Source organism: Hyperolius riggenbachi, chromosome 1, assembly GCF_040937935.1.
Source record: "Hyperolius riggenbachi isolate aHypRig1 chromosome 1, aHypRig1.pri, whole genome shotgun sequence".
Lineage (NCBI taxonomy): Eukaryota > Metazoa > Chordata > Amphibia > Anura > Hyperoliidae > Hyperolius > Hyperolius riggenbachi.
The window spans coordinates 194,706,191-194,778,279 of NC_090646.1; positions in this window are offsets into that span (position 1 = coordinate 194,706,191).

The window sequence follows — 72,089 nt, forward strand, 5'->3', positions numbered from 1 at the left end:
TGAGGATCACACTGTAGTCACTTCTTTTCTGAGTCAGGACTGAGTCAGCCACTTAACCACTTCAGCGCCACAGGGTTTTTTGCTTAAAAACCAGAGCAATTTTCACATTTCAGCGCTCCTCCCATTCATTCACCAATAACTTTATTGCTACTCATCAGATGTAAATGATCTATATCTTGTTTTTTTTGCCACAAATTATGATTTGTGAGGGTGATATTTGCTTTTAGTAATTATGCTATTATCTGTGCATTTTAAAGGGAAAAATTAGAAAAAAAAAAAAGAAAAAATACACTATTTCTCCATTTCCATGCACTAGAGTTTTCAAATAAACAATGTTACCATACGTAAAACCCACACATTGTATTTGCTAATTTGTCCTGGTTATCTCAACATTTAAATAATGTTCCTAGTACAATGTATGGCGATAATATATTAGTTTCTGGTTTGTGTTTTTTGTTTTCTCATTGTACTCTATCAGTAATTAAAAGCCCTTATCTTCATCATTAACAGTAATACACTCTCATGGCATACATATTTTAACTACTTCCCGACCGCCGTATAGACAAATGGCGGCCGGGAAGTAGACGCCGCAAGGACCGCCGTATTGACAAAATGCGGCGGTCCTTGTTTGGGCATGGGCGGAGCGATTGCGTCATCCGTGACGCGATCCTCCGCCTCCGCCTGTCGCCGCTCACTCGCCGCAACATCCCGCCGGCCATACGGAAGCGCCGGCGGGATGTTAACCCGACGATCGCCGCATACAAAGTGTATAATACACTTTGTAATGTTTACAAAGTGTATTATACAGGCTGCCTCTTGCCGTGGTGGTCCCAGTGTCCGAGGGACCACCAGGGCAGGCTGCAGCCACCCTAGTCTGCACCAAGCACACTGATTTTCTCCCCCCCCCGCCCCAGATCGCCCACAGCACCCATCAGACCCCCCCCTGCCCAGCCCCCAGACCCCTGTTTGCACCCAATCACCCCCCTAATCACCCATCAATCACTCCCTGTCACTATCTGTCAATGCTATTTTTTTTTTATACCCCCCCCTGCCCCCTGCTCCCTCCTGATCACCCCCCCACCCCTCAGATTCTCCCCAGACCCCCCCCCCCCCAGACCCCCCCCCCCCCATGTACTGTATGCATCTATCCCCCCTGATCACCTGTCAATCACCTGTCAATCACCTGTCAATCACCTGTCAATCACCCATCAATCACCCCCTGTCACTGCCACCCATCAATCAGCCCCTAACCTGCCCCTTGCGGGCAATCTGATCACCCCCCCCACACCAATAGATCGCCCGCAGATCCGACATCAGATCACCTCCCAAATCCATTGTTTACATTTATTCTCTCCTCTAAACACCCACTAATTACCCATCAATCACCCATCAATCACCCCCTATCACCACCTGTCACTTTTACCTATCAGATCAGACCCTAATCTGCCCCTTGCGGGCACCGAATCACCCGCCCACACGCTCAGATTGCCCTCAGACCCCCCCTTATTAATTCACCAGTGCATTCATTACATCTGTTCTTCCCTGTAATAACCCACTGATCACCTGTCAATCACCTGCCAATCAACCATCACCCATCAATCACCCCCTGTCACCCCCTGTCACTGCCACCCATCAATCAGCCCCTAACCTGCCCCTTGCGGGCAATCTGATCACCCACCCACACCATTAGATCGCCCGCAAACCCGCCGTCAGATTACCTCCCAAATGTATTGTTTACATCTGTTATCTTCTCTAAACACCCACTAATTACCCATCAATCACCCATCAATCACCCCCTATCACTGTTACCTATCAGATCAGACCCTAATCTGCCCCTTGCGGGCACCCAATCACCCGCCTACACGCTCAGATTACCCTCAGACCCCCCCTTATCAATTCGCCAGGGCATTATTTACATCTATCCTTCCCTGTAATAACCCACTGATCACCTGTCAATCACCTGCCAATCACCTATCACCCATCAATCACCCCCTGTCACCCCCTGTCACTGCCACCCAACAATCAGCCCCTAACCTGCCCCTTGCGGGCAATCTGATTACCCACCCACACCAATAGATCGCCCGCAGATCCGACATCAGATCACCACCCAAGCGCAGCGTTTACATCTTCTCTAAACACCCAGTAATTACCCATCAATCACCCATCAATCACCCCCTATCACCACCTGTCACTGTTACCCATCAGATCAGACCCTAATCTGCCCCTTGCGGGCACCCAATCACCCGCCCACACGCTCAGATTGCCCTCAGACCCCCCCTTATCAATTCGCCAGTGCAATATTTACATCTGTTCTCATCTGTAATAACCCACTGATTACCTGTCAATCACCTGTCAATCACCTATCAATCACCCATCAATCACCCCCTGTCACTGCCACCCATCAATCACCCCCTGTCACTGCCACCCATCAATCACCCGCTGTCACTGCCACCCATCAATCAGCCCCTAACCTGCCCCTTGCGGGCAATCTGATCACCCACCCACACCAATAGATCGCCCGCAGATCCGACGTCCGATCACCTCCCAAGTGCAGTGTTTACATCTGTTCTCTACCCTAAACACCCACTAATTACCCATCAATCACCCCCTGTCACTGCTACCTATCAGATTAGACCCCTATCTGCCCCTAGGGCACTCAATCACCCGCCCGCACCCGCAGAATGCCCTCAGACCCCAGCCCTGATCACCTCGCCAGTGCATTGCTTGCATCTATTCCCCCCTCTAATCACACCTTGAGACACCTCCTGTCACCCCCTAGCACACCTACCCATCAGATCAGGCCCTAATTTGCCCCGTGTGGGCTCCTGATCACTCGACCAAACCCTCAGATCCCCCTCAGACCCCCTTCCGATCACCTCCCCAGTGCATTGATTGCATCTATTTTCCCTTCTAACCACCCCCTGAGACACCCATCAATCACCTCCTGTCACCCCCCTAGCACTCCTATCCATCAGATCAGGCCCAATACAACCTGTCATCTAAAAGGCCACCCTGCTTATGACCGGTTCCACAAAATTCGCCCCCTCATAGACCACCTGTCATCAAAATTTGCAGATGCTTATACCCCTGAACAGTCATTTTGAGACATTTGGTTTCCAGACTACTCACGGTTTTGGGCCCGTAAAATGCCAGGGCGGTATAGGAACCCCACAAGTGTCCCCATTTTAGAAAAAAAGACACCCCAAGGTATTCTGTTAAGTGTATGACGAGTTCATAGAAGATTTTATTTTTTGTCAAAAGTTAGCGGAAATTGATTTTTATTGTTTTTTTTCCACAAAGTGTCACTTTCCGCTAACTTTTGACAAAAAATAAAATCTTCTATGAACTCGTCATACACCTAACAGAATGCCTTGGGGTGTCTTCTTTCTAAAATGGGGTCACTTGTGGGGTTCCTATACTGCCCTGGCATTTTAGGGGCCCTAAACCGCGAGGAGTAGTCTAGAAAACAAATGCCTCAAAATGACCTGTGAATAGGACGTTGGGCCCCTTAGCGCACCTAGGCTGCAAAAAAGTGTCACACATGTGGTATCGCCGTACTCAGGAGAAGTAGTATAATGTGTTTTGGGGTGTATTTTTACACATACCCATGCTGGGTGGGAGAAATCTCTCTGTAAATGGACAATTGTGTGTAAAAAAAATCAAAGGATTGTCATTTACAGAGATATTTCTTCCACCCAGCATGGGTATGTGTAAAAATACACCCCAAAACACATTATACTACTTCTCCTGAGTACGGCGGTACCAAATGTGTGGCACTTTTTTACACCCTAAGTGCGCTAAGGGGCCCAAAGTCCAATGAGTACCTTTAGGATTTCACGCGTCATTTTGCGACATTTGCTTTCAAGACTACTCCTCACGGTTTAGGGCCCCTAAAATGCCAGGGCAGTATAGGAACCCCACAAATGACCCCATTTTAGAAAGAAGACACCCCAAGGTATTCTGTTAGGACTATGGTGAGTTCATAGAAGATTTTATTTTTTGTCACAAGTTAGCGGAAAATGACACTTTGTGAAAAAAAACAATACAAATCAATTTCCGCTAACTTGTGACAAAAAAATAAAATCTTCTATGAACTCACCATACTCCTAACGAAATACCTTGGGGTGTCTTCTTTCTAAAATGGGGTCATTTGTGGGGTTCCTATACTGCCCTGGCATTTTAGGGGCCCTAAACCGTGAGGAGTCGTCTTGAAAGCAAATGTCGCAAAATGACCTGTGAAATCCTAAAAGTACTCATTGGACTTTGGGCCCCTTAGCGCGGTTAGGGTGCAAAAAAGTGCCACACATGTGGTATCGCCGTACTCAGGAGAAGTAGTATAATGTGTTTTGGGGTGTATTTTTACACATACCCATGCTGAGTGGGAGAAATCTCTCTGTAAATGGACAATTGTGTGTAAAAAAATTAACAAATTGTCATTTACAGAGATATTTCTCCCACCCAGCATGGGTATGTGTAAAAATACACCCCAAAACACATTATACTACTTCTCCTGAGTACGGCAATACCACATGTGTGGCACTTTTTTGCAGCCTAACTGCGCTAAGGGGTCCAAAGTCCAATGAGCACCTTTAGGCTTTACAGGGGTGCTTACAATTTAGCACCCCCCAAAATGTCAGGACAGTAAACACACCCCACAATGACCCCATTTTGGAAAGTAGACCCTTCAAGGTATTCAGAGAGGGGCATGGTGAGTCCGTGGCAGATTTCATTTTTTTTTTGTCGCAAGTTAGAAGAAATGGAAACTTTTTTTTTTTTTTTTGTCACAAAGTGTCATTTTCCGCTTACTTGTGACAAAAAATAATATCTTCTATGAACTCACTATGCCTCTCAGTGAATACTTTGGGATGTCTTCTTTCCAAAATGGGTTCATTTGGGGGGTATTAATACTATCCTGGAATTCTAGCCCCTCATGAAACATGACAGGGGGTCAGAAAAGTCATAGATGCTTGAAAATGGGAAAATTCACTTTTTGCACCATAGTTTGTAAACGCTATAACTTTTACCCAAACCAATAAATATACACTGAATGGGGTTTTTTTTTATCCAAAACATGTTTGTCCACATTTTTCGCACTGCATGTATACAGAAATTTTACTTTATTTGAAAAATGTCAGCACAGAAAGTTAAAAAAATCATTTTTTTGCCAAAATTCATGTCTTTTTTGATGAATATAATAAAAAGTAAAAATCGCAGGAGCAATCAAATAGCACCAAAAGAAAGCTTTATTAGTGACAAGAAAAGGAGCCAAAATTCATTTAGGTGGTAGGTTGTATGAGCGAGCAATAAACCGTGAAAGCTGCAGTGGTCTGAATGGAAAAAAAGTGGCCGGTCCTTAAGGGGTAGAAAGCCCTAGGTCCTCAAGTGGTTAAAAGCTAAGTCCCTAGGGTAACTATATATTCTCTTTTCAATGCTGTCACTTTTGTTTTTTTTACAAGTATTTATTTAGGGGTATAGAGTACATGAAAATAACAGTTTTATTGCTTTTCATTCAGTTTTCCGGTAAAAAAAATCACATGACTTAGCCCTCAGTTGTCAAACAACACAAAATCTATTCTCTCACTTGTCACGGTTAAAATGATACCCTATATACATAATCAGATAGCTTATTGGGCATACAGCACACTGTTTACCACAAGTACGCCTATCTACTCCCCTGAGCTTCAAGTAAAGTTTTGTGGGGAGTAGATAAGCGTAGCAAGGGAGGTAAAGTGGTTAAATACCTGATATTTAACTTTTTCAGGCTGAGAAAGAAAAAAAGGAACACAGCATAGTTATTTGTGTGCTAGGCACTGTACATACCCATATCTATCTCATCATGTCACATGTCACCTCGGGTATCCTTTAATGCATATGTGACACTGTTATAACCCCTATTGCTAAGTAGAAGACCTTTGCTCTGGCCAATGGTAGCCCTCAATTCTGCCAGGGCTCAGAGCCAGGAGAGGTGTCAGTGCACACGTGAAGGACAGCAGTGGCGTTGGCGGTAGTGGAGGGTCAGATGCACAAGGGCGTAGTGTGAATGCACTCACCAGACTCTGTTACTGGGCACAGAATATCCACTCAGAATACACTTTAACACACTGCTGTGCATCCATCACAAGTGTGAACCTAACAGTACACACTTGGAGCAATACTTCTACAGGTTCCTTCAATGTTATTGGCCTGACATATGTCCCCCACTTCACATTGCCCTTATGGTATTATAGGCCAGCTCTATGTACTGATGGTGAGGGAGGGAATACCTCTTCCAGCAAACATAGGGATGAATACACAGTGGAGACTGTTGGAGTTAGAATTTTGTTTGTCTCTAAACAGCAGCTTTGCAGTGCAATTAAAATGCTAAGCAGATTTTGATACCATGAGATAAATGAGATTAAATGTAAGTGTGTATTTTCTCCTGACACTTGTGAAGGCAGGAAAGCACACACAAGAGGCTGCTTGCTCTTTTATGTAAATTAGGCTGTTTAGTTATGTTCCAAATGATGATAAACCTATCAAATAGAACTCCCCATCCCCCATAAGTGATTAACACATGCTACATTAAGCAGACCAATTTAAAACAGCACTGTTGATTGGAAATATATAACCTTAAAGAAAATCCTAATTGATATTGTAATTAGGTAAGCAGTCCTCATGCTTGTGTTGTACTTTGGCAGTCTAAAATTATCTAGAGTAATTGTCGTCAAGAAAACACAGTATTTTATATTCTTAATCAGACTTTCGCTCCAAAAGCCTTCACATACAAATGATACGGCTATAATAGTAATAAATACGTGATCAAAACAGATCATAACAGACGCAATTGAAGCTTTAATATCCATGCCGAAAGCTGTACATTTGTTGTACCATTTGCCAAAGACAAAGTCTCTTTTTATATATTTTTTATTTATAGCACAATACACTCAATTTTGATAACTTAGGCCCTTTTAACATATGATAGAATTTGTGTGTGCATTGCATTTTTGCAAAATTCACGTTTGCCGCACATCTAACGCAATTCCGTGGCATTGCATTTGCTATGCGCTGTTGTGCGAATTTTCTGCAGAAAAAAAGGCCTATATCTAAGCTTTTTTTTTTCAAAACGTACATGCGCATTACATGCGCATTACATGCGCATATTCAAGTCAAATGAAATTTAAATTTTCACACTGCAAATGCTAAAATCTGCATACGGATGGGAAGTTAATTACATATTATTTCAAATAAATTAACTTCATCCGCATGAATTGGAAAAATTGGAATGCATACGAAAATTTGAATCAAAATGCAAACACAGAATAAAATGCAATAAATAACAAAACGCAGGATTGCAAATACAAAAAAACACTGAAATCGCAGGAGTAAGTGTGGTTTCCTTGTTCAAATTGCGTGCATGAAATAGGGGCGCAAGGAAAAATAGGCATGGGGTGAATATTTACAGTGGTAATGATGGTAGTAAAATAATGGTAATTTCTACCAATATTTTACTACAACCAAACCTAACCCTACTCTCAAACAGAGCCCTCCCCCCAATGCCTAACCTTAAAACACCACTTCCTGATGCCTATCCCTAAAAACCCCCTTCCTGAAGCCTAACGCTACAACCCCCTTCTTAATGGCTAACCCTAAAACCTCCCTTTCTGATGCCTAACCCTAAAACCAAATGCATCAACTGTTACATACAAAAGACAAAAATGTTCAATATCTACAACGTTCTAATGTTCTCAAAATGAAACAAAGTTCAAAGACTATAACATTCTAATTTTCAAAACTATATTTATCGTGTGCCCAAATGTCTTATTTCAGCACTCAGTAGCTGATATTTATATTAGCGCCTATGGCAGCGACCAAATTGTATATTAGTCAAGGCGGCAGGCGCCCAAATTTCCTGCTTCCCACAAATCTGGACCATGATAGTACTTGCATGTAGTTTATATGCTCTCCCAGTGTTTGCATGGGTTTCCTCTAGATGTCTGGTTTCCTCTTTTTTTCAAAAGCATACTAATGAATGAATGTGTTTCCATCTACAAAATTGACCATAGACTATAGTAGGTAAATTAGAGTATGAATATGTCCAGGTCCGGATTTGTACTCCTTACCGCCCAAGGTCACTGTCAGCAGCCGCAGCCCTTCAGTAGAGGCAGGCAGATGTCCCCTCCCTCCAGTATAGGTAGCCAGATGACCCTCCTTCTCCCTCCAGTCTAGATAGCACCCCCCCTCGACCTCCAGTATAGGTAGCCAGATAACCCCCCCCCCCTTTCTCCCCTAGATAGGCAGCATGATCACCCCCTTTCCTCCAGTATAGGTCCCTGTTGATCCCTTCCTTCTAGTACAAGAACCCAGATGACTCCCCCCCCCCTTTCAGTATAGCTAACCTGATGACCCTCCTCCCCTTCCATATACATAACCTGATGACCCCCTTCCTCCAGTATAGGTAGCAAGGTGACCCCCCTTCACTAGTATAGCCTGCTGCTCACCTGCCCTTGTGTATGTGGTGCCCTTTGCCTTGGCTAATACTGCCTCATTTGTAGGTAATTAAATTGGGCATGAAGCGTGCCTGGTGAATTGGGCCCCATCATATACAATTTAGCACTTGGGCGGCACTGACTGGGTAATTTGGGTGCCATAGTTTGGCTATTGTATAGGTGAACTCTGGCTAGAAGCGGTGCTTCAGTAATGGGCACTTTGGCTCCAGCAGTTTGGCTCCAGACAACCACTGTAACTGAGTGGCCTTCAGTTCTGGTGGTAGCACCATTCAGTTCCAATGTAGTTTAGCTGAGCGCAAGGGGGCTAGTGGCTAGTGTTAGGTGTAGTTAGTGTTAGACGTAAGAAGGGGGAGGTTAGTGTTAGCATAGGTAATGGGGTGCTTAGTGTTAGGCGTAGGTAGGGGAGGGTTAATGTGAGATTTAAGTTAGGGAAGACAATAGTATAATATCAGTAGCATTACCAATATTCTACTATGAGCATCACAGGTCTTACTCTTCTAAATGTGACATGTTAAATAAACAGTTAAACAAGTTAAAGCAGACAAATAACAGCATTGTGGCAGAAGAGAAGGTACTCTAAAGCTGAAATTATCAGAGGGCTGGAACAATAAAGACATTTAGGAATGTTATTCATTATTTCATATCAGATGTTAACCACTTCAGCACCACAGGGTTTTTTGCTTAAAAACCAGAGCAATTTTCACATTTCAGCGCTCCTCCCATTCATTCACCAATAACTTTATTGCTACTCATCAGATGTAAATGATCTATATCTTGTTTTTTGCCACAAATTATGCTTTGTGAGGGTGATATTTGCTTTTAGTAATCATGTTATTATCTGTGCATTTTAAAGGGAAAAATTAGAAAAAAAAAAGAAAAAATACACGATTTCTCCATTTCCATCCACTATAGTTTTCAAATAAACAATGTTACCATAGGTAAAACCCACACATTGTATTTGCTAATTTGTCCTGGTTATCTCAACATTTAAATAATGTTCCTAGTACAATGTATGGCGATACTATATTAGTTTCTGTTTTGTGTTTTTTGTTTTCTCATTGTACTCTATCAGTAATTAAAAGCCCTTATCTTCATGATTAACAGTAATACACTCTCATGGCATACATATTTTAAAAGCTAAGTTCCTAGGGTAACTATGTATTCTCTTTTCAATGCTGTCATTTTTGTTTTTTTTACAAGTATTTATTTAGGGGTATAGAGTACATAAAAATAACAGTTTTATTGCTTTTCATTCAGTTTTCCGGTAAAAATAAATCAAATGACTTAGCCCTCAGTTGTCAAACAACACAAAATCTATTATCTCACTTGTCACGGTTAAAATGATACCCTACATACATAATCAGATAGCTTATTGGGCATACAGCACACTGTTTACCACAAGTACGCTTATCTACTCCCCTGAGCTTCAGATGACGTTTTGTGGGGAGTAGATAAGCGTAGCAAGGGATTCAAAGTGGTTAAAATATCTAGATATTTTAAGGACAACCGTAGTGCGTAGAATATGGAGGCTGCCATATTTATTTCCTCTTAAACAATACCAGTTGCCTGGCAGCCCTGATTATCTATTTGGCTGCAGTAATGTCTGAATAACACTAGAAACAGGCAAGCAGCTAATCCAGTCAGATGTGACAATCATGTGAAAAACACCTGATCTGCATATGTTTGTTCAGGGTTTATAGCTAAAAGTATTATAGACAGAGGATCAGCAGGACAGCAGGGCAACTAGTATTGCATATAAGGAAATAAATATGGCAGCCTCCATATTCTTCTCACTTCAGCTGTCCTTCAACCATAGGCTACACACAAGAATGTAATTATCAGAATAGTTCTTGTGTGTATAAACTGATTTCTTTTTAGAATTTTTTCTATATATAAGTACTACTTTTGTTATGTCAGGTAGAATCTATTTCAATGTTATAGTTTTCTGGCCATAAACAAAAGTTCTTGTTGGAAAGTTTTCACACAGTGAGAAGAAGAGACCTCAATGAGAATACCTAACAAGCAAACTTTTGGGTCCGGAGGGATAAGAATGCCCATACTGCCAGAGACAAATTTAACAATCTGCTCTGAAAAGGCCATGATTTAGGTCAAGACCACGCGATGAAATAAAAAAATGGAGAGGAGTATTGACACTTAGAATGGGTGATCATTTGAAGTACAATAAACTTAGACCGTCTTAGAAATAAGATAACTCTAGTGTACTATCTGGATTTGAACAGTTTTTTCCCCCTATATTTAGGAAAACTTGTAGAACAAAGAAAGGGGGACACCGAGAGCCCAATATGGTGTAGTATGTATTGGAAGAGTGAGAAAATTGAAATAAGTAAATGGATACTCACAAACCAGGGTTACCCCTTAGGCAACCACTGTATAGGCAGGTGAGGAGAACAAGCCTGTGGGGAAAGTATAAAAGAAGGTAACATTTCTAAAACATGGAAATGGTGGGAGGTGGATCCTGAACCATTTAGGAAAACTTGTTTGGCTACCTTAAGGCATTTGTCTCTTTTCCATTTTTTTAAGAGACTTCAACTACTGAGCTAGCATGTGTTGCCATAAAAGGATGATATATGTCAGAAATTAATTTAGGGGATGTGCAATTTTTCATTACATTGAACAGTGAAAAATCATACATTTCAGGGGTGGAAATAGCAAACTGTGATCAACGACTTCTCAAAAAGTCTTTTTTTAAGAAAGAAATGGTTGTTTGACCTCTGTATTCGACAGAGGGAGTGATCTTGGCAATACCGATGTAAAGTATGGGCAAAGTGTGTTAGTTGGTGCTGCTCCATTAAAAGCCACTCTGGGTGGGGAAGATATCTGTAAAGGACAAGAGGAAAAGGGGGGGGGGGAGAGCGCACTCAAAAGAAAATTCGAGAAAACTGTTTAGCCAACCATGGAATAATCTCACTTGAGATTCTTGCCAGTTAGCCCATATGGGTTGGTCGGCTGAAGAGATTTTGTCCCACTCAGAACCCAGGGACCAGGTCTTTCCAGCGATCTTCCTCCATAAGATTTACTGGCACATATGCTCTGCGTTAAGCCTATGTAAACTGACTTGTGTGAGGTTTGACATGCAGAGCGACCAACCCATATGGGCTAATCGGCAAGGATCTCAGGTGAGATTATTCCACGGTTGGCTAACCAGTTTTCTCAAATTGTCTATTGAGTGCGCCCCCCCCCCTCCCTTTTCCCCTCGTCCTTTACAGATTTAGGAAAGAGATTTTTAGTCTTACATGACCAATCGTGATCATTTGGCCAGTGAAATGTGTTTGCTGTAAGATTTGTTTAGTCCATTTTACAATAGATTTTCATAATAATTTAATATAATTCTGTCTCAAAATTATTAGCATTATTGTCAATCATCTCAAAGGGAAGGGTGTTATTATTGGGGGGTCCCCAACAATGTTTCACTGGGGGTCCCCATGAATTGTAGTTATGCCACTGATGAGAAGGTTTATAGATTGTAGTGTCCTTTCATTTGATTGAGCACTTGATAAAAAGGCCCAAAACATCATGCCAACCATTGCTGCTTACTCTGTTGCAATCATAGTATTATATATGGAATATTACCTTATTGGTAAACCCAAGTATTGAATTGTGGACCTTTGTATGGTGTAGGGCACTGCAAACTGATTATCTAATTGTATGCAAGTGCATTACTTTAGCTGACACTCAAAAAAACAATGCTAGAAGGCAAACTTCATCACTCAAAGCGTGTGAAGGAGTTTGTGAAGTGTCATCCTTGAAGAAATCTTGGATTCTTGACTGCTATGGAAACTTTCATCTAGAGATTCATCTAGAGGTAAGAATGAAAAACTAGAACTCAGTTATTCCCATGGTCCTCTTGAATGTGAGTATGAGGTCTGGCCCAGTGATGATCGTAATCAGCTAATTATGATTACGCAAAATGTAGTGTACATTTTTGCATTTACGCTTATACGTAATTACGATTTGTAAAGTCACTTGATTTTATATAGTGATTTGTAATTTCACCTAAAATTTTGCGTAATTTTCGAAACTTCGGCCTACCACTGGTCTGTCCAAAAGACATGCTGCCTGACAATGAGGTTTCTAAGTAAAGCCTACCAAGTATAGGAGCTTCTTCTAAAATATATGTGTTTAATATGAAATCTAGTAGTCCTGTAAGAAGGATAACAATGGAAACTTGTCACTGCTGTGTGGTCTCTCCCCCAGTCCAGAAAGCCACTCTTAAGCATTTCTGGGAATCACCCCCTTTCTTTAAAGAGCATGATCCAAAGAAACTACTGATCACCATTAACTACTGATCATAAACCCATTCCTTTCTACAATGCCAAACTGCTTTGGCTGGAAAATATGTGATTTTTTAGAAAAAATTTTGTACAGTAAATACATCTTAAAATAGTTTTTAAAATATAGTATATCAGATCTATAGGACTTCTAACTTAAACTTCTAAGGCTGCTAAATGAAACACTTCTGTTATAGATCTTAAGAGCCTGTTTGTCAGAGTAAAGGAAAATATCAGATACGTGTACTGTTCTCATGAAGAAAAAGTCTTTCTCAACCTAGACCACAACCAGCTCTGCACCAGGAAAATGGAAATAGAATGAAGAGGCTCAGTTTGAGCAAATTTTCTTCCAACTGGAAAATAGGATATAACTAGTACGGATAGGCTTAATGCATAAGCAAATTAAATTTGCAGCATTCAGCATGGAAGTAATGAGAGATAGGAAAGGAAGCATATTCAGTTGTAAATGTCTGTTCTCAGAAAACATCCTGCTGAGTGGAATAATTGTTTAAATATCTCTTATGCAAATTTGCCAAATTACTTCAAAGGTTTACTAGAATGTTATGATGTATCTCTTCCCAAGAGGTTGGAGTTTAACTGTGCACAACTGGCAGTGAGAAGGTGCCATGTTATTATCGCCATTCTATAGGCACGGAGGACTGATATCATAATAAATATAATATGTAGTATTTAATTATTTCATTTGAAGATGTCTGCATTGATTTTCTGCATGGAATTTGTGTAAAGATGTACCATTAACCTCTTGAGGACTGCAGGGCTAAACCCCCCTAGTGACCAGGCCATTTTTAGTATAATAGCCCACTGCAGCTTTAAGGCTAAGCTGCAGGGCCGCACAACACATCACACAAGTGATTCCCCCCCCCTTTTCGCCCCACCATCAGAGCTCTTTGTTGGTGGGGTCTGATAGCTCCCCCCATGTTTATTTTTTTAAAATCAATATTATTGTTAGCTTTTTCTTTTTTTAAAAAAGCTGTTTCTTTAAAAATGTTCCCGCCCTCCCCACAGCCAGCCAATTATGGCGATTGGCTGTCATAGGCTTCTGCCTATGAGAGCCGATCACTCTCTTGTCCCCAAGGGGGACAGCCGTGTGACACGGCTGTCCCCAGTACAGCGCTGCTGCCGATCGCAGCGCTGTACATAGAAATAGACGGCGATCACGCCGTCTACTAGTCTCCCGAGCAGCAATAGCCGCTCGGAGACTGAAGGCGGGGTGGAGCACCGCCCCCCCAAGCAGGAGATGCGCGCGCAAAACAGAGCCCCAGGACTTTACGCCAATTGGCGTTAGGCGGTCCTGGGGCTGCCGCCGCGGCCACGCCCATCAGCGTGACGCGGTCGGCAAAAGGTTAAACGGTACAATTTTTCCTTCAGATTCAATTTTTTGTAGCAATTTTTATGATTGAATTGTATAGAAAACTGAACCATGTGTGGCGCAAATTGATGTGAAATGATACTTTGGTCAATAATTGACTTCTGATTCGTTTCGAAATTGAAATTGTGTTGAAACTGTGAAGCAGAAGGAAAAATTTTACCATTAATGGCCACCTTACAGGATACCTTAGCCCATAAAGAGATGTAAAAATGGGAGGAGCAGGCATGTATAGCGGGCTCTCCTCATGCCCACCTCTCCCCCTGTTCTCCTCCGTCGCACTCTGTTTCCTGCTTCCACCATTTTTACACATTCCGGTTCCCCCTGTTTTTAAGTTTCTTTATGGGCTAAGGTATCCTATCACTTTGAGAATAATCATAATTAATGTAATTTATAATTATAATATAATCTGAATAATCAGGATCAGAAATACGTGAGAATGCATGCTATGATGAAATTCACAAGACTATAAAGCTTGAATGAACTCAAAATGAAACTGTTGTATGTGCAGCTCATTGTTTCCTCCTTATGTTGCCCACTTTGAAGTAGTATGAAACTAAGATTAAACACTAAACACAGCATAATAATAAGGCAACATTTCCAGCTTATGGCACTACATTGCTCTACAATTTTCCCCAGTGCGATTGCAATGAACATTAATAACTAGAATCGCAACGCAAATCAGTTGAAATGCTTGCAACCATGTGTTGCGATATCGCAGTGAATTGCAATGGATGGAATCATTAGACAGTGCAGTCTGTCTAATGCATTACGTTGCATTTCCGAAAGCGCTGCTAAATCATGCATTTGGAAATGAAGCCTAACAGGTAAACAACACATGACTGATTTTCAAGTTACTAGAAGGGTTAATACTCAAACTTTCACTTCACTCAAAAGCTAATTACCGTAATAAAATTGCCCTTCCTTTAGACAAAATTATTGGATTGTGTTTAGTAAACACTGCAGAAAAGCTTTCCCTGCACCCATGGGAGAAGCAAAGAGCTTTCTCTACTTTATTTGCTTTAATACTTTGCTTTAATACTTATTGTTTCAATACTTAATTACAAGTGACTTTATACCATTCTTTTCTTTTTTTTTCCTGCTATTTTACTGCTGTGTGTTTTAGAGCAGTACTGCCGTTTTGAGTTTCATACCACTGTTCAGTATTTTTTTGAATCGCTACCACTCCATATTCAGTTTTTATTTTCACGTGCCAAACTCATATACTGGGCTTCGGATATACAAATATTCCTTAATTAGCCTTTTTTAAATATAATCCATTGGATTTGTGTTTCAAAATGGCTATATACTTATCTCAGACTTGGAAAAGAAGAAAAGTGATGAAAGAGCTCAAATTGAAATAAAATTTCATTTTTATAACTACATCTGTAGTTCAGAAGCCTGAAGGATTACTCAGTATATTACGGTTACCTGCAGCTTTTTGTCTTTATTTGTCATCAAACACAATTTACTCTTTCTGATGCTCATTTCACATCCAATCCTTAAATTTCCTTCAACAGAGTCTTTTACTTTCTTTAGTGTGACTCAGATTGAGGGCAGGGGGTAAACACAAGCAATTTTAGCAGTTCTGATGAAAAGGAAAATGTAAAATAATTGCATGTCTTTCAAAAAATGTTTTTACCTGCAAATAAAGAATAATATATGCCAAAATAAGAAGTCATTGAAAGGAACAGCTCACAAGGAAAGAATTTTTACAGCACCAACTGGAGGTCTATAGAACAAACTGATTTTTTCTTTTTATCGTCTCTCCTTCCTCTGGGAAAAGTTCACATAACTGCACAATGTCCTTGCAGATTATCTGTATGCAGGTCACCAAAGTTGGTTTAGACTGCATTTTAGAACAGTAGCTTAAAAAGTATGATGACTGTTATTTGACCAAGCAGATTATGATAAAATCAGGAAACATTGAAACAGCCCTTAGTCTGTTGTATAACCTTGGCTTTTGCAGTTAGCACTTGGCTCATTGATCTCCAAGTATATAACGTCTGAAATAGTACCTACTAGCTCATTTTTATTGGATAAAACGTATGCAAAGAATGCCTTCCTAAATAAATACGCTAATTTGGCAGACATGTATCCTTGTGCATGCCTCTTAACCACTTAAGGACTGCAGTCATAAAACCCCTTAAGGACCAGAGCCTTTTTTTCCATTCGGACCACTGCAGCTTTCACGGTTTATTGCTCAGTCATACAACCTACCACCTAAATGAATTCTACCTCCTTTTCTTGTCACTAATACAGCTTTCTTTCGGTGCTATTTGATTGCTGCTGCGAGTTTTAGTTTTTATTATATTCATCAAAAAAGACATGAATTTTGTCAAAAAAATGACTTTTTTAACTTTCTGTGCTGACAGTTTTCAAATAAAGTAAAATTTCCTATACATTTGAGCGCGAAAGTTATTCTGCTACATGTCTTTGATAAAAAAAAACCCATTCAGTGTATATTTATTGGATTGGGTAAAAGTTATAGCGTTTACAAACTATGGTGCAAAAAGTGAATTTTCCCATTTTCAAGCATCTCTGACTTTTCTGCGCACCTGTCAGGTTTCATGAGGGGCTAAAATTCCAGGATAGTACAAATACCCCCCAAATGACCCCATTTTGGAAAGAAGACATCCCAAAGTATTCAGTGAGAGGCATGGTGAGTTCATAGAAGATTTTATTTTTTGTCACAAGTTAGCGGAAAATGACACTTTGTAACAAAAAAAAAAAAAAAAAAAAGTTTCCATTTCTTCTAACTTGCGACAAAAAAAAATGAAATCTGCCACGGACTCACTATGCTCCTCTCTGAATACCTTGAAGTGTCTACTTTCCAAAATGGGGTCATTTGTGGGGTGTGTTCACTGTCCTGGCATTTTGGGGGGTGCCTAATTGTAAGCACCCCTGTAAAGCCTAAAGATGCTCATTGGACTTTGGGCCCCTTAGCGCAGTTAGGCTGCAAAAAAGTGCCACACATGTGGTATTGCCGTACTCAGGAGAAGTAGTATAATGTGTTTTGGGGTGTATTTTTACACATACCCATGCTGGGTGGGAGAAATATCTCCGTAAATGACAATTGTTTTCTTTTTTTAACACACAATTGTCAATTTATAGAGATATTTCTCCCACTCAGCATGGGTATGTGGAAAAATACACCCCAAAACACATTATACTACTTCTCCTGAGTACGGCGATACCACATGTGTGGCACTTTTTTGCACCCTAACTGCGCTAAGGGGCCCAAAGTCCAATGAGTACCTTTAGGATTTCACAGGTCATTTTGAGAAATTTCGTTTCAAGACTGCTCCTCACGGTTTAGGGCCCCTAAAATGCCAGGACAGTATAGGAATCCCACAAATTACCCCATTTTAGAAGGAAGACACCCCAAGGTATTCCATTAGGAGGATGGTGAGTTCATAGAAGATTTTTTTTTTTTGTCACAAGTTAGCGGAAATTGATTTTAATTGTTTATTTTCACAAAGTGTCATTTTCTGCTAACTTGTGACAAAAATAAAATCTTCTATGGACTCACCATACTCCTAACGGAATACCTTGGGGTGTCTTCTTTCTAAAATGGGGTCATTTGTGGGGTTCCTATACTGCCCTGGCATTTTAGGGGCCCTAAACCGTGAGGAGTAGTCTTGAAACCAAATGTCGCAAAATGACCTGTGAAATCCTAAAGGTACTCATTGGACTTTGGGCCCCTTAGCGCACTTAGGGTGCAAGAAAGTGCCACACATGTGGTACCGCCGTACTCAGGAGAAGTAGTATAATGTGTTTTGGGGTGTATTTTTACACATACAGATGCTAGGTGGGAGAAATATCTCTGTAAATGACAATTATTTGATTTTTTTTACACACAATTGTCCATTTACAGAGAGATTTCTCCCGCCCAGCATGGGTATGTATAAAAATACACCTCAAAACACATTATACTACTTCTTCTGAGTACGGCGATACCACATGTGTGACACTTTTTTGCAACCTAGGTGCGCTAAGGGGCCTAACGTCCTATTCACAGGTCATTTTGAGGCATTTGGATTCTAGACTACTCCTCACGGTTTAGGGCCCCTTAAAATGCCAGGGCAGTATAGGAACCCCACAAGTGACCCCATTTTAGAATGAAGACACCCCAAGGTATTCCGTTAGGGGTATGGTGAGTTCATAGAAGATTTTTTTTTTGTCACAAGTTAGCGGAAAATGACACTTTGTGAAGAAAAAAACAATACATATCAATTTCCGCTAACTTGTGACAAAAAATAAAATCTTCTATGAACTCACCATACTCCTAACGGAATACCTTGGGGTGTCTTCTTTCTAGAATGGGGTCATTTGTGGGGTTCCAATACTGCCCTGGCATTTTAGGGGCCCTAAACCGTGAGTAGTCGTCTTGAACCCAAATGTCTCAAAATGACCTGTGAAATCCTAAAGGTACTCATTGGACTTTGGGCCCCTTAGCACAGTTAGGCTGCAAAAAAGTGTCACACATGTGGTATCGCCGTACTCAGAAGAAGTAGTATAATGTGTTTTGTGGTGTATTTTTACATATAACCATGCTGGGTGGGAGAAATATCTCTGTAAATGACACATTTTTGATTTTTTTAACACACAATTGTCCATTTACAGAGAGATTTCTCCCACCCAGCATGGGTATGTGTAAAAATACACCACAAAACACATTATACTACTTCTCCTGAGTATGGCGATACTACATGTGTGACACTTTTTTGCAGCCTAGGTGCGCTAAGGGGCCCAACGTCCTATTCACAGGTCATTTTGAGGCATTTGTTTTCTAGACTACTCCCCACGGTTTAGGGCCCCTAAAATGCCAGGGCAGTATAGGAACCCCACAAGTGACCCCATTTTAGAAAGACGACACCCCAAGGTATTCCGTTAGGGGTATGGTGAGTTCATAGAAGATTTTATTTTTTGTCACAAGTTAGTGAAAAATGACACTTTGTGAAAAAAACAATAAAAATCCAATTTCCGCTAACTTGTGACAAAAAATAAAATCTTCTATGAACTCATCATACACCTAACAGAATACCTTGGGGTGTCTTCTTTCTAAAATGGGGTCACTTGTGGGGTTCCTATACTGCCCTGGCATTTTACGGGCCCAAAACTGTGAGTAGTCTGGAAACCAAATTTCTCAAAATGACTGTTCAGGGGTATAAGCATCTGCAAATTTTGATGACAGGTGGTCTATGAGAGGGCAAATTTTGTGGAAACGGTCATAAGCAGGGTGGCCTCTTAGATGACAGGATGTATTGGGCCTGATCTGATGGATAGGAGTGCTAGGGGGGTGACAGGAGGTGATTGATGGGTGTCTCAGGGGGCGGTTAGAGGGGAAAATAGATGCAATCAATGCACTGGGGAGGTGATCGGAAGGGGGTCTGAGGGGGATCTGAGGGTTTGGCCGAGTGATCAGGAGCCCACACGGGGCAAATTAGGGCCTGATCTGATGGGTAGGTGTGCTAGGGGGTGACAGGAGGTGATTTATGGGTGTCTCAAGGTGTGATTAGAGGGGGGAAATAGATGCAAGCAATGCACTAGCGAGGTGATCAGGGCTGGGGTCTGAGGGCGTTCTGAGGTGTGGGCGGGTGATTGGGTGCCCGCAAGGGGCAGATTAGGGTCTAATCTGATGGGTAACAGTGACAGGTGGTGATAGGGGGTGATTGATGGGTAATTAGTGGGTGTTTAGAGGAGAGAAGAGATGTAAACGATGGATTTGGGAGGTGATCTGATGTCGGATCTGCGGGCGATCTATTGGTGTGGATGGGTGATCAGATTGCCCGCAAGGGGCAGGTTAGGGGCTGATTGATGGGTGGCAGTGACAGGGGGTGATTGATGGGTGGCAGTGACAGGGGGTGATTGACAGGTGATCAGTGGGTTATTACAGGGAAGAACGGATGTAAATAATGCACTGGCGAATCGATAAGGGGGGGGGGGGGTTGAGGGCAATCTGAGTGTGTGGGCGGGCGATTGGGTGCCCGCAAGGGTCTAATCTGATGGGTAACAGTGACAGGTGGTGATAGGGGGTGATTGATGGGTAATTAGTGGGTGTTTAGAGGAGAGAATAGATGTAAACGATGGATTTGGGAGGTGATCTGATGTCGGATCTGCGGGCGATCTATTGGTGTGGGTGGGTGATCAGATTGCCCGCAAGGGGCAGGTTAGGGGCTGATTGATGGGTGGCAGTGACAGGGGGTGATTGATGGGTGGCAGTGACAGGGGGTGATTGACAGGTGATCAGTGGGTTATTACAGGGAAGAACGGATGTAAATAATGCACTGGCGAATCGATAAGGGGGGGGGTTGAGGGCAATCTGAGTGTGTGGGCGGGCGATTGGGTGCCCGCAAGGGTCTAATCTGATGGGTAACAGTGACAGGTGGTGATAGGGGGTGATTGATGGGTAATTAGTGGGTGTTTAGAGGAGAGAATAGATGTAAACGATGGATTTGGGAGGTGATCTGATGTCGGATCTGCGGGCGATCTATTGGTGTGGGTGGGTGATCAGATTGCCCGCAAGGGGCAGGTTAGGGGCTGATTGATGGGTGGCAGTGACAGGGGGTGATTGATGGGTGGCAGTGACAGGGGGTGATTGACAGGTGATCAGTGGGTTATTACAGGGAAGAACGGATGTAAATAATGCACTGGCGAATCGATAAGGGGGGGGGGGTTGAGGGCAATCTGAGTGTGTGGGCGGGCGATTGGGTGCCCGCAAGGGTCTAATCTGATGGGTAACAGTGACAGGTGGTGATAGGGGGTGATTGATGGGTGATTGATGGGTAATTAGTGGGTGTTTAGAGGAGAGAATAGATGTAAACGATGGATTTGGGAGGTGATCTGATGTCGGATCTGCGGGCGATCTATTGGTGTGGGTGGGTGATCAGATTGCCCGCAAGGGGCAGGTTAGGGGCTGATTGATGGGTGGCAGTGACAGGGGGTGATTGACGGGTGATTGACAGGTGATTGACAGGTGATTGACAGGTGATTGACAGGTGATTGACAGTTGATCAGGGGGGATAGATGCATACAGTACGCAGGGGGGGGGAGGGTCTGGGGGGGTCTGGGGAGAATCTGAGGGGTGGGGGGGTGATCAGGAGGGAGCAGGGGGCAGTTTAGGGACTAAAAAAAAAAATAGCGTTGACAGATAGTGACAGGGAGTGATTGATGGGTGATTAGGGGGGTGATTGTGTGCAAATGGTGGTCTGGGGGGTGGGCAGGGGGGGGTCTGAGGGGTACTGTGGGCGATCAGGGGGCAGGGGGGGGCAGATCAGTGTGTTTGGGTGCAGACTAGGGTGGCTGCAGCCTGCCCTGGTGGTCCCTCGGACACTGGGACCACCAGGGCAGGAGGCAGCCTGTATAATACACTTTGTATACATTACAAAGTGTATTATACACTTTGTAGCGGCGATCGCGGGGTTAACAACCCGCCGGCGCTTCCGATTGGCCGGCGGGTTGACGTCGCGGGTGGGCGGAGCCTATTGCCGGTGGATGCGCGCGCATCCCAGCGCGCGATCCCCGGCCAGAGAGTGCCCCAGGACCTGACGCCAATCTGCGTTACGTGGTCCTGGGGCTGCCACTTTGCCGCCGCCAATATGAAGTAGGCGGTCGGCAAGTGGTTAAAGAGCAACTCCATGCATATTTTTAAAGTGAAGTTCCACTTTTAAAGGAAATATCATTCTGAAAATGTCCCCCATTAATGCCTCCTAAAGTTGGTGTTGTTTCGCCACCTATCCTTGCAAAATGTTGATCCTTCAGCAATGCAACCTGAGCAACCATCACCACTCCACTCCCTGGGGCTGAAGACATGCATACAGAAGTCTATGTATAGATCCACTTCTAGAAAGATATTTGAATGAATGTAGTGCTGTACACTCAGAACAGATCCAGCACCAGATTGGATATGAGGCTAGATTGTTGTCCAGCTCCTTGGCAGTTAGGTATCTATTTAACAAGCAGGGGCATTGCTAGGGTCCCGGGAGAATAGGGGCACCTCTAGGCACTAGGTCAGAGTTGAGCTGTGGCCTGCTATGCATGCTGCGGCAAAATGGGTGTGGTCATAAGTGGGACCAAATGTACACGAATTTAGTAGCAGTGTAACCTAGGCTACTTCACAGTGGTATGTTGCGGTGCAACATAACGGCTGCTTTGTAACATGGCTTGCCGCACTGCAATGCACCACATATAGTGACACTCACAATGTGGCAGGTGTGTTCCTGCATAGATATATCATAAATATCAGCATTTCGCAATAATAGATGCTGGGCTGGCTGGTGGTGATGCTGGGCTGGCTGGTGGAGATGCTGGTGTGACTGGCCTGGCTGGTGGTTATGCTGGGCTGGCTGGGGTAATGATGGGCTTCCTGGCTGGTTGTGATGCTAGGCTAGCTGGTTAGTGATGATGATGGGCTGGCTGGCCTTGCTGATGGTGATGCTGGGCTGGCTGATGGTGATGCTGGGCTGGCTAGTAGTGTTGTTGGGCTTGCTGGCCTGGCCTGTGGTGATGCTGGCCTGGCTGGTGGTGATGATGGTCTGGTTATCCTGGGTGGTGGTGATGCTGGGCTGACTGGTGGTGATGTTGGGCTGGCTGGACTAACTGGTGGTGATGCTGGGCTGGCTGGTGTTGATGATGGACTGGCTGGCCTGGCTGGGTGGTGATGCTGGACTGGCTGGCCTTGCTGGTGGTGATGCTGATCTGGCTGGCCTGGCCGATGGTAATGCTGGCCTGGCTAGTGGTGATGCTGGTCTGGCTGGCCTGACTGGTTGTGATGTTGGGATGGCCTGACTGGTGGTGCTGATGGGCTGGCCTGGCTGGTTGTGATGCTGGTCTGGCTAGCTGGTGGTGATGCTAATCTGGATGGCTTGGCTGGTTATGATGCTGGGCTGGCCTGACTGGTGGTGAAAATGGCTGGCTTGGCTGGTGATGATGAGCTGGCTGGCTGGTGGTGAGGCTGGGCTGGCTGTTGGTGGTGATGAGCTTGCTGGCCTGGTTGGTGGCGATGCGGATCTGGCTGGCTCCGGCGTCCCCCAGCATAAGGCAGTGTGGCAGGCAACATCTGGGACATCACAGCAATAGGTTTGGAGTAGTGCCCTGGATCTATCATCCTTATGACGCACCTGTTAACAAGATAAGCAGGTCCCTAGTCAATTCACTTTTTCTCCTAAGTTTTCGTATTGAATATAATTTTTCATCTTCTGTTAAAATAACTTTTCAGATCTCTGCGATTGAAAAAGTACCAAAAAGTAGGTGCAAAAGTACTGTAAAAAATGTATTCTCTTACTTGTTGGTGGCATAAAGGGCATTTATGTGCTCATGTGATGGGACTGTGTTGCATTGCTCATGTGTTAGACTGTGCTGCATTGCTCATGTGATGGTTTGAGTTGCATGCTCATGTGATGGACTGTTGCATTGCTCATGTGATGAACTGTGCCGGTTTGCTCATGTGATGTACTGTGCTGCAGTGCCTAAGGCGATGCTCTGTGCTGCACTGTTCATATGATCCCACCAACCAGCATTCCACCTCGGCCTGCTCCATTCCATCCATCTGTGTTACAGTCTGTGTTGCGCCGCCCGCTCCACACCACCTATCTGTGCCTCCTGCTCCATATCATCGATCCGCGCTGGGCGGCCCGCTCCATACCATCTAGCTTGTGCCATGGGCGCTGAATGGACTGTCACCCTTTCCAGAGAGGCCCTTCTCAAATGGGAACCACCGGTTAGCCCAAAGCCTTCTCCGTTCTCTTCCCTGTGGAATGCTGTCACCGCACACATCAATTACCTCACCACCAAATGAGCACTGAGCAATCGCCGCCACAGAGGTAGGAGGGGGGAGCCCAGCCCCGACTCAAAAGGAAAGGCCTACGCTCCCCTGTCCCTGCCATCCTACTTACAAACGTCTGCTCACTCCCCAACAAACTGCTCCTCCTACTCGACAGCAAACCCCAGATCAGCAAGAACACCCCTGTTCTCTGTTTCACCGAAACCTGGCTGTGTGACAGTATCCCCGACAACTCTATACATGTTCCAGGCTACATCCTCCTAAGAGCAGACCGGGACGCTGGCCTCTCGGGAAAAACGAGGGGTGGCGGTATCTGCTTTTACATAAACACCTCCTGGTGCTCCAACACCTCCACTCTCCACAAGGCCTGCATCCCAGATGTTGAGCTCATTGCCATAAACTGCAGGCCTCGGTACTCCCCGAGGGAATTCTCTTCCCTTGTCCTCGTTGGGGTCTACATCCCTCCCGACGCATGCTCCAAGACTGCCCTGCATGTACTCAGCGACTGCATCTCGCGGTGGGAAACTGCCCTCCCGGAGGCCCTGTTCATCATCCTGGGCGATTTTAATAAGGCGAACCTTCGGCATGAGTTGCCCCGCTACAGGCAGCACATCACCTGCCCCACCAGGAACAGTAACACCCTGGACCACTGCTGCACGGTCCATAAGAACGCCTACAAGGCCATCCAAGGCGCCCCCCTGGGGAACTCCGACCACAACACAATACACCTGATCCCCACCTACAGGAGGCTCCTGAAGACCTCTAAGCCCATCGTCAAAACCACTAAAAAATGGACTGCAGAGGCCAGACTGGAGCTCCAAGCGTGCTTTGAAACCACCGACTGGACGACTCTGGAGGCTCCCACCCTTGATGAATGGGCCGAGAACGTCACCTCCTACATTAGCTTCTGCAAAGAAACGTGCATCCCATCCAAGACCTTCAGAGTCTACCCCAACAACAAGCCTTGGTTCAACGACAGGCTTCGCCGACTTCGGAAACGCAAAGAGGAAGCGCACAGGTCTGGCTCCTCGGAGGAATTCAGAGAGGCAAGGTATGCCCTGAAAAAAGAACTGCGATCTGCGAAGTGGGCCTACGCCGATAAACTGAGGCTCTGCCTCCAGTCATCAAACACACGGGAGGTATGGAAGGGCCTGAGAGCAGCCACGAATTTCAAACCAGTACCCCAAGCGGCGACCCCGAGCCCTCGACTGGCGGAGGAGCTCAACGAGTTCTACTGCAGATTTGAGCATCACCCCAACCAGCCCATGGGCCAAACAGCATCGACTTTGGGGCCCCCCCTTCAGGTGAACTCGCCGCCCTGGCTCCTGTCGCTGTTCTGGAATCAGGGGTACTCCGCTGTTTGGTGCTCCCCCCTTCGGGTGAACCCGCCGCCCTGGCGCCTGTCGCTGTTCTGGAATCAGAGGTACTCCGGCACCTCCATAAGTTGAACCCCAGGAAATCCTCCGGCCCAGATGGAGTGTCATCTAACGGTCTGCGATCCTGCGCCGATCAGCTTGCCCCTGTGCTCACCTCCTTATTTAAGCAGTCCTTATCGGATGGTATAGTCCCCTCCTGCTTTAAGAAGTCTATAATTGTACCAGTCCCAAAAAAAACAGGCAGTACCGAGCACAATAACTTCCGACCAGTGGCCCTTACCTCGAACATCATGAAACTCCTCGAGCGGTTGGTTCTTGCCCACCTGAAGAGGTCCACGGATGCCCTTTTAGACCCACTCCAATTTGCTTATTGGGCAAACAGATCCGTGGAAGACGCCATCAATGCCAGCGTGGCATACATAACTGAACATCTAGACAGCCCTGCCTCCTACGCTCGGATCCTGTTCCTGGACTTTAGCTCAGCGTTCAACAAGATCTGCCCAGACATCATGCTCGCCAATCTGTCACATCTCGGAGTTGACCCCACTCTTTGTGCATGAATAAACAGCTTCCTGACTAACAGAACGCAACAGGTGAAGCTCGGCAACCACCTCTCCAGCGTTCGAACCACGAACACGGGGGCTCCGCAAGGCTGCGTTCTGTCACCTCTACTGTTCTCCCTCTATACCAATAGCTGCATCTCATTCGCTGACTCTGTGAAAGTCATCAAATTTGCAGAGGACACCACCATCATCGGCCTTATTGGTAGCAACGGGGAGCAGGAGTACCGCAGCGAAGTCGAGAGAGTATACAACTGGTGCAAGGACAACAACCTAGTCCTCAACGCAGCAAAGACTGTTGAACTGGTGGTAGATTTCAGGAGGAACCCTACCCCCCTCCCACCTGTCCTCATTGGGGGTACAGAAGTTTCTAGGGTGACATCTGTTCAGTTCCTCGGCACAACTCTCACTAACAAGCTGAAGTGGGAACAGAACACCACCAAAATCCAGAAGAAATCTCAGCAGAGGCTGTTCTTCCTGCGCCAACTGAAGAGATTTGGCATGCCCAGGGAACTGCTGATGCTGACCAGCTTCTATACTTCCACCATAGAATCCATCCTCTGCTCCTCTGTCATTGTCTGGTATGCTGGCGCAACGGCCAGCGACAAACACAAACTTCAGAGAGTCATAAAGGACGCGGAGAAGATCATCGGATCTCCTCTTCCACCTCTCGACCTCCTCCACTCTGCTAGGATGAGGAAGAGGGCCACCATGATCTCCCGTGACCCCTCTCACCCAGGCAGCCACTACTTCAAGCTCCTCCCATTGGGCCGTCGCTACAGGACCATACCATCCAGAACCACCAGGCGGAAGAACACCTTCTTCCCCCAAGCTGTCCGGTTACTGAACTCCAACCTCCCCCTGACGGGCTCGCATACCATCGCGCTCTAGCTGGGTCGATCAACCGGTCCCCACTGCTGCCTGCCTGGCCTATCCAGATAGACTTGGGGCTACTACCTGCATCCTTATTAATATTATTATTATTACCATCATTATTATTATTACTATTATTATGATGACTTATGAACTGATTACTGCATCTTAAATTGTACGTGCTGTGCTTCTGTCTTATACTCTGTCTATGCCATGTGAACCACAACTAATTCCGATTACAGCTCCTGCTGTACTTGGCAAAATAAAGTGATTCTGATTCTGATTCTGATTTTATTGCTAAGGTGTGAAAATATCGCCTAGGAGAAACCTTACAAACCAGCTGATTATGGCATCTGATTTGGGTTCCTGGAGTTTCAGCTGGGCATTATTAGTAAAAAGATGAAAAATGAAATAGCCATTGCCGAATTAGGGGTTCCCCCACCCTCCGAGTTGCTACAACTCAGAAGGGCAATAGTTATCAGCATGGGCCTGGAGTTTGTGAAGGAGCCGGGTGAGCGAGATGGCCCGCGCAGAGAATAAATAGATCCAAACCTTAGGAGGAAAAGTCATTTGAATAAGGGCCAATGCTTGTTTTTTATAAACTTAGGAAGGCATAGATTGAGGAGTAGAGTGGCATAAGTTTTTAAAAGTGAAATTTGGACATGAGAGTGAAATCTCACTTTAAGTACACTGTTCATTTTCTTGGCATCCAGGGTTCCCAAATGTTACCAAATGCGTTTTTTGTCAAAGCAAACCTGAGGGTACTTTCACACTGGGCCAGTGCAATGCCGCACCCCACCGCAGGCCAATGAAAGTCTATGGGGCCATTCGTAGCGATGAAGTGCATCGCAATATGACGGATATGACGTGTTGATCGCATCCTCGATGCAAGGAAACGTGCAGTGGACCAGAAGTCATATAAGTCTATGGCGACACAGGGTTTTAAAAAATGTACGTGGTGGCATTGCAGCGCGCATGCGCATAAGCACATTTTTACAATGTGCACTTCCGCATTTCTGAAACATGCCAGCTTATTAAGGATTTGTTGCAGATAGTACTTACCCTTCATTGTTTTAGATTTGATAGGACCTTTTACCGCCAGATCAGGGGGACGTCAATGGGCGCAGCGTGCGCCCCGGCCTACGCGTGCCTCCATCTTGGATTATGGGAAAGACAGGAGGTATATCCAAGTCTGTAATTCGGGGTGCACGTCGCGGCCTGGATTCGGTATATCGATGATGTCCTCATGGTCTGGCGGGGCACCATGGAAGAGTTAGGTGTTTTCTTGGACCACTTGAATATGAACAATAGGAATATTGTTTTGACACATACTATTGACGGAAGTGAGATCAGCTTCTTAGATTTATGAATTAAAATAGATGGTGATAGAATTAGGACTGAAACTTACCGCAAACCGACTGCAGGAAACACTCTCCTACATGCCTCTAGTTTTCATCCTCCGTCTCTGCTGCGAGGTATTCCTGTGGGACAACTGTTGCGGGTCTGCAGGAATTTCAGCGGAGTGGAGGATTATGAGAGGGAGGCTGAGGAGATGTGTGGTCGGTTTAAGCATCGTGGTTACAGTAAGGAGGTACTTGAGAGGGCAAAAGCACGGAGTAATGAGACCCCAAGGGAAAGACTCTTGACACAGAAAAAGAGGACATCAAAAGAGGATGTGACAAGGGTAGTGATACAATATGGAACCCATTGGAATCAGTTGCGGAGACTTTTAGCCAAACACTGGCACCTATTGAGACTTGATCCAAAGATAATACAGGTTGTGGGGGATTATCCTCATATGGCGGCTAAAAGGGCCCCTAACCTGCGTGACATGCTGGTGAGATCTGAGTTTAGATCCACTACAGCTCAATCGTCTCGCATGTGGTTGGGCCCTTCAACATGCCCCAATGGGATGTATCCATGTGGAAAATGCTCAGTCTGCCATTTAGTTGATCGTGTGGGAAATTTTTCAGACTCACAGTCCAGGAGATCCTATGATATTCGGTCCTTTATAAATTGTGAGAGCAAATTCGTGGTGTATATGATTATTTGTCCGTGTGGACTTAAATACATCGGAAAAACAACACGCATGCTAAAACAAAGAATACAACAACATGTGGGGAACATTAAGGAGGGGGATGAAACTAGCCCTTTAGGCCTACATTTCAAACTATTCCATCAAAAGGACCCTGATTCACTGAGATTTAGGGGGTTTATTAAAATGCCTATTCCAACAAGAGGGGGGAATTTGGACAGACGTCTATGCCAGATAGAATCAAGCTGGATCTTTAGATTAGCTACAGTAATTCCAAGGGGATTGAATTCTGATTTACCTCTGTCCCCTTTTCTACCAGAATAGATTCGTGTTCCCCCCCTTTCTCTTGAGTGGGAGGGTCTTGGAGAAGGAGGACGTGTGGCTGAGCGGAAAGGTCTCCCCCTCCATATGATGATAACAGTAACATGGATTTTCCCAAAGAGAGACAATATGATATAATATATAGGTCTCTGTAATTTGTTGATGTGCAGGTAGATTATCTGTGGCATATCTATGTGAATGTGTGCATGTATATGAGAGGAGGTGGGTACATAGTGCATATAGTATGAGTCCATTTAGGCAGATGTGCGTGAATAACTTTGGATAGGTCCAAATGAACTTCTATATGGACCTTGGTTTTTTTTTTTTTTTTGCAAAAACAGGCATTTCAGGTTCCTCCTTTATACCTAGTATGACTGTGAAGAACTTTCTTGTGAATAAATGCAAAAAAACTAGGTAGCGCTATGAACATCAGCCGCTGTATTATGAAGTGGGGAACTGAATAACCAATGATCAAGGTGCAGAGGCGGAGATACATAGATTAGGCAGGAGAGGATGGCTTTAAAACAACATGACGGCGCTGCCCATGTGACCGTCTGAGGAAGCCCGAGGGGCGGGCGATACTAGTTACGGGCCATCACCACGCCTGTGCGCTGCGGCCACACTTGTACATGGACATGAGCGCGGCTGTGAAAAAGAGGTGGGTCCTGGCAAGCATGGTGTACAACAGGAGGATCAGAGATGCTTCTGGATCATCTGAAAGCGTCCCTTCTCTGAGGTAAGTATCTAACTTTCTTTTTTTCTCATAGGTTTACTTGAAAGGCTTCTACAACTAATTTTCATGTCTTCATCAATTGATAGTGTTGAACAAAACTGACATTTTTTCATTATCATAATATATAAACTTCTTTTGGAATTTGGAATATGATGTCGCACTCTACGTTTTATGTTAAATTAAAAAAATTCCTCCCAACTGAGGTAATAATAATAACTGTATGTAGGAGGTGTCCATGTGTAATAAAAAGCTAAATGCAGTTAAAAAGGAAAGGTGTGCGTTGGCCTACCTCTTATGCAGGTGCAGCCAATAAACTTGGATAAAAGGACCATGCATTTCACGGATTGTAATACGGTTCTTCAAGTCAATAAAAAATGGGGTCTATCATACCTGACGCTTATGCCCGAGTCCCGACAGCCCCCTACGATTTCCATCTTCCTGTCTGCCCTTTTTGTAATTGTATCTGCATTGCTTTTGAGGATTTTACAGATATAACTTTTTCTATTTCCAGCTGGGCTTCTGAATGCTTTTACTGGATAATAAATTTACATCCTTTGATCACTATAGCAGTAAAAGTTTCAACAAACAGTCCTCTAGTGTGCATTAGATTGAATTGCGATTTAGCTTTTAGTTCTGGATAGAATTAAAAAAGCATATATTTTATGAGATGAGGTCACTTGCTGTATCAGATCTAATTATAAACGCTTAAAAACATTGCAACATTGCTCAGTATTTTTAAACTTCTTTTGTGCAAAATACCTTTGGAGTGATAATGTCTGAATATAACTTTGAGCATGTACAAACGTATGATAAATATTCCTTCGGTTGCTGCTAGTGAAGGATAATGCTTTGTGTAATAAACTGCATTTGTCAAGATACAATTGACAACTCTGTATTTTAAATATAGGTGTTTTTGTTTGTTTGTTTTGCCTTTTGCTTTTTCCTCTAGGTGTGCACCTTCGTTTGGTCAGAAACTGAGTGATTGGAGTGCTTTGTGTGGTAAGTGGGCTCTACGGGGTTGAAGATGAAAAGTGAATATCTTGGGGGGCAATTCTTGTGTGGAATGGATAGATAAAGTAGAACTGAATGATGAACAGGATGGCTCTCTACCTGGAAGTCTGGGGGCCCTATGCAATTTCCTAACTCGCCAGCGTTCAGCATTAGCGAGGTCCAAAATTAGGTGATGAGACAATTCTAATTCAATTCTAGTTAGTACCTGGCAGTTAGATGATATTTTGGCCAAGCAAGTTATTTTACCCGATGCAATTGCCAATTTCATGTCACTTTGAAACGATGCTTCCTGTCGAACATGAAGGCAAATTAGTAAGAACTTTTTAAAGAGAACCCGAGGTGGGTTTCTGCAATCAATATTAGGACACAGAGGCACATTCTGCATACTATCACCAGCCTCTGTGTCCTTATAGTGTGCCCCTAGGGGGCAGAGCAGAGCACGGGGGGAGCCTAGGGGCACACTATAAGGACACAGAGGCTGGTGATAGTATGCACAATGTGCCTCTGTGTCCTAATATTGATTGCAGAAACCCACCTCGGGTTCTCTTCAAGTGCTCCCAGCAGATGAAAAGTCCATATTGCTCCTTTTACCATCGGTTCCTGTCTTCTATAATTTTACTTAAAGAATTGGACCCTGCTCATTGTCGGACCACCTCTTCTACCCGTTGCTCCTTTGCTGGGAACCTGAGCTTTATCATTCCCCACCCATGCATTACAACTCTTTGCCATAATTCCGCTGAGCATTCTCTGCACTGTTGCTGCATGACCACTGCTGGATTGACGCTTTCGCTGGCACTCCGCCACAATACTATACAGGGAGCACCAGCAAAAGCATCTTTAAAGTAAGCACTACTGAGCATCTGTTTGAAGTACCTTTATATTTTCCAGTACAGCAAAAGTAAAAAAACAACTGAGTTGTCATCAATGCAAATGAGTTTGTCGAACAGCTTGTTGAATTTAGTCCAGTTTCCTGACAAGTAAACAGAAGGTAAAGTTAAAGGTTACTATCTGTGAGAGAAAGGGATTTTGATAAGGTTTTAGTGCAGGAAATTACAAAGGGTCATTACTTCTGTTTCTTATTAAGCTGCACAAGGCACGGTTTGGATACCTTATAGCAGCTTTGACCGTCTGATGCAATCTTAAAAATTAAGCTGAAAATAAAGGTTTGCATTAAACCTACCATCGGGGATCCTCATTGGTTCATGGCCTGAACTAATAAGAAACCTCCCTGAGGAAGATGTCCATTGGTCCACGAAAATGGAATTGGTTCAGACCATGGGTGAATGGGGAGCACCAGCAGGAGGTTTCAAGATGCTTTTGCTGGGGATCCAGCACATTCCTGACGTTCACCACTGTTTGAGACACCAGACCTCTCTGGACATCTGCCCCTACATGCCTGATTCCCCTTGCACTATCACTCCCATTGCAGTTGCCCCGACCTGGAGGGACCACCACTACAACACTCCACTTCAGTACTATTTGAAACTGGACCCCCGACAAGAAACCTCTTCGAAGCTCCTGCCTTGGCTCCCTATTGGTTTACTATAAGTGTACCAATGAGGAGCCTCCTCATGATTCTACGTGGTCCATGCATGGGTCTAATGCATAATCCTACTAATATAATAAATGGGAAAGTTCGGATGTTTGGATGTTTGGATGTTTGTTACTCGATCACGCAAAAACGGCTGAACGGATTTGAATGAAATTTGCCACACACATAGTACATTACCTGGAATAAAGTATAGGATACTTTTTATTCCCATAACAAAAAAGAGACAAATACAGATTTCACTGGAAAATGTAAACTGCAGACATTCTTACACTGCTACACTGGAGGTGTGTTTAGCTTCTAAGGGTAGAATGGTTAATTTGCATATATTCAGCAGTGGTGCCTGGGAGACATCTCAAGCTCACTCCAACCTGAATTATCGCAAATTCTTTCTGTTTTAAGAAAGCAAACTATTGTTTTTCTTAACATCTTAGTAAGGGGGCTTTTAGGACCACTGTAGTACCTTACACACCCTTACACACTCCAATGAGTTCTGGGTCACCATAAGTTTGCTGGTTAGTCTGTACCTCTTGATGTTACAAGCCCTACTGCATAGAGCCAAATTAATCCATGTCATGCTCTGTATAAGTTAACAAGCTGACACATCATTGCATTCCAGTGGTTCTGGAGGTGTATTTAGCCTCTAAGGGTAACAATGGTTAATTTGCATTTGTTCATCAGTGATGCACTGGGAGACATCTCAAGCTCACTCCAACCTGAATTATCGCAAATTCTTTCTGTGTTAAGAAAGCAAACTTTTGTTTTTCTTACACTGTTTATGGTAGGGTTCTCAAACTTTGCACAGTTGGTCGATTTTCAAGGGGAGTATTTCTGCTATTCTTGCACTGTTAATGGCACAAGCCTCAAACCTGGTATAGTTGATCATTGGGTGACTGGGGTTCAATTTCAGAAAGGGGGTGGAGCCAGAAATAGACAATCAGATTTGTTTCATTCCAATGCAAATTATTGTTGCCAAACACCGCAAAGCTCACAAACAGGGCCGGCCTTTGACCTGAGCGACCGGAGCGGTCGCTCAGGGCGCCGGCTTCCAGGGGGCGCTCCTGGCCGCATACATTATCCGGCTGCTGCTGCAGGCTCCAGATGGGGTCCGTCTCGCTGAGCGTCTTGCTTCGCCCCTTGGTGCCGCTGGGGGCGAAGACCAGCAAACTGCCGCTGTGGGTTTCAGAGCATGCCATGCCTCCCCTCCCGATGCCGCCTCTGCCCCCGCCGCCTGTCCCCGACAGACCTCAGACCGCAGCGACAAAGAGTTGCTGGCTGTGCACGGCACGCTATCCACGTTGAATATATTCCAAATGCAGAAGTGACGTCATTGACCTCTGACGTCACTTCCGTATTTGGAGTACATTGAGCGCGGGTAGCGTGCACGGCCTGTGACTCTGCTGTCGCTGCCATCTGAGGTCTGTCAGTCACCATGAGAAGAGCGGGGACAGGCTGCGGGGACCGGTCGCCGCGAGATCTGAGGTCTGTAACAGCCACAACTACCCACCCTGCCCCAGCTGCCCACCCAGCCACAACTACCCACCCTGCCCCAGCTGCCCACCCAGCCACAACTACCCACCCTGCCCCAGCTGCCCACCCAGCCACAACTACCCACGCTGCCCACCCTGCCCCAGCTGCCCACCCAACCACAACTACCCACCCTGCCCCAGCTGCCCACCCAGCCACAACTACCCACCCTGCCCCAGCTGCCCACCCAGCCACAACTACCCACCCTGCCCCAGCTGCCCACCCAGCCACAACTACCCACCCTGCCCCAGCTGCCCACCTAGCCACAACTACCCACCCTGCCCCAGCTGCCCACCCAGCCACATCTACCCACCCTGCCCCAGCTGCCCACCCAGCCACAACTACCCACCCTGCCCCAGCTGCCCACCTAGCCACAACTACCCACCCTGCCCCAGCTGCCCACCCAGCCACAACTACCCACCCTGCCCCAGCTGCCCACCCTGCCCCAGCTGCCCACCCAGCCACAACTACCCACCCTGCCCCAGCTGCCCACCCTGCCCCAGCTGCTCACCCAGCCACAACTACCCACGCTGCCCACCCTGCCCCAGCTGCCCACCCAGCCACAACTACCCACCCTGCCCCAGCTGCCCACCCAGCCACAACTACCCACCCTGCCCCAGCTGCCCACCCAGCCACAACTACCCACCCTGCCCCAGCTGCCCACCCTGCCCCAGCTGCCCACCCAGCCACAACTACCCACGCTGCCCACCCTGCCCCAGCTGCCCACCCAACCACAACTACCCACCCTGCCCCAGCTGCCCACCCAGCCACAACTGCCCACCCTGCCCCAGCTGCCCACCCAGCCACAACTACCCACCCTGCCGCAGCTGCCCACCCAGCCACAACTACCCACCCTGCCCCAGCTGCCCACCCTGCCCCAGCTGCCCACCCAGCCACAACTACCCACCCTGCCCCAGCTGCCCACCCTGCCCCAGCTGCCCACCCAGCCACAACTACCCACCCTGCCCCAGCTGCCCACCCAGCCACAACGGCCCACCCTGCCCCAGCCCCTGCTGCCCACCCTGCCCCAGCTGCCCACCCTGCTCCAGCCACAACTGCCCACCCTGCCCCAGCTGCCCACCCTGCTCCAGCCACAACTGCCCACCCTGCTCCAGCCACAACTGCCCACCCTGCTTCAGCCACAACTGCCCACCCTGCCCCAGCTGCCCACCCTGCTCCAGCCACAACTGCCCACCCTGCCCCAGCTGCCCACCCTGCTCCAGCCACAACTGCCCACCCTGCCCCAGCTGCCCACCCTGCTCCAGCCACAACTTCCCACCCTGCTCCAGCCACAACTGCCCACCCTGCCTCAGCCACAACTGCCCACCCTGCCTCAGCCACAACTGCCCACCCTGCCCTAGCCTCAACTGCCCACCCTGCCCCAGCTGCCCACCCAGCCACAACTGCACACCCAGCCACAACTGCACACCCAGCCACAACTGCCCACCCTGCCTCAGCCACAACTGCCCACCCAGCCACAACTTACCACCTTACCTACGCCACAACTGCCCACCCAGCCACAACTGCCCACCCTGCCTCAGCCACAACTGCCCACCCTGCCTCAGCCACAACTCCCCACCCAGCCTCAACTGCCCACCCTGCCCCAGCTGCCCACCCAGCCACAACTGCACACCCAGCCATAACTGCCCACCCTGCCTCAGCCACAACTGCCCACCCAGCCACAACTGCCCACCCACCTGCCTCAGCCACAACTGCCCACCCAGCCACAACTGCCCACCCTGCTCCATCCAAAACTGCCCACCCTGCCCCAGCCACAACTGCCCACCCTGCCCCAGCCACAACTGCCCTAACCAGCACCCTGTCCCATCCTGCACACTGCCCTAACCTGCACCCTGCCTTGCACCCAGCCACCAGCCTGCACACTGCCCTAACCTGCACCCAGCAAACACCCTGCACCCAGCTAGCAATTAGGGGTCCGCTATGGCTACCTAACATCTAGGGGCACATTTTTCTACCTACTGATATGTATGGGCACATAGCTATCTAATTATTTTATTTGGTGAACATGGCTGTTTAATTTATGTATCCAGGGTGGACTTGGCTACTAAATTGTTTTATCTTGAGGCATCTGTCTATGTAATTTGTTTATTGTGAGGTACCTGGCTACTTAATTATTTTATCTGGTTGACTGTTACAGCTTTATTTTTATTGGGCAGCATGTGACTACTTGATGAATTACCTGATGGCATGCCACGATTTGATGAATTATCTGATGGCATGTGACTACTTGATGAATTATCTGATGGCATGTGACGACCTGATGAATTATCTGATGGCATGAGACTGCTTGATGAATTATCTGATGGCATGAGACTGCTTGATGAATTATCTGATGGCATGTGACTACTTGATGAATTATCTGATGGCGACTTGATGAATTATCTGATGGCATGTGACTACTTGATGAATTATCTGATGGCGCTGAGTCTGCAGACTACTCTGCAGACAGTAAGAATATAAGACCAGCAAAAAGTAAGGCTCCCCAACCTCCCTACGCTAAAGGGGGAATATGCCTATGCTAGATACACTGAGAGGGGAGGGGGGGATCGGCTGCCTAAATACACTAAAAGGGATCTGTAACTGCAAGACTAGTAGCCTAAGCCTATATGCACTAAGGGGGATCTGCCTATATATACATTAAAGGGGGATCTGCCTACATATGCAAGACTAGTAGCCTATATACACTCAGGGCTGGAACCCACAGGAGCGCTTTTGGCAGCGTTTTGGCAGCACTGCGATATGCTAGCAGTTTGCCAAAACGCTGGGCTAATGTTAATGGATGGGGCAACTTCCACAGGAGCGTTTGCGTTTCTCAGAAACGCAAACGCAGGACATGCAGCATTTTGGGAGCGTTAGCGCTTCAATGTAAAGTATTGAACCGCTAGCGGAAACGCTCAGCAAAACCTAAACTGAGCGGTTTTGCTAGCGTTTTGCGGTTCAGCACACTGTAACAAAATGAAAAATAATTCACAGGACCAATCAGGATAAAAACGCAAAACGCAAAACGCTAGGCACCCGCTGGGGAAAAAAATACAATGTTGCAAAGCACGACCAAAAACGCGCATGAATCCGCTTGCAAACCGCTCAGACAAAACGCTAGCGGTTGCGTTTTGCGTTTGCTGATTTCAGTGGGTTCCAGGCCTAAGGGGGGATCTGCCTATTATATGCACGCAATGCGATGGGGATGAATGGGGGGGGGGGGCGCCAAAATCTGGTTACGCTCAGGGCGCTGAAAAACCTAAGGCCGGCCCTGCTCACAAACTTAGTAATTGAGTAATTGATTAATTGTGTGTTAGGGTTAGGAAAGTGGGCACAGCCAACACCAGCCAAATACATAAGCGGTCAACGCAGGGTCATAAGTGGGCGGAGACAAATACAAATTTTACTGGGAAAATGTAAACAGCAGCCATTCTTACATTGTTAATGGTAGGGTTCTTAAACTTTGCACAGTTGGTTACTGGGTGACTGGGATTAATATTCATAAAAGTGGGTGGAGCCTGCAAAAATAAATAAAAAATTACCTATTAATTTTTCAGGGGAATATTTCATTGCTGCCATTCTTGCACTGTTAATGGCACAAGACTCAAACCTGGTACAGTTGATCATTGCGTGACTGGGGTTTAAATATATATAAGGGGGTGGAGCCCCAAACAGCCAATCTGATTTGTTTCATTTTAATGCAGGTTATTGATGCCAAAGACCGCAAAGCTCACAAACTTGGTCATTGAGTAATTGTGTGTTAGGGTTAGGAAAAGTGGGCGCAGCCAACACCAGCCAAATACATAATCGGGCAATGCCGGGTCATCAGTAGGCGGAGACAAATACACATTTCACTGAGAAAATGTAAACTGCAGCAATTCTTACACTATTAATAGTAGGGTTCTCAAACTTTGCACAGTTGGTCACTGGGTGACTGAGATTAATATTCAGAAAAGTGGGTGGAGCCTACAAAAGCCAATCAAAATCCACCTATTAATCTTTAAGGTGAATATTTAATTGATGTGATTCTTGCACTGTTAATAGCACAAGCCTCTTGCACTGTTAATCACCTGTACCTGGTACAGTTGGCCATTGGGTGATTGGGGTTTAAATTCAGAAAAGGGGTGGACCCACAGCCAATCAGATTTATTTTATTTCAATGCAAATTATTGATGCCAAAGACCGCAAAGCTCACAAACTTGGTCATTAAGTAATTTTGTGTTAGGGTTAGAAAAAGTAGGCGGAGCCAACACCAGCCAAATACATACCTGGGCAATGCCAAGTCATCAGTGGGTGGAGACAAACACAAATTTTACTGGGAAAATGTAAACTGCAGCCATTCTTACACTATTAATTGTAGGGTTCTAAAACTTTGCACAGTTGGTCACTGGGTGACTGGGATTAATATTCAGAAAAGTGGGTGGAGCCTACAAAAACCAATCACAATTCACCTATTGATTTTCAAGGCAAATATTTAATTGCTGCCATTTTTGCACTGTTAATGGCACAAGCCTCAAACCTGGTACAGTTGATCATTGGGTGACTGGGGTTAAATATTTAGAAAAGGGGTGGGGCCACAAACAGTGAATCAGATGTGTTTAATTTCAATGAAAATTATTCATGCCAAAGACCACAAATCTCACAAACTTGGTCATTGACTATTGACAATTGTGTGTTAGCGTTAGAAAAAGTGGCCACAGCCAACAGCAGCCAAATACAGAGCATGTATTCTGAAATTTGGCACACACATAGCACATTACCTGGAATAAAGTATAGGATACTTTTTATTCCCATAACCAAAAAGGGGGCGGAGACAAATACAAATTTCACTGGAAAATGTAAACTGCAGCCATTGTTACACTGGAGGTGTGTTTAGCTTCTAAGGGCACAATGGTTAATTTGCATATATTCAGCAGTGATGCCCTGGGAGACATCTCAAGCTCACTCCAACCTGAATTATCGCAAATTCTTTCTGTTTTAAGAAAGCAAACTTTTGTTTTGCTTAACATCTTAGTAAGGGGGCTTTTAGGACCATTGTAGTCCCTTACACACTCCAATGAGTTATGGGTCACCATGAGCTTGCTGGTTAGTTTGTACTGCTTGGTGTTACAAGCCCTACTCCATAGAGCCAAATTAATCCATGCCATGCACTGATGAGGATCATACAATCCAAAACAGTCTGTATGCATGTTGGATTATTATGGCTCTGTACAAATTAACAAAATGACATATCATTGCATTCCAGCAGTTCTGGAGGTGTGTTTAGCTTTTAAGGGTAACAATGATTAATTTTCATATATTCAACAGTGATGCACTGGGCAACATTTTAAACTCACTCCAACCTGAATTATTACAAATTCTTTCTGTTTTAAGAAAGCAAACTTTTGTTTTTCTTACACTGTCAATGGCAGGGTTCTTAAACTTTGCACAGTTGGTCACTGGGTGACTGGGATTAATATTCAGAAAAGTGGGTGGAGCCTACAAAAGCTAATCAAAATTCACCTATTGATTTTCAAAGGAGTGGAGCCACAGCCAATTAGATTTATTTCATTTCAATGTCAATTATTGATGCCAAAGACCGCAAAGCTCACAAACTAGGTCATCCTTGAGTAATTGTGTGTTAGAATTAGAAAAAGTGGGCAGAGCTAACACTAGCCAATTACATACCCGGGCAACGCCGGGCGACCAGCTAGTGTATAATACTATGAGATCAGGTTTTATAAGTGGGATTTTTGGCTTTGGAATTTTGACTTCTGTTCGGTTGTCTATGTTTAGAGGTTGCATTTGCAGGCTGCATCTTAACCACTTCGGTACCAGCACCCTCTGCCCCCTTAAAGACCAGAGGGTGCTGGTCCAGTAAACCGACGAATTGACGCTAAAATCCGCTGCTCCCGATGGTCACGCCGCTCTGACCCCGCCGCAGGCTGCTCTTTCTGCCGTCGGTATGACGGCAAAGGGCTGTGCGACGGTCAGGAGCTGCTTTCATCGGCTCCTGATCCTGTCACTCCATGTAAGCCAATGGGAACGACTTACATGAATGACAGGGCCAGGAGCCAATGAAAGATGCTCCTGCCCGGCTCACAGTGCTCTGCCGTCATAGAGGGGGCAGGGCAGCATATTGCGGCGGAGATCGAGCGGCGACAGCGGCGGGGACGGGTGGGGGCGCGCAGTCAATGGGACGTAGAGTTTACGTCCGGTCAGAACCGCAGCGACCCCTGCCCGACGTAGATTTATACTGCAGCAGTCCGCAGGTAGTTAATATCATGTAAAAGTATTGTTATTTAGGAAATCTGTTGGAGATCTCACATTTCCACGTGTGGCCTAATTGCTAATCCCTCTTATCTCTCTTTGGTTTCTTCAGCTTTATTTCATACAGATCTTTTACAAACATCATTAAGTGATTTGTTGTGTTGGTATTACAGTATTTACAGCACTTATGATCGATGAATAGCTTTAAATCCTGATCTGCATTATCTACTCAAGAAAACTCTCAGATAATACGGTAGTGTATTTATGTTTGCAATTTACAAAGCCATAGCTTAAAATGTTTTATGGTCCCAAAAGGCACTCCACAACTCAGTGAAGATCTGGTGTTAAAGAGAACCCGAGGTGTGTTTAAAGAATGTTATCTGCATACAGAGGCTGGATCTGCCTATACAGCCCAGCCTCTGTTGCTATCCCAAACCCCACTAAGGTCCCCCTGCACTCTGCAATCCCTCATAAATCACAGCCGTGCTGTGAGGCTGTGTTTACATCTGTAGTGTCAGTCTCGGCTGCTCCCCCGACTCCTGCAGAGCTCCGGTCCCTGCCCCCCTCCCTTCCCTCCAATCAGCAGGGAGGGAAGGGGTGCAGGCGGGGACTGGAGTTCTGCAGGAGGCGGGGAGAGCAGCAGACTGACACTATAGAGATAAACACAGCCAGCTCTGACAAGCTGTTTGTCAGCAGCGTGGCTGTGATTTATGAGGGATTGCAGAGTGCAGGGGGACCTTAGGAGGGTTTGGGATAGCAACAGAGGCTGGGCTGTATAGGCAGATCCAGCCTCTGTATGGAGATAATATTCTTCAAACCCACCTCAGGTTCTCTTTAAAGAAATACCGATTAAATAGCAATCCTCATAGCCCTATACACAATCTCTTCTTGTACACATCCAAGCGGTCTGATTTATTTTCTGTTAAATCTTCTACCTTTTGCATATCATTGATAATCATTAATCATTTTCTAATTATTTTGCCTACCAACCTCAACACATTGAATGTTTATTGCTTTTTAAATGGAAAGTTTATTTTAAAAATAGTCCCTTATTTAAAAAGAAAATAATCTGTGGATAAAACGTTATTGTAATTGTCCCAATCAATAAACACAGCATAAAATTCAAAGTACACTAACCTTGTTCTGCAGGTTAGATAAGCCTCTGCTGAGCAACTTAGTAATTCTAACAACAGAGCTAGGTGTAGTGGACAGTTGAATAGATTTGTGCCATGTATGGGGACAGTGTATCTGCTGTCCCCATGCATGGCATGACCCCCTCTTTTAGAGTAGTTCCGCTATGTCTGCTGCATCAGACATTTCATAGACATCATGCTCTCTATGACATGTGTGACTTCCGTCCAGAGTTTACAAAAAATCATGAATTCCATCACTGCAACAGACATACCAGACAGAAGGGATATGTTAGCACATGCTTTTGCCTTCTCTCCCAATTGAATTGGCTACTGATTACTATAAGGAAGACACTACTTCTGTTGCCAAAACATAACTACCCCTAAAATTAATCTCTTACAAAAAACCCTTATCTCCTCCCCTCACTTAAACCCTTTCCTGGAATCTACCCCCCACCCCAGACTTAACCTCTTCCTGACAACTATCACTAACTTTCCCACCTTATTATCAACCTTATTCTTTCAAAAAAAAGTAGCTAGCAATTTGAACCTCCCCCAACCTATCCACAAACACTAACATTCTTTCCCTGATGCCTAACCTTAATCGATGCTCAACTTCCATCCTCTCCGCAGCTGACACTAGATCAAATACAAAGAGCTGAAATGGTGCTCTTCTGTTTAATCACCTAGCAAAGAAATGAACAGCTCTACTTAAAAACAGGTAAGTGCCTACCTGCAAGAGAGTGCAAGCCTCACTTGTGGGATAAAATACACACCTAGCATACACATGACCTGTCTACCACTGGAGGATGTTGGTTTCCTGTAACAGCTTGCATGCAACTTGTTAAGTACTCATCCCTCCCGCTGCGGAGAAGTCATCCCCCTATGGGAGGAGACCTAACACTAACTAAATCCTAACCTATGCATATGCATAGCCTGGGTGCGCTACCAAGTAAAATAGAAAATTGAAAATTGTGCCAAAAGGTGGACCAGCGCATCACCAGGCCGCCTCCGAATGGCCTACAATCAGAGGTGCGCTGAGCCCCCCAGAAACTGCAAACGCACCTTGAACCCAAACAGAAGCTCAGGTTATGTGTATGCTAGGTGTGTATTTTATCTCACAAGTGGGGCTTGCACTCTCTTGCTGGTAGGCACTTGTCTGTTTTTAAGTAGCGCTGTTAATTTCTTTGCTATGTACTAATTTAATTCATTTTTGGTCAGCTGCTCCCACTTAGCAGCCTTGCTTTTGGTGTATATGCAGAGCTTCTGTTTGGGTTCAAGGTGCGTTTGCAGTTTCTGGGGGGGCTCAGCGCACCTCTGATTGTAGGCCATTCGGAGGCGGCCTGGTGATGCACTGATCCACCTTTTGCAAATTATTTAATCACCTAAGTAAGGCAGTGTGGAGCTGAAATACACTTGAGTGGCATCAGCTATGTACTGCTAAACTCCAGCATATATATGAAGCAGCGTAGGGCCAAAATAGTGCCTCCAGCTATGTGCTGGGTGTATCAGAGCACTGAATCCAAAATGTACACTGCACATTCTAGCATGTTCACTCACAGCATGCCCATCAACCTCTTATTACCTATCTGACCGTATGAGAAAAAAAATTTGGTTCAGAGAAATGACGTTTTTTTTCTTTCCATCATTCTGTTTTTTATCTTGATTATTTCACAGAGTACAGTTGAGAGGTATAATTAGCAACTGCTCTAATTACTGTTAATCATTCTCTCTTTCTTCTTCAACATTTTTAATTATTTTTGCGTAAGAAGAATAAAAAGTCAGTGTAGCTCTCTCCTTTCCATTTAACCTCTCCTCCCTAGCATTCAATTTTCCCAAGATTTCTGTGCAAAAAGTGATAAAATTTATTTTTAGAACTTTTTTTTCCCTGTAACTTGCCAAAATGTGTCAAGCAAGGCTCTAGTATACAGTGCAGGAGAGTATTGATGTGTATGCATGTTTATACTGTTCACAGCATGTTTTTATGGACGGATAGATCTGTCCATACCCGCTAGGGAGTGGCTGGATAGTGTAATGGTTAAGGGCTCTGCCTCTGACACAGGAGACCAGGGTTCGAATCTCGGCTCTGCCTGTTCAGTAAGCCAGCACCTATTCAGTAGGAGATCTTGGGCAAGTCTCCTTAACACTGCTACCGCCTATAGAGTACGTCCTAGTGGCTGCAGCTCTGGCGCTTTGAGTCCACCAGGAGAAAAGCGCAATATAAATGTTCTGTGTTTGTCTGTGTTTGTTAGGGAGGTTAAGCCTTTATTCCACATGTGAGCATCTGCTTCTACATCAACACCAAGTGGTCCCTAGACATCACCATTCGGACCAAATGCTGATTGCCTGATATACAACTCCTCCTCACAACTGCAGACCTACCTCCTTACCAAGAGAGTTCTCCTCTTTCACACTCACAGGGGTCTACATTCCCCCAATGCAGATGTCAACAATGCCCTGCTCGCCCTAAGCAACACCATCTCTTACTGGGAAAAAAGCCTAGCCAGACTCCATCTTCATTATCATGGGAGATTTCAACAAAGCCAATCTTCACTTAGAGATGCCACCTTACATTCATCACATGTCAAACCATGAATGGCAACATTCTGGACCACTGCTACACTGTCCTCAAGGGCCCCTACAAAGCTGCCTCTTGGGCCACCTCTGGGAACTCTGACCACTGCCTCATCCAACTAATCCCCAAATACCGGAGGCACCTGAAGTCATCCAAATCAGTTCTTAAGACTGTCAAAAAGTGGATGAACGAGGCTAAGCAACAACTACAGGACAGATTTGACTGCACTGACTGGTCTCTCCTTGTCCTCCCAAATGGCAACCTAGACGAATGGGCAGACAACATCATCTCCTACGTAAGCTTCTGTGAGGAGACTTGCATCCATTTAAAGACCTACAGAGTCTTTTCCAGCAATAAACCTTGGTTCAACAACAAGCTGCATAGAGCCAAAGGGGAAGCCTGTGAGTCTGGAACACCATGGAGTTTGAGAAAGCCATAAGTTCCCTCAACAGGGAATTGAGAGCTGCGTAAAGAACCTGAGTCTCAGCTCAAACAATGTGTGTAAGGTCTGGAAAGGCCTTAAAGCAGCCATCAACTATAAGAGCCCCCCTCAATGCACAACCACCACTTATGAGCTTTCTGAAGCACTTAACAGGTTCTACTGTAGGTTCAAAGAGAACCAACCAACCACCAGCAGAGCCTGCATCCACCATCAAGACACGGTTTTCCCCATTGTCCCCCTATCCATTACAAACCCCAGTTCTATTGCCAGTAAATTAGGGGGTGATTCAGAACCCCCTGCTCAAACCAGATCATAGAAAGCTCCAGGCGTGGACAGTGTGTCAACCCACTGCCTGAAAACCTGCGCTACCCAGCTGTCCCCTGTCCTCTCCTCCCTGCTCACACAATTCCTAATGGAATGCAAGGTTCTCTCCTACCTAAAAACGTCCACTATAATCCCAGTCCCAAAGAAACCAGGTGCTGCTGGCCTTGATGCTTACAAACCAAATGCTCTAACATCAAATGTCATGAAGCTCTTTGAAGGGCTGGCCCTGTCACACCTGAAACTCATCACCAATGACCTGCTTGACCCTCTCCAGTTCATTTACAGAACAGACAGATTCATAGACAATCTCATTAACATCACCCTGTAGTACAACCTGTCCCATTTAGAAAAAATGGACACCTATGCCAGGATTCTACTCCTTGACTTCAGCTCCACCTTCAACACAATCAGCCCCAACATCCTCTACAACAAGCTTGTACAACTCAATGTACATCCAACACTCTGCACGTAGTTGAAGGATTTCCTCCCAAACAGAACCCAAATGGTGAAGCTCAGCACATTCTCCTGGTGTGGGCAAACCACCAAAACAGTCACTCCCCAAGGATGTCAATCTTGTTTTCCCTAAACCAGAGTAGCAAACAAGCCTACCACCAGATTGAGAAGATCTGCTACTGGTGTAAGGACAATAAGCTTATACTCAATTCAGCAAAAACTGTTGAACTGACCATTGACTTCAGGACCCCCCCCCCCCCCCCAATTGCCTCCTGGGTACCACCAACTCCAGTGACCTAAGGGGGGAGGTAACACATCAAACATGCAGAAAAGGCCCAACAGCTGTTCTTCATGTAGCAATTGATAAAGTTTGGCATGTCTGGTACCCTTATGACCCACTTCTTCTCTGCCACTATCAAGTCAATTCTCTGCTCCTCCATCATTGTATGGAACGTGGGCATCTCTGTTAGGAACAAGCATAAGTTACAGCGAGTCATCAAGGCTGCAGAGAAGATCATCTGGAACTCCCTCCCATCTCTGGACCTCCTCTACTACTCCAAACTGCTATCCAGGGCTGCCAGGATTGCTAACAATCTCTCCCATCCCAGCAACCGCTACCTCAATGTACTTCGGTCAGGTTGTTGCTTCAGGACCATCTCCACAAAGACTACCAGGCGCAGGAACTCTCTTTTCTCTCAACCGTCTGTCCTGGCCCTCAACTCAGGCCCCTCCCCCCCCACACACACATTTAAATAGCATTCCACAAGAGCAAAGTGTGCCCTTCCCAATGTGAAATGTGTGCCCATCCCAATGTGAAATGTGTTTCCCATTTATGTACTTATGTATGAGTCCACGCATGAATCCATGAAAGTTTGGTGAGCTGTCTGTGCCAACAATTCCTTGTACGATACACTGTACTTAGTGAATAAGATGTAGTGTGATTTTGATTCTTACCGGTATATCATTGTACTTTTCATTCATTGTACTGAATGAGGTTGAACAAAATGTTGCATATATTGTGAGCAGTGACAGTGGTTTGCATAATGGTATAATGTATGTTTATCCATGTATTTTATGATGTGAAAGGGCCATTAATCAGAGGAACTGTAAGTCTGAAGAGCATGCACTGAATGTGAAAGTATATGTATTGTAAGTGTTATATAATTGTGGGATTCAATAATTCCAGACCAAGTCTCAACAAGATCTATGTGACAAATAGATAATATTGTAGATAGTGAGGGTTGTATGTGTATGGGTGTTTGAGTGTGTGTGTGTGTGTGTGTGTGTGTGTGTGTGTGTGTGTGTGTGTGTGTGTGTGTGTGTGTGTGTGTGTGTGTATCCTTTCCAGGCACACTCGTAGCTGCAAAAGTTTGAAGTGCCGGTGGCAGTGTCATGCATTACCAGCCACCGCAATGCATGCCAGGAGATGTAGATCTACTCACATCAAAAGACTACATCTCCCCAGCATGCATTGTGGAGGTCACGGACACATGCCACCGCTGCAGGAGTTTGAAACTGCAGCCTCTATGGTCTGCCTGGAGTTGATGTAGGAGCCAATACAGGCGAAGGTCTAGGGAACAGCCTCCCAGAAGGTAAGTATTGCCTGTCATTGCCACAAATACTCACACTATTTACAAATCAACCTCAAAGGAGGTTCAATTTATATATTTTGTCACATATGTATTTAGTCTTTTTTTAAATGATGCCTACTTAAATACACTGTTAAAACTCAGCTCAAGCTAGTTCTTATACTTGGTGAACCACAGACAGACTTACATTAAAACCAGCCAAATACTACGAAAAAGTTTATCTTGCAAAAGACTCTTGACCTTCTCAGCAGGCAGTCATCTGTCCTGTACTGCAGATACACATTTTAATAGAAAATATGCATGGATTAAGAGTATCATTAAATAATGAAAATGATGCTATGGATTTAGAAATTGCATTCGATTATGCAATAAATATATAATATCATTTTTATTATTTAAATGTTCTTGAGCTTCTGCATGAGTAACTGCTCATTTGCAGGATGCCGGATTGCAGGCTTACCTTATTTATAATGCATACCGTATATAGTCCTACATTCATAATGGGTCATGAAGTCAGGTATAGTAAGTGAGGCTAGGTGAGATAAAGTCAGTGTTTATTTTCTGCAACTTTATGATGACACATTTACTAAGGCAATTATATATTTAAAGCAGACTTGAATTTGCTTTACTTTATCTCATCTCTGCCATGTTCGACATCCCTAAATACAGTAACTCTGTTTTAATAATGTACAGTTGTCACCAGTTGTCACCTTTCTGGTTAGAACTGTAAAAAGTATTGTCTGTGTCATAAGGACAGTGATTTTGCTCTATGCAGATATTTCTGGCTGTAAACAGGAAATTCTCCCTCTTAACACCACTGAGATTACCGTTCACATTAGAGATGGGGGGAGGGGGGATGCATGAAGCTGGCAGTCGCTACCCACTGAGAGGGGAGTCAGTGTCAGTGTCACTGCCCAGGATACAGGAAGCAAGGATATCCCAGACACAAAATTAGTGCATTTAATCCTGATTCTAATATCTTTAATTGAAAAAAGACCCCATGCAGGGCAGTTTCAATAGCTCCCAGGGTAAGGTGTAAACATTTTGCACCCCCCAACATAGGCTCGAGACCCAGTCTTGGTGGCCAGATGTGCCCGAAGCCCAAATATAGGCAGCCAGATATAGGTGCCCCCAGTATACAAGTAAGGTGCCCCCCAGGGGCGTTTCTAGGTTCCTGTGAGATCTGGGGCACCCCTGAGCACCAAAAGGGAATGAGTGTGTGTGGGCACCTGGTTATGCCACGTAAAGTGGGCGTGGTCAAAGTTGGGGCCAAATGTGCATGAACATAGCAGTGGCGTAACTTAAACATATTCAATAGCCAGCATTTCACATATATAAGCCCCTCACCTGGCTTCTTCTTCTTGTCTTTGGCTGGCTGGTATAGGTTAGATAGGTAGCTTCCCACAGCGTAGGTTTGATAGGTAGCTTCCCCCAGTGTAGGTTAGATAAGTAGCTGCCCCCAGTGTAGGTAAGATAGGTAGCTTCCCCCAGTTTAGGTTAGATAGGTAGCTTCCCCCAGCGTAGATTAGATAGGTAGCTTCCACCAGCGTAGGTTAGATAGGTAGCTGCCCCCAGCGTAGGTTAGATAGGTTGGTTCCCCCAGTATAGGTTAGATAGATAGCTTACCCCAGTATAGCTAAGATAGGTAGCTTCTCCCACTATAGATTAGATAGGCAGCTTCCCCCCGTACAGATTAGATTGGCAGCTTCCCCCAGTATAGATTAGATAGGCAGCTTCTCCCAGTATAGGTTAGATAGGCAGCTTCCCCCAGTATAGATTAGATAGGCAGCTTCCCCAAATATAGATTAGATAGGCAGTTTCCTCCAGTAAAGATGTAATAGGCAGCTCCCCCCAGTATAGATTAGATAGGCAGCTTCCCTCAGTATAGATTAGATAGGCAGCTTCCCCAAATATAGATTAGGTAGGCAGCTTCCCCCAGTATAGATTAGATAGGCAGCTTCCCCCAGTATAGGTTAGATAGGTAGCTTCTCCCAGTTTAGGTTAGATAGGCTGGCTGGTATAGGTTAGATAGGTAGCTTCCCACAGCGTAGGTTTGATAGGTAGCTTCCCCCAGTGTAGGTTAGATAAGTAGCTGCCCCCAGTGTAGGTAAGATAGGTAGCTTCCCCCAGCATAGATTAGATAGGTAGCTTCCACCAGCGTAGGTTAGATAGGTAGCTGCCCCCAGCGTAGGTTAGATAGATTGGTTCCCCCAGTATAGGTTAGATAGATAGCTTCCCCCAGTATAGCTAAGATAGGTAGCTTCTCCCACTATAGATTAGATAGGCAGCTTCCCCCCGTACAGATTAGATTGGCAGCTTCCCCCAGTATAGATTAGATAGGCAGCTTCTCCCAGTATAGGTTAGATAGGCAGCTTCCCCCAGTATAGATTAGATAGGCAGCTTCCCCAAATATAGATTAGATAGGCAGCTTCCCCCAGTAAAGATGTAATAGGCAGCTCCCCCTAGTATAGATTAGATAGGCAGCTTCCCCAAATATAGATTAGATAGGCAGCTTCCCCAAATATAGATTAGATAGGCAGCTTCCCCCAGTATAGATTAGATAGGCAGCTTCCCCCAATATAGGTTAGATAGGTAGCTTCTCCCAGTTTAGGTTAGATAGGTAGCTTCCCCAGGGAGGCGCGAGTAAGGAGGCGGGGAGCTGGGCAGAGTAGCGGGGGGAGGGGAGCGGGCAGTTACAAACTCACCTCTGATCACCGCAGACACAGCCTCCAGCTCCTACCGACTTCCTCCTCCGGCGGCTGGCGCCTTGGTTACAGCGCCCCCTGTGCGTCATCACAGGGGGCGCTGTAACCAAGGCAATGGACGCCGGAGGAGGAAGTCAGAAGGAGCTAGTGGCTGTGTCTGCGGTAGTGGTGCTCGGATACCCCTTTTTATTATTCGAGTTTGGTCGAATTCGAATAGTAAATTATTCGAATTCAGTCGAATCTTCGAGTCGAATATTTTTTACTATTCGATTCGACCTCGGACTTCGAGCTCACTATTCGAGTCGGTATTCGAGCTCATTATTCGAGCTGACTATTCGAATTGGCCTTAAATAGCTTCCAACACTTGTTTTGAGGGTGAATGATGCTAGAAACATCTTTTTTTCCAAGTAACAACAGCAAGTGATTATGTGGGGATGTTCCTTTAAAAAAAAAAAGGTGGAAAGAGAAGTTGTGTCCAGAATTTTGTTCAGTACTGTATATACTTCTTCTTCTTCTTCTTCTTCTTTTTTATCTTCTATATCTTCTTCTTCTTCTTCTATATCTTCTTCTTCTATATCTTCTTCTATATCTTCTTCTTCTTCTTCTTCTATATTGTCTTCTTCATCTTCTTCTTCTTCATCTTCTTCTTCTTCATCTTCTTCATCATCATCTTCTTCTTCATCTTCTTCATCTTCTTCATCTTCTTCTTCTTCTTCTTCTTCATCTGCTTCTTCTTCATCTTCTTTTTCTTCTTCTTCATCTTCTTCATCTTCTTCTTCTTCATCTTCTTCATCTTCTTCTTCTTCATCTTCTTCATCTTCTTCATCTTCTTCTTCTTCATCTTCTTCTTCTTCATCTTCTTCATCTTCTTCTTCTTCATCTTCTTCATCTTCTTCTTCTTCATCTTCTTCATCTTCTTCATCTTCTTCTTCTTCATCTTCTTCTTCTTCATCTTCTTCTTCTTCATCTTCTTCATCTTCTTCATCTTCATCTTCTTCATCTTCTTCATCTTCTTCTTCTTCATCTTCTTCTTCTTCTTCTTCTTCTCCTTCTTCTTCTTCTCCTTCTTCTTCTTCTTCTTTTTCTTCTTCTTCTCCTTCTTTTTCTATATCGCCTTTTCTTCTTCACTTATTTCTCTTTTATATTTTTTTTTTAAAGAAATGCAGCTATTTTTGAGCGTAATAAATAGCTGGTGGCGCACGCATGTTGGAAGCGCCATTGTATGTGCTACCTGGCAGTGGAAACACACAGACAGAAGGAGGTAAATTCAGCAGCAGCAGCAGGAGGAGGAGGATGATTGTGTGGCAGCAGGCAGTCAATGAGGCAGGCAGCGAGACATAATAGGCTGTGTGGTACCTAGCGGTGGTACCAGGCCGTAAATACACAGCATGAGGTTCCAGACAGCGGTCGTGAAGCCCACATCATGTCCAATACACAACTGGGACAACACAGTTTTCAACCCGGACACCTCTAAAAATAATATCACACAGTATTAATAAAAAGTATATATAATTTTTTTGTTTTTTTTAAAGAAATGCAGCTATTTTTGAGCGTAACAAATAGCTGGTGGCGCACGCATGTTGGAAGCGCCATTGTATGTGCTCCCTGGCAGTGGAAACACACAGACAGCAGGAGGTAAATTCAGCAGCAGGAGGAGGAGGATGAGTATGTGGCAGCAGGCAGTCAATGAGGCAGGCAGCGTGACATAATAGCCCTGGTACCTAGCGGTGATACCAGGGCTGTAAATAAACACAGCAGGCAGGAGGTCCCAGACAGCGGTCGTGCAGCCCACATCGTGTCCAATACACAACTGGGACAACACAGTTTTCAACCCGGGCACCTCAGAAAAATTAAACCTTTTTTTTATGGTTTTTTGGTTTTGTTTGTAAAACAAATTACACAGATATATAGCTATTGTTTGACGTAATAGCTGGTGGCATAGTGGCAGCAGAAGGTAAATCTGTGTACCCTGGCGTTGGGAAACACAGACAGACAGCAGCAGCAGGAGGAATGGAGGAGTAATTATGTGAGCAACTATTGTTTGACGTAATAGCTGGTGGCAGAGTGGAAGCAGAAGGTAATTCTGTGTACCCTGGCAGTGGGAAACACAGACAGACAGCAGCAGCAGCAGGAGGAATGGAGGAGTATTGTGAGTGTGGCAGCAGGCAGGCAGCGTGACATAATAGCCCTGGTACCTAGCGGTGATACCAGGGCGTAAATAAACACAACAGGAGGTCCCAGACAGCGGTCGTGCAGCCCACATTGTGTCCAATACACAACTAGGACAACACAGTTTTCAACACGGGCACCTCAGAAAAATTAAACCTTTTTTTTTTTTAATGGTTTTGTAGTTTTGCTTTTACAACCAATTACACAGATATAGCTATTTTTTGACGTAATAGCTGGTGGCAGAGTGGCAGCAGAAGGTAAATCTGTGTACCCTGGCAGTGGGAAACACAGACAGACAGCAGCAGCAGCAGGAGGAATGGAGGAGTAATTATGTGAGCAGCTATTACATAGTTACATAGTTACTTTGGTTGAAAAAAGACATACGTCCATCGAGTTCAACCAGTACAAAGTACAACTCCAGCCTGCTCCCTCACATATCCCTGTTGATCATAAAATCCCTGGATTAACATCATTGGCATTACCTAGTAATTGTAGCCATGGATGTCATTCAACGCAAGGAAAGCATCTAAGCCCCCTTTAAATGCAGGTATAGAGTTTGCCATAACGACTTCCTGTGGCAATGCATTCCACATCTTAATCACTCTTACTGTAAAGAACCCTTTCCTAAATAAATGGCTAAAACGTTTTTCCTCCATGCGCAGATCATGTCCTCTAGTCCTTTGAGAAGGCCTAGGGACAAAAAGCTCATCCGCCAAGCTATTATATTGCCCTCTGATGTATTTATACATGTTAATTAGATCTCCTCTAAGGCGTCTTTTCTCTAGACTAAATAAACCCAGTTTATCTAACCTTTCTTGGTAAGTGAGACCTTCCATCCCACGTATCAATTTTGTTGCTCGTCTCTGCACCTGCTCTAAAACTGCAATATCTTTTTTGTAATGTGGTGCCCAGAACTGAATTCCATATTCCAGATGTGGCCTTACTAGAGAGTTAAACAGGGGCAATATTATGCTAGCATCTCGAGTTTTTATTTCCCTTTTAATGCATCCCAAAATTTTGTTAGCTTTAGCTGCAGCGGCTTGGCATTGAGTACGATTATTTAACTTGTTGTCGATGAGTACTCCTAAGTCCTTCTCCAAGTTTGATGTCCCCAACTGTATCCCATTTATTTTGTATGGTGTTAGACCATTGGTACGACCAAAATGCATGACTTTACATTTGTCAACATTGAATTTCATCTGCCATGTATGTGCCCATATAGCCATCCTATCCAGATCCTGTTGCAATATAACACTATCTTCCTTAGAGTTGATGATTCTGCACAATTTTGTATCATCTGCAAAAATAGCAACATTGCTCACTACTGTATCCACTAGGTCATTAATAAATAAATTGAAGAGCACTGGACCCAGTACAGACCCCTGTGGGACCCCACTGCTAACAGTCTCCCATTTTGAGTATGATCCATTGACCACAACTCTTTGTTTTCTGTCCATTAGCCAGTTCCCTATCCAAGCACACAGACTCTTCCCCAGTCCTTGCATCCTCATCTTTTGCACCAGACTTTTGTGGGGAACAGTGTCGAATGCCTTAGCAAAGTCTAAGTATATCACATCTACAGCATTCCCAATATCCATATTAGCATTCACTACCTCATAAAAGCTGAGCATGTTAGTCAAACAGGACCTGTCTTTAGTAAACCCATGTTGATGCTGAGAAATAAGATTATTTTCTACTATGAAGTCATGTATAGTATCTCTTAGTAACCCCTCAAATAGTTTGCATACAACTGATGTTAAGCTTACAGGTCTATAATTTCCTGGATCTGATTTTTTGCCCTTCTTAAATAATGGGAAAACGTGGGCTGTACGCCAATCCACTGGGACTCTGCCAGTTGCAAGAGAGTCACAAAAGATAAGATAAAGGGGTTTATCTATAACTGAACTTAATTCCCTTAGGACCCGAGGATGCATGCCATCCGGGCCAGGTGCCTTGTCTATTTTTAATTTATTTAGTCTTGCCTTTACTTCTTCCTGCGTTAAGTATTTAATATTACAGTTAGAAGATTGAGACTCTTCCGCCTCTGTAATTTGCAACAGTGCTGTTTCCTTTGTAAAGACAGAAGCAAAGAAAGCATTTAATAACTCTGCCTTACCTTGGTCATCCACCATTGAGTTCCCACCCTCATCCTTTAGGAGTCCTATACAGTCAACCTTTCTTTTTTTAGAGTTGATGTACTTGTAAAACTTTTTTGGGTTAGATTTGATATCCCTAGCGATTTGATTTTCAGCTTCGATCTTTGCCAGCCTAATTTCTTTTTTACAATTTTTATTGCACTCCTTATAATTGCTTATTGTTTGACGTAATAGCTGGTGGCAGAGTGGCAGCAGAAGGTAATTCTGTGTACCCTGGCAGTGGGAAACACAGACAGACAGCAGCAGCAGGAGGAATGGAGGAGTAGTGTGAGTGTGGCAGCAGGCAGGCAGCGTGACATAATAGCCCTGGTACCTAGCGGTGATACCAGGGCTGTAAATAAACACAGCAGGCAGGAGGTCCCAGACAGCGGTCGTGCAGCCCACATCGTGTCCAATACACAACTGGAACACAGTTTTCGACCCGGGCACCTCTGAAAAATTAAACCTTTTTTTTTTTTTTATGGTTTTGTAGTTTTGGTTTTACAACCAATTACACAGATATAGCTATTTTTTGACATAATAGCTGGTGGCAGAGTGGCAGCAGAAGGTAAATCTGTGTACCCTGGCAGTGGGAAACACAGACAGACAGCAGCAGCAGCAGGAGGAATGGAGGAGTAATTATGTGAGCAGCTATTGTTTGACATAATAGCTGGTGGCAGAGTGGCAGCAGAAGGTAATTCTGTGTACCCTGGCAGTGGGAAACACAGACAGACAGCAGAAGGGCAGTACACAGCAGCCCACTGTAGGTGTAAAATGTGTGGCTGCAGGCGACGTAATAGTCAAAGTGAACCAGGCTGGCTTAGTGAGCAGGAGCCAGGAGGTGGTAAAGGGTGGTAAGGCACATTAACGATGGTTCTTCAGTTCATGTCCCCCTCTCGCCGACAACAGGGGCCAGGAACTCGCCTTCCACCCACGCCTGGTTCATCTTGAGAAACGTCAGTCTGTCCACAGACTTGTGAGACAGACGTGAGCATTTCTCGGTGACCACGCCACCAGCTGCACTGAAGCAGGGCTCGGACAGCACGCTGGAAGGGGGACAGGACAGCACTTCCAGGGCGTACTGCGCCAGCTCGCTCCAGATCTCCAGGCGCTTGACCCAATACTCCATGGGATCAACAGGGGCATCGCTGTCAAGCCCGCTGTAGGACCCCATGTAGTCAGCCACCATTCGGGTCAGGCGCTGGCTGTGACCGGAGGAGGATGCTGCTGCATGCACCTCCTCTCTAGTCACTGCTGCCGGAGCCTCTACAGTCCTGTAGAGCTCGTTGCTGAGAGACAGCAGGTCTGTGGGGCGCTTGCTGCTGGATGCAGGCACCTGCTGCTGCCTCTGTGCTGGCTGGACAGTGGGGGTGGAAGGCTGGGGGAAGGCTTCCTCCAAGCGCTCAACAAGGGCCTGCTGCAAGCTCCTTATTTGTTGCGCTGGGTCTCCTCCTGCAGGCGGCAGGAACTGGCTCAACTTCCCCTTGAGGCGTGGGTCCAACATCATGCTGATCCAGATGTCCTCCCTCTGCTTCATCTGGATCACCCTGGGGTCCTTGCGCAGGCACGTCAGCATGTGCGCTGCCATTGGGAAGAGGCGGGCCACGTGTGCTGGCACATCGGCGGCAGTGCTGTCCTCATCCTCCTCCTCTCCCTCCTCAGCCTCATCCTCTCTCCACCCCTGCACCAACTCAGCTGCACTGTGCTGATCCCCCTCATCAGCAGCAAGGTCAGGGACCTCCACCAAGTCCTCCTCCTCCTCCCCTTCAGAGGTGGACTGTGCAGCTGCTTGCCGCTCCTGCTGGTCCAAGGCTGCCGCTCCCTGTTCCAGCAAAGCATCGAGGGCCCTGTTCAGCAGACAAACCAGGGGCACCCACTCGCAGACCATAGCATGGTCCCTGCTCACCATGTTAGTGGCCTGCAGAAAGGGAGCCAGCACTAAGCACACCTGCTGCATGTGCCTCCAGTCATCATCGGAGACGATGGATGGGATGTTGCTGGTCTTGTCCCTTCTCTGAGCGGCAGAAACAGTGGCCAGGGCAAGGTACTGGTTGACAGCGTGCTTCTGTTCAACCAGACGCTCCAACATCGCCAGGGTGGAGTTCCAGCGAGTCGGAACGTCAAGGATCAGCCGATGGCGTGGCAGCTCCAGCTCCTTTTGCACGTCTTCCAGGCTCGCACAGGCTGCAGCCGAGCGCCGGAAGTGACGCACAACGTTCCTTGCCGTTTCCAGCAGTTCGCCCATCCCCTGGTAGGTGCGCAAGAACTTCTGCACCACCAGGTTCAGCACGTGGGCAAGACAGGGGATGTGGGTCAGGTTTCCCCTGTCTATTGCGGCAACCAGATTGGCCCCATTGTCGGCCACCACCTCTCCGACTCTGAGGCCTCTGGGGGTCAGCCAAATCCTCTCCTGCTCCTGGAGTTTGGCCAACACATGGGTTGCCGTCAGCTTGGTCTTCCCTAGGCTGACCAAGTGCAGCAGCGCTTGGCAGTGGCGGGCCTTCACGCTGCTGCTGAGGTGGGGGGTTTGGCCAGGTGTGCCGGAGGATGGCAGAGGATCGGAGGAACTTGCTGCAGTTCCCCTGACCCTGCGGGGTGGCACCACCCACTGTGTTGCTGCTGCTGCTGTGCCCGCTGCTGCTCTCCCATCCTCACCCCCTTCCACCAAGCTGACCCAGTGGACAGTGAAGGACAGGTAGCGGCCTGTCCCGAAGCGGCTGCTCCAGGAGTCCATGGTGACGTGGACCCTTTCACCAACCGCGTGCTCCAGCCCTCGCTCCACATTGGCCATCACAAAGCGGTGCAGTGCAGGAATGGCCTTGCGGGCGAAGAAGTGTCTGCTGGGGAGCTGCCAGTCTGGGGCTGCACAAGCAAGCAGCACACGCATGTCGCTCCCCTCCTGCACGAGCGTGTACGGCAGGAGTTGGGAGCACATGGCCCGTGCCAGCAAGCCGTTCAGCTGCCGCACGCGACGGCTGCTGGGAGGCAGAGCCCTAACCACCCCCTGGAAGGACTCGCTCAAAAGGCTCTGGTGTGGCCTTTTGCTGGCACGGGAATCAGCAGACACAGCAGAGGAGGCCACTGAGGACTGGCTGCCAGAACAGGCCTTAGTGTCGGCGGCAGGAGTTGCAGAGGGGGGAGGAGCAGTGCGTTTCCGCACTCCTGCTAGTGCTGCTGGAGGAGCAGGAGGGCGGGTGGCTGCTGTTGCTGCTGCTGCTGCTGCTGAAGGCTGTGCAGTGATGGGTGTGGTGCCACTGCCAGCACCAGATGCCTTCAGCCTCTGGAACTCCTCATGCTGGTGGAAATGTTTCGCAGCAAGGTGGTTGATGAGCGAGCTGGTGCTGAACTTTAAGGGGTCTGCACCTCTGCTCAACTTCCGCTGACAGTGGTTGCAAGTGGCGTACTTGCTGTCCACAGTGGGCATGGTGAAAAAGCGCCAGATTGGTGACAAAAACAACCCCCTACGGCATGGAACCGCTGCTGCCTGTCTCCCTGTGGTGGTTGGGGGGGGGGCTTGGGTGCGGCTGGTGGTGGTACTGGCAGATGCTGCTGCTGCTGCTGCTGCTGCTGAGCCTGAGACACCAGCAGGCTGTGGGACCTGCCTACTGCTGCCAATGCTTGCAATGATGCGCCTCCTTGCAAGGCCCACAAGCGCATCCTCCTCCTCCTCCTCAGAGCTGCTGACGACGACATCCCCTGGAGCTGGTGGCACCCAGTCTCTGTCTGTCACCGTGTCATCATCATCCTCCCCCTCCTGAAACATGTCCTGCTGGGATGATGACCCCCCAAACTCCTCTCCTCATGCATGGATGGGCTGCTTGACTGTCGCCACAGTCTTGCTGTCCAATCCCTCATCCCCCAAAGAGCCCATCAGCATCTCCTCCTCCAAATCGCCAACAACAGCAGACAATTGACGCATCATGCCTGGGGTCAAAAGAGTGCTGAGTGACAGGTCGGCGACTGACGGTGAACTGGCCTCCTCCCCAGGCCCTGCTGGGCGGCTGCTGCGAACAGGGGTGGTGGTGGTGAGGGTGGAGGCCTCGGATGCAGAGCTAAGGGCGGGCTGCTCATCCTCCGTCATCAGTTGCACCACAGTGTCTGCATCCTTTTCCTCAATGGGACGTTTCCGACCCGGCTGGAGGAATATAGGAGCAGGTGCTACACGCTGCTGCTGCTGTGTCTCTGCAGCATGAGTTGCAGATGCTCCTGCTGGGCGGCGCCCAAGGCGTCCACGGCCAGTGGCTATAGGAGGAATGTTAGCCACTGACGCTGCTGCTGCGGAACTGGGCATGGTGGCGCGGCCGCGGCTTGCCACAATGCTGCTCCCTCTCCTCCTGATTCCCTTGCTGCCCTTCCCCTTGCCCAAACCGCGCTGGCTGCCACTTCCAGACATCTTAGATGTTTTGGGCGTAAACACAAAAGTTTTTTAAAACTGCGGGTGAAAAGTGGGGTACTTTAATGGAGTGGGTTGTTGGGTGAGGTGACACTAATCACTAAGTGATTAGATCGCTAAGTGATTATTACAGTACAAATACAAAATACAAAAATCGGTAATCAGTAAGTGTGAACAGTGAACAGTGAGTGTGTCCCCTAGTACACTAACTAGAAAATACACTAATCAGTAGTAATCACAAGGAAATAGAGTGTGTGTACACTACAGACAGTGAGTGCACGCACGCGCAAACACGCGCAGGAGCTAGCCTATGAACAGTGACTGAGTGAGTGTCTAGTACAGTAAGTAAGTAGTAACAGTCAGGAAGTACAACTAGCAGGTACAATAATCAGTAGTAATCACAAGGAAATAGAGTGTGTGTACACTACAGACAGTGAGTGCACGCACGCGCAAACACGCGCAGGAGCTAGCCTATGAACAGTGACTGAGTGAGTGTCCCTACTACAGTAAGTAAGTAGTAACAGTCAGGAAGTACAACTAGAAGTTACAATAATCAGTAGTAATCACAAGGAAATAGAGTGTGTGTACACTACAGACAGTGAGTGCACGCACGCGCACACACGCGCAGGAGCTAGCCTATGAACAGTGACTGAGTGAGTGTCCCTACTACAGTAAGTAAGTAGTAACAGTCAGGAAGTACAACTAGCAGTTACAATAATCAGTAGTAATCACAAGGAAATAGAGTGTGTGTACACTACAGACAGTGAGTGCACGCACGCGCAAACACGCGCAGGAGCTAGCCTTTGAACAGTGACTGAGTGAGTGTCTAGTACAGTAAGTAAGTAGTAACAGTCAGGAAGTACAACTAGCAGTTACAATAATCAGTAGTAATCACAAGGAAATAGAGTGTGTGTACACTACAGACAGTGAGTGCACGCACGCGCAAACACACGCAGGAGCTAGCCTATGAACAGTGACTGAGTGAGTGTCTAGTACAGTAAGTAAGTAGTAACAGTCAGGAAGTACAACTAGCAGTTACAATAATCAGTAGTAATCACAAGGAAATAGAGTGTGTGTACACTACAGACAGTGAGTGCACGCACACGCAAACACGCGCAGGAGCTAGCCTATGAACAGTGACTGAGTGAGTGTCTAGTACAGTAAGTAAGTAGTAACAGTCAGGAAGTACAACTAGCAGTTACAATAATCAGTAGTAATCACAAGGAAATAGAGTGTGTGTACACTACAGACAGTGAGTGCACGCACGCGCACACACGCGCAGGAGCTAGCCTATGAACAGTGACTGAGTGAGTGTCTAGTACAGTAAGTAAGTAGTAACAGTCAGGAAGTACAACTAGCAGTTACAATAATCAGTAGTAATCACAAGGAAATAGAGTGTGTGTACACTACAGACAGTGAGTGCACGCACGCGCAAACACGCGCAGGAGCTAGCCTATGAACAGTGACTGAGTGAGTGTCTAGTACAGTAAGTAAGTAGTAACAGTCAGGAAGTACAACTAGCAGTTACAATAATCAGTAGTAATCACAAGGAAATAGAGTGTGTGTACACTACAGACAGTGAGTGCACGCACACGCAAACACGCGCAGGAGCTAGCCTATGAACAGTGACTGAGTGAGTGTCTAGTACAGTAAGTAAGTAGTAACAGTCAGGAAGTACAACTAGCAGTTACAATAATCAGTAGTAATCACAAGGAAATAGAGTGTGTGTACACTACAGACAGTGAGTGCACGCACGCGCACACACGCGCAGGAGCTAGCCTATGAACAGTGACTGAGTGAGTGTCTAGTACAGTAAGTAAGTAGTATCAGTCAGGAAGTACAACTAGCAGTTACAATAATCAGTAGTAATCACAAGGAAATAGAGTGTGTGTACACTACAGACAGTGAGTGCACGCACGCGCAAACACGCGCAGGAGCTAGCCTATGAACAGTGACTGAGTGAGTGTCTAGTACAGTAAGTAAGTAGTAACAGTCAGGAAGTACAACTAGCAGTTACAATAATCAGTAGTAATCACAAGGAAATAGAGTGTGTGTACACTACAGACAGTGAGTGCACGCACACGCAGGAGCTATGAATAAACAGTGACAGTGAGTGTCCTAGTACAGTTACAGTATATAACTACAATACAAAATACAATCACTCAGTACTAAAGGACAGCAGAAATACTGGTATAGATGAGAAATAAACTAACAGAGGACAGGAGAGAACAGCTGCCCACACAGGCAGGCCCTGAGGCCTAAAGCTGTAAGCCTGCAGCAGCTGTCTCTATGTAACACAAAAGCTACTAACTAAAATACAATGTCTATCTAACTAACAACAATATAGGTGTATATAGGAGGTGTATGTGAGCAAAAACGCTAGGTGATTGACCACAATAAAGCTCTTGCTAAGCCAAAGCACAAAGGAGCAGATCTCTCTCTGTACAAAGTCAGGCAAGGACGGAAACACCTAACATGGCGGCCGCTATTTATAGGGTAGGGGCTGGCCAGGGTCCTCCTCTGTGATTGGCTGCCGTCAGAGGGCCTGGGAGCCCTCTGATTGGCTCTAAGGACATTAATCTGGGCCATGACGCTATTCGAGCTCGGTATTCGAGCTCGAATAGCGCTGTTAGCTCGAATAGCTCGAATAGTGAATGGGCTATTCGAGTTCACTCGAATAGCCCATTCGAATAGCTCCAGCTATTCGGAGCTCGAATACCGAGCTCGAATAGCTGAAAAAGAGCTCGAATATTCGAGCTACTCGAATAGTCGAGCTCTGCTGAGCACCACTGGTCTGCGGCGATCGGAGGTGAGTTTGTAACTGCCCGCTCCCCCCGCCGCTCCACCCAGTGCCCCCTCCTGCCACTGAATCGATCTGGGGCACCATGGCAACAGGTTCCAGGCCGATGCCCTGGATCAAAGGCCCTAGCGACGCCGATGGTGCCCCCAGTATAGGTAGAAAGATATAGGTGCCCTGGTGTCTAGGTATATGTGCCTTCAGTATAGGTAGGTAGTCAGGTATTGGTGCCACTCACCCTCCAAGATCTTTCCCCCAAGAGCTTTGCCAGCTGAATTACATTGATGGAGAGGGGCACATGACACACTTCTATGGAAAATCGATTAGAAAGCACTCGGTAATCAAACTGAAATCAGATCGGACAGTTTGGAAATAATGGATCTGACAGTAAATCTGCTAGAAAATCTCATTATGTGTACCTAGCATTAGCCATAGACCTTGAACAAGCATTTGCAGATCAGATGTTTCTGACATTATTGTCAGATCTTACAAAATTAGCTGCATGCTTGTTTCTGGTATTATTCAGACACTACTGCAGCCAAATACATTAGTAGTACTGCTAGGCAACAGGCATTGTTTTAAAGCAGGCTTTCTCAACCTTTTTTGGGCCGAGGAACCCTTAAATTTTTTTTTCAGATCTCAGGGAACCCCTGCATGGAAATGATGCAGAGAAACCGCCATTTTTCGCCAACTCACATAATAAATGCATTTATCACCCCTGGTATACAATGTAGCAATCACCCCACATATAAATTGCACCATTCTACTACCAAAGCAAATGCAGTAATCATCTCACATAATAAATGCATTTATCACCCCTGTATACAATGTAGCAATCACTCCACAGGGACCCCAAGTAAAAGGTAACCATATATAGATGTTCTCAATATAGATAGGCAGGAATAGGGACCCCCAATATAGGTAACCAGACACAGATGTTCTCAGTATAGGTAGGCAGGAATATGGACCTCCAATATATGTAACCAGGCACAGATGTTCTCAGTATAGGTAGGCAGGCATATGGACCCCCAATATATGTAACCAGACACAGATGTTCTCAGTATAGGTAGGCAGAAATATGGAATCCCCATTATGGGTAACCAGGCACAGATGTTCTCAGTATAGGTAGGCAGGAATATGAATCCCCAATATGGGTAACCAGGCACAGATGTTCTCAGTATCAGCGTGTGGGGGAAGTGACAACCAGCCCCCGGAGTGAAGCCTCAAGTTTCCCTAGATATGAAGTGCACGGGGGACTCAGCTATCAGCCACCCTACATGCTGATATGCTGGCTACAGTGCATGCTGACAGGCTCAAACATACTCACTGCCTGCCTCGATGTGTCTCCTCCTCGCCGTCTCCTATTTGCCCGCCGTCTTCTATTTGCCCGCCATCTCCTTCTCCACGTACGTCGTTGTTGACCAGTGACGCTGCTCTCTTCCGCATCACCGAAGGGCACGAAAACTACCCTATAAGAGAGCGGAGTGATGTGCCACGGATTGAATCAATCCGCCGGTCGCATCAGTGGTACTATTTTATCCCACGGAAGGAGAAAGTGGGACTAATCTGTCCCGCAGAAGAAGCAAAACGTCGCTGAACCCCTGAGGGGTTCTCACGGAACCCCAGGGTTCCGCGGAACCCTGGTTGAAAATGGCTGTTTTAAAGTAAATAAATATGTCAGCCACCATATTCTTCTCAGTTCAGTTATCCTTTAAAAGATTAATTATTTGCCTATGATCCTATATTATGAAATTTTACCGAATGCAGTTTAACAGACACAATGAAACTCATTATGCAAATTACAGAAACAATGGGAGTTTTATTCTTTTATTTATATAATCTCACACTCATCACAGACTTTGTTACTAATGCAAATTTCTTATTTATTTCCCAGCATTTCAAGGGCACATTCCTTGACATTTCAGAAATTCATAGCAATCAGGAAGATCAACTAGCAATTGTCGAAGAACACAAAGAAACTAGTTTATAATAATCTGATTATTTGGGGGAAAATGATTAGTTCCCTTTTGAATTCAATTTATCCATTAAAGTTAGTTATTTACAAAAGACAAATGATGTTATTACCAGCCATGTGCACAGTGTAGTACATTAAAATCACAGTCTCCACATTGAAAAGGAAGTTTAACCCAGGATTGAACTTCATCCAAACCAGTAGGCGATACCTCCTTTTCCGCAAGAAATCTTTAGCCCTGACAGATTCCTATCTATGAACCTCATTGCATTGTGGGAAATAACAGTGGCATGTGCCCCTGTCTATTCTGGGGTGCCCCGAATGCCCCCCAGGCAGTCAGCTGTGGTACTTCAGTGACAAGCATGCTGGGAGCTGTGGTTCATCAATTGAGGGTATGCTGGGCACTGTGGTGCCTCTATGTAGGCATACTGGGTGCTGTGGTGCCATGCTGGGCGCTGTGATGCCTTTACAGGTGCATGCAGGAAACTGTGGTTCTTCTATGGGGGCATGCTGGGAGTTGTGGTGCCTCAATGGGAGGCCCGTGGGAGCATGAGAGGGGGGTCCACTAGAAGGTCAGGTACTGCTATGGGGGAACTGACAGATAACCTGGTCACAGGCCAGCCCACCCAGCAGAAAGCCATCCAGCAGCACAGAAGCCAAGTAACCTGTCTAGTTATGTTTAAATGGCATTATCAATTTATGTTATATGCTGCATTTTAGGTTTTTTTTTTTTTTTTTCTTTTGTATTAATGGAGAGGGGGGCTTCATCCAACATTTTACTGGGTAGGTCTACTTAGACCACTGTTAAGTTCATGTAAATTTAGCTCCACCCATGACCACACCCACATCCTGGTGCATGGCCACACCCATTTTCCAACTGGGCTGCCTATAAGTGCCCCAGATCTCTTAGGATCCTAGAAACGCCCCTGTGTGTGTGTTCCAGTGTGTGTGTTTTTCCCATTTACTTTGGAAGAATGAAAAATGTATACTAATGTAGGTGGTAGATGCCTGGAAGACCCTTTATTAAATTACACCATAAGTTACTATTGAACTATTAGATTCCACTAGAAGTCACCTTCCGGGATCTATTGCCACAGGTTTAGAGATACTCCTAGGCCCTGGGGGTAGAGATGAGCCCATTATCCAATATACAAGGGATCTATGCAAGTTGGTGGGGGAGATTCTGAACTACCACCCCAAAGGATGCTCTCCATGTCCAAGATCATGTGGACTAGTATTGCACTGGGTGGCTCAATCCTTATGGCAATACCAGTCATTACAGGGGACCAGTGGTTAAAGAGGCATGGAGGAACACACTGATATTTTTATAGTAAAAATATAAAAAAATAAAAAGGATACCATTCAAAGCTAAGTGGTAAGTCTTATCTCCTGAGTAAAGCAGGTAAAAAGTTCAACACTCATCTGTGCTCATTTATGACACCATGGTGAAGATTGATGTAACTGGTTATATCCAGATAGAGGAGAGAGAGAGAAGCTTATTGCCAGTAATCCCATTGGGGCTGTGCTTCTTTTCATGCATGAGCCAGCTTTGTTCCAGGAGAGGAGTGTGTCCCAATGTTAAGGAAGGTCCCGGTGAGCAGTAGGGGACCGGAGGACAGCGTGGGGAACCTCTGGAAGATCCAGAGGCTTCCCTCTCCTTAGGTAAGTATTTGCTTTTTAAACTTATTTACACCACAGGGTTCTTTTTAAATAAGGTGTTACCACACTTTTATAATTTGTTTTAAGTACACAAAGGGACATAACAAGCAATTTTCCCTTTTTTGTACACTTTTAATATTGTCCCTCTACTTTTATGAATCTTACTATATTAAAGCTAATTTCAAGAGGATGCATTATGCCATTGCTTTTTTGGCACACTTTTTTTGACAGTTATTTACTAAACTACACGTTTACAAGTAAAACGTGAAGTCAGATGATTAACTTGCCTTGTACCACAATGTACTACAGATAAATGTGATGAGTTATAGAAAATCCATGCAACGTCTCCTCTTCTGATCTCTGTGGTTAGCTGGTCCTGCAGCAAAAGCAAATAAAAAAATCAAAGAGCTTTTATAGCCACAGTTTTGCATCTGTGAAGGCAAGTACTGGTAATATGAATGATAAATGTACGTTTATTAAGTGTAGATCCTGGTTGAAGTGACCTCTGCATTTTTCATATGCATAATTCAGTAAATGCAGGGTTTTGAAAAAAGATATATTTCTTAGTGATTTAAAAATAAACCACTGTGACCTTTAGGTGCTTCAGGAACTGGCCTCCTAATTATTTAAAAAATAATTTTTCCCACTTGATCATATCGAGTCCGTTAGGGGACGGGGTAGGCAAAGTAAGAGTGCTTATAAACAATTAGAGAGGAATGAAAAAGTCCTGTTCTTCCTGCCCGCCAGTCGGTTTATCCTTTTTTCAGCTTTGATTTCTTTTCCTGTGTTTACAGTAAGACCACTATGGAGATTTCCTTATGAAGCTATGCTAGCTCCCACCTCTAGCCATAGAGACTTGCAAGGAGCAGAACACCACCAACCAAGCTTATGGGTTCAAAGTGGGATTAAACGTACCAATACTAAAATTACAGTTATTCTTAGGTACATAAAGGAACATTTGAAAGCATTCCCAAGTGTTCCCTGCATGTACGTTTATTTAATTTTACTGCAGGAAGCAGTAGAAGCTTGTTTATCTCTGGTCATCCACAAATGCAAATGCAGTCATTGCCAGCAAGAATCTCCCTGTGCTTGTGTCTTCTCTCTTCCCTCTCCTTTTCTGCTGAAGGGTTATGTGTCTATTCAGCAGAGTTTGGGGGCAGAGTGAAGACACAGGCACAGAGAGATTTCCATTACACCCAATAGAAGATCACCTGCAAAGTTGGCAGGGTTAATGGCGGTACTCAGTTGCTACCGCTGCTGTTGCTAGCTATCTTGTGGATGTGGTCAGCAAGGTTAACTGGAGCCTGAGCTAATCAGTAATTTTAATTTAGGTGTGTGGAGAGTTTATTGGCATCAGAATATTATTTGTTTCACAATGAGATAAATTACAATATCGACACTTTAGAGGAAAAGTAATTAGGTTTAAATCATGGGTGTAGCAATCACCCTGCGACCCCTTCCATTGCAGGAGACCCCAGAGGCTTTGGGGACCCCTACTCCTACCTCTTCTCAACCGAAAGTGCAATCAATTAGTAAGTAACCTCCCCGTTCGCTCACAAAAAATGCCCCCACCATCTCCTCCCACCATGCAGAGTAGCAAGTAGCGGGGGAGTCTTTAACTTTTTCCTGCTTCCAAATGCTGCTTTAAAGGAGAACACTCCGTTGCCATTCGCCGGCTCCCAATCACATGACCCTTATGGGGTTTGGGGAACTAGGGAGCCCCATGCTATTATTTTTGCAGGGGGGGGGGCTATTAAACCTAGTTACACCCATGGTTTAAATGTTTGTCTTTTGTACGAGTATAAGAAATAATATGTTAGGGAATGATTGTCATCAGAATGAAGTAAGGTGACAATTGTTGTTTTACCTTGGGATATCCTTCTTGTCCATCAGTAGGAAGAACAATTTGGAAAACTATCTGTATGCAAAATGTGTAGTGATACGTTGTGGTATGCCATGAAGATGAAAAGACTTCCCACCCCATGTATAAAGGCTAAGGAGGTCGTTTTTGTCCATACTAGGGAGTGCAAAGGAGTAGAGAGGAGCTTTCCACAATCTGCTGTTATGCAGCTAGTTCTTCCTTTCTTTGTGTCTTTTCTTGTAATTTTACAGAAAAGACTCTGATATCTTTACATACAGTGGCGTACCTAGGGCATTTGGCACCCGGTGCTGGGTATTAAAAGACACCCCCCCCAAAAAAAAAATGGGCGTGGCCACAACCTGCGGCATGCTTCGCGGCAAAAATGGGCGTGGTCATGACCGGATGAGGGCGGAGCTAACTGTAATTTAAAGTATTAGCTAGTATAGTTGCCCCAGTATAGCTAGTAGTTTCCCCCAGTATAGCTGCCCCCAGTGAAGGTAGTATAGTTGCCCCCAGTGAAATTAGTTGCCCCCAATGAAGTTAGTATAGTTGCCTCCAGTATAGCTAGTTTAGTTGCCCATAGTATAGCTGGTTTAGTTGCCCCAGTATAGCTGGTTTAGTTGCCCCAGTATAGCTGGTTTAGTTGCCCCAGTATAGCTAGTTTAGTTGCCCCAGTATAGCTAGTTTAGTTGCCCCCAGTATAGCTAGTTTAGTTGCCCCCAGTATAGCTAGTATACTTGCCCCCAGTATAGCTGCCCCCAGTATAGGTAGTTTAGTTGCCCCCAGTATAGCTAGTTTAGTTGCCCCCAGTATTGCTGCCCCCAGTATAGTTGCCCCCAGTATAGCTGGTATAGTTGCCCCCAGTATAGCTGGTATAGTTGCCCCCAGTATAGCTAGTTTAGTTGCCCCCAGTATAGCTAGTATAGTTGCCCCCAGTATAGCTAGTATAGTTGCCCCCAGTATAGCTAGTATAGTTGCCCCCAATATAGCTGGTATAGTTGCCCCCAGTATAGCTGGTATTGTTGCCCCCAGTATAGCTGGTTTAGTTGCCCCCAGTATAGCTAGTTTAGTTGCCCCCAGTATAGCTAGTATAGTTGCCCCCCAGTATAGCTAGTTTAGTTGCCCCCCAGTATAGCTAGTTTAGTTGCCCCCAGTATAGCTAGTATAGTTACCCCCACTATAGCTGGTATAGTTGCCCCCAGTATAGCTAGTTTAGTTGCCCCCAGTATAGTTGCCCCCAGTATAGCTGGTATAGTTGCCCCCAGTATAGCTAGTTTAGTTGCCCCCAGTATATCTGCCCCCAGTATAGTTGCCCCCAGTATAGCTGGTAGTTGCCCCCAGTATAGCTAGTTTAGTTGCCCCCAGTATAGCTGCCCCCAATATAGCTAGTACAGTTCCCCCCAGTAAAGATGCCCAGGAGGGGGGGAAGCAGCGCTAGAAGAAGGGGCAGTGGGGGCAGCGGTGGGGAGGGGGGAAATATCCCCCCCTCCCTCACCTGGGACCCCTCCTTCTGCCTCTCTCTCCCCCTCCAGAATAGCTGCGACAAGTGTGGGGCGGCCGAAGGCGTATAGACAATTACTCACCTAATCTCCGCGTTCCCAGCGTCATGACGTTACAGGTCTCCGCCTCCAATGCCGCCCACTGTGCTTCCGCTATTCAGGAAGCACAGTGGGCGGCATTGAAGACGGAGACCTGTGACGTCATGACGCTGCGCTCCACGCTTGGAACGCGGAAATCAGGTGAGTAATTGTTCATACGCCTCCGGCCGCCCCCGCACTTGTCGCCGCTATTCTGGAGGGGGAGAGAGGCAGAAGGAGGTGTCCCAGGTGAGGGAGGGGGGGGGGATATTTCCCTCCTCCCCACCGCTGCCCCCACTTCCCCTCCTTCTAGCCCTGCTTCTCCCTCCTACTGTGCTGCTGTGGGGGGTCGTGGTGACACCCCCCTGGGTGTCTGACACCCGGTGCGCCCCGCCCCCCTGCGCACTATGGTAGGGACGCCACTGTTTACATATGAGTTAATTAGATTTTCAATTGGGTTTCATCAAGAGTAAGAGGAACATAGATATTGCAATGGCTATAGATATGGCCCTATGCATCTGGAGGTTTAGGGGATGAGGTTTATGGTCTTGTATTTGTGTTGTACTAAGTAAGTTGGTATTTTGCATAATCTTTTTTGTATTGTTAAATAATCAACAAATTGTATTATAACTATTTTAGTATTTAAAGCACATCTTACGCAGTGCTGTACAGAGTGTGTATGTATATATATATATATATATATATATATACATATATACATATATATATATATATATATATATATATATATATATATATATATATATATATATATATATATATACACACGAACACACACAGTTTGGGCAACCTTGTTAATTGTCATGATTTTCCTGATGCTGTATAAATCGTTGGTTGTTACAATAAAAAAATTCAGTTAAATATATCATATTGGAGACACACACAGTGATATTGGAGAAGTGAAAATAAGTTTATTGGATTTACAGAAAGTGTGCAATAATTGTTTAAACAAAATTAGGCAGGTGCATAAATTTGGGCACCACAAAAAATACATGAAATCAATATTTAGTAGATCCTACTTTTGCAGAAATTACAGTCTCTAAACGCTTCATGTAGGTTCTGAGAGTCTGGATTGTGATTGAAGGTATTTTGGACCATTCCTCTTTACAAAACATCTCTAGTTTATTCAGGTTTGATGGCTTCTGAGAATGAACAGCTTTCTTTAATTTACACCACAGATTTTCAATTATATTCAGGTCTGGGGACTGAGATGGCCATTCCAGAATGTTGTACTTGTTCCTCTGCATGAATGCCTTAGTGGATTCTGAGCAGTGTTTAGGGTCGTTGTCTGGTTGAAGGATCCAGCCGCAGCGCAGCTTCAGCTTTGTCACTGATTCCTGGACATTGGTCTCCAAAATCTGCTGATACTGAGTGGAATCCATGCGTCCCTCAACTTTGACAAGATTTCCAGTCCCTGCACTGGCCACACCGGCCCACAGCATGATGGAACCACCACCATATTTTACTGTAGGTAGCAGGTGTTTTTCTTGAAATTCTGTGTTATTTTTCCTCCATGCATAACGCCCCTTGTTATGTCCAAATTACTAAATTTTAGTTTCATCAGTCCACAGCACCTTGTTCCAAAATGAAGCTGGCTTGTCCAAATGTGCTTTAGCATAACTCAAGCGGCTCTGTTTGTGCTGTGGGTGGAGAAAAGGCTTCCTCTGCATCACTCTCACATACAGCATCTCCTTGTGTAAAGTGCGCCAAACTTTTGAACGATGCGCAGTGACTCCATCTGCAGCAAGATGATGTTGTAGGTCTTTGGTGCTGGTCTGTGGGTTGACTCTGACTGTTCTCACCATTCAACGCTTCTGTCTATCCGAGATTTTTTTTAAGTCTGCCAACTTCAAGCCTTAACTTGAACTGAGCCTGTGGACTTCCATTTCCTAAATATGTTCCTAACTGTGGAAACAGACAGCTGAAATCTCTGAGACAGCTTTCTGTATTCCTCCCCTAAACCATGATGGTAAACAATCTTTGTCTCCAGGTCATTTGAGAGTTGTTTTGAGACCCCAATGTTGCTATTCTTCAGAGGAAGTTAAAAGACGAGGGAAACATACCATTGACCCTCTTAAATACTCTTTCTCATAATTGGCTTTACCTGTGTATGTAGGTCAGGGGTCACTGAGCTTACCAAGCCAATTTGAGTTCCATTAATTAATTCTAAAGGTTTTGGAATCAATAAAATGACAACTCTGCCCAAATGTATGCACCTGCCTAATTTTGTTTAAACAATTATTGCACACTTTCTGTAAATCCAATAAACTTAATTTCACTTCTCAAATATCACTCTGTGTGTCTCCTATATGATTTATTTAACTAACATTTTTTAACGTAACAACCAACAATTTATACAGGAAAATCATGACGATTAACAAGGTTGCCCAAACTTTTGCATCCCACTGTATATATACAGACTGGTTGCTAGGTTGTATTGCCCAGGGGCAGAGTCAGACTGTCTCAAACTCAGAATGACCTTGGAGTAGAAACTTGGAAATACACTGTTTCAAATCAGAATTGGCATTTTTACTCAGAAAATGTAATGCTGGATTCTGTGTGCTCATCAGTTCTGTTTATGGTAATTGGGAGAGAGTCTTAATGACAAAGTGATAATAGATATCCTCAATCAAGTAGTCCACTACACTCAGATTGAAACATTTGTAAAGTTAAGAGGGTAAAAATATTTTAGAGAAACCACAGCAAATGTTGATGATCACAAAAAAGTAGTATCCAACTTAATGTCAAAAATACAAAACATTTTCAATCATAAAATGAATTTTTAGAGACTTGTATCAGAGTCAAGTAATTTTAACATGAAGATCATATGGTTGACGATTTTTGGCATGACTCATAACATGAACTTTGCAAATTTTCAGGCAATGACACTAGCCTGTTTTAGGTCAGTATTCAACCCTTTATCAGGCCTTAACAAACCAAAAAGAGTCTAGAAATAAACAAATACAAGCACAGTAGTTTATAAAATAAGAAAAATATAAACTATGGCAAAATCCAACACAATCCAAGAAAAGTTTGGCAAGAGATTAGGTGATGGTCATTTCACAGGTTTGAAAATGACCGAAACAATCAATCACTACCTAGAAAAAGTTATTAAAACCAATAGAACAGCAGCAATATGTATGGGCGAAGTTTACTCCAGCCGGTCCCTAAAGGTGCCCATACATGGTACAATTTTTCATTTTTTTTCGATTAGATAATTTAGTTTAATTATTCCGTTAAATTGAATATAAAAAAAAATTTCAGCATGTCCGATCAGACTCTAGTTATTACCAGTGATGGTAATTGAAATGGTAATGAACCATGGATTAAACAGCTGTGACTACGGGTGACGGGGGGTTAAATTACCCAGAAGTCTGCGGCATAGTCTGCGCTACATTCCGCATAATAGGCAAACTGTTGGCCGCGTTCCATGACTCAATACCGCGTGCTTCCTCCTTCAAGCCGGAAGAAGGAAGTGTGGTAGTGAGTTGTGGAATGCGACTCACAGTTCACTTATGATGCGGAATGGAGCGCATACTATCCCGCAGACTTCTGGGTAATTTAACCCCCTGTCGCTCATGGTAACAGATTTTTAATCAGTGGTTCATTACCATTTCAGTTCCAAGTAGCGTGCTACTTGGAATGACTTGGAAGCCCATCACTGGTTATTACTTTTAAAAACTAAAAATTGTGTCTAAAGTACATTACACCCAGTTTATAGTGCTCCAAAATGTATAGTACTGAAATCACTGTGTATTGTACTGTGTAATATACTACATCCAGTTAACTATGCCAAAAAATAATGGTTACAGCACACAATTTTTATAATAAAAAACATTTATTTACAATCCTTAGTGTTGTTCATTACAACAATCAATCTATGAAACTGCTCAGAAACATTTATTTTATGGGCATCTTGCTACAAGATCTAGTTACTAAATTTCAGTGGATTATCATAATTCACGGCTACAACTGTGTTTTGATAAAACTGCTCTTTTCTTGCAAATACCAAATAAATCTTAGAGAAAACATTTAACAACTATAAAACCCATAACTACACCAAGATTATTAGTGAATGATGCACAAGGGTTTGAAATACTGCAGACT